The sequence below is a fragment of the Pantherophis guttatus genome, chromosome 4 (assembly GCF_059756535.1).
Source record: "Pantherophis guttatus breed Tessera chromosome 4, ASM5975653v1, whole genome shotgun sequence".
NCBI classification, from domain to species: domain Eukaryota; kingdom Metazoa; phylum Chordata; class Lepidosauria; order Squamata; family Colubridae; genus Pantherophis; species Pantherophis guttatus.
Genome location: NC_142066.1, coordinates 16136418 through 16208506, shown reverse-complemented (window position 1 = coordinate 16208506; position 72089 = coordinate 16136418). Strand labels below are relative to the sequence as shown.

Sequence of the window (72089 nt, the reverse complement as noted above, 5' to 3'; positions counted from 1 at the left end):
GGCAAGGGGGAGAACAGCTGTGCCGCATGATTTCCTGCTTTCTAGCAAATATAAACTGCGCAGCACAGCTGATCATTGGAAATACCGGTTTGAATTAACCGGTAGCTTTTTTTAACTACCAGTTCACCTGAAATGGTAGCTTTTTTTTTACTACCAGTTCATCTGAACCAGTAGTTTTTATCACTACTGGTTCACCTGAACCGGTGCGAACCGGTAGCATTTCACCCCAGGTGCCAGGCTTCCATGAATTTTCTGGTGTTTTGGGACTGTCAGATGAAACTATGGCTGAGTCTATCCATATGTCTCATCATTTCTTCTGACTGTTAAGTGGTGTACATGACTGCACTCTTCTAGTCTTCTGCCTGCTTGTCCTATAAAGTGACTGTTTCAGTCTTTACACTTAATGTAATACAATATGGTTATATTGTAGAGTTTTTTCTTCTGAGGCTGCTTGATATTTTGGTTTAACTAGGATGTTTTGGAGAACTCTAGTTGGCTGGTGTGCTATGTTGATGCCATGTGGTTGCAATAGTGTGTCGGTGACGTCTCAGATGTTTTTGAAGTATGACAGTGTTGTTCTTTTTACAGCTTGTGTTGGTTATGTAATAATAGGTTGGGCGGTCAGGTACTTTTGATAAAGTTCTGTGGGTATCCATTTGTTGTGGCCCGTCAGCAGCCTGTGCAGCTAGTAGCTGATTCATACAGCTAGGAGGCTGTATGGTGCTGCGCCAGCAGCCTGTGCAGCTGGCACTTGAATCAGACAATGATGAGGCTGGAGAAGATGTGGTGCCAGAGGCGGGGATTCAGCCATGGCCTTCAGAACCTCCAGAAGCTCCCTTATGTGAAGAGGATGAAGAGGAGGAGTGTCTTCTCATTGCATGGGCGTGCAGAGCTGCAAAAGGCAGGAGTGGCTCCTCAGGATGAAGTCTCCTCGAGAGTAAGGCTTGGGGCTAATTGGCCACTCCCTTAGCCTATTGAAGGAAGAACGCCGACTGAAGCAATTTGCAGGGAACAACTTGGTTCACATATCTTCGTGTCTTGTCTTGCTTATCTTATCAGCTTCCTGCAAATTGCTTCTGGGCATTCTGCCAACCACAGTAAGCTTTCAGTTATTATTCTTTTTTTTTAAAAAAAAAAAAACTTTATTAGATTTTAAAAAAATAAAATTGTATAAAACATTCACAACCTTAAAATACAAAAGTCTATGATTTCGTAGTGTCTTGTGTTGATTCAGGAAAATGACTAGAATTTATTTCAAGAAATTTCCAAAGTGACTTTCTATTATTTAAATGTTGCTTTTTTACGTTGCTTTTAATGTTATTCTTTTACTTTTTCTGGTGTACAAGGAAATTATTGCATCAGAATTAAACCAAGAATAATTCTCTACTCAATAATTATGAACTTTGAATTGATCTGCAGCTTCTTTAGGTCTGTGGAGAATTCTCAGCGCTGTTAATGTTTTTACAGTTCAAAGTAAGAAAAAAAAGAGAAGCTTAAATATCCCCATAACACTTCAGAATTGGGATGATACAGAGAGAAACTGTATTAAGAGGCTAGTTAGAGATATTTTGCTCCTTGACTTAGGATATGTAACTTGAGGCTATACATTAATGGGCCCTATGGAGAAATGTTCTTTTAAACAGATATCTTTATTCATGATGATAATATTCAGATTATTGGTTCTAGGGCCTTTTCCTATGTCTGTCAGCAGGCTTCCAGCGCAAAGATGCCCCGGATCCCAGCCCATTAATATCTTTCATAAATATTTTCAGTCAGGAGACAGGATCATTGGTGGCATCTCCTCACAGTCATTCATTTATATTGAGACAACGGAATTCAGAAGACACCCATTCCAGGACATAATTTTGAACCCTGTGTAAGTAGCTATATTTATTATTATTATTAGAATAGAATAGAATTCTTTATTGGCCAAGTGTGATTGGACACACGAGGAATTTGTCTTAGGTGTTTATGCTCTCACTGTACATAAGGAGAATAAAATACATTCATCGAGAATAAAAAGATACAACACTTAGTGATAGTCAAGATTACTAATAAGCTATAAAATCGTACTAGGAAACAAATGAAAACAATATAATTGAATGATACAAGCATATAAATGGGAAGAGATAGATACTAGTGAGGAAGAGAATAATAATAATAATAATACAGTCTTAGTAAATTATTTGACAGTGTTGTGGGAATTAGTTGTTAAGCAGAGTGATGGCATGGGAAAAAACTGTCCTTCTGTCTAGTTGTTTTGGTGTGCAGTGCCCTATTGCGTCTTTTTGAGGGTAGAAGTTGAAACAATTTATGGCCAGGATGTGAGAGGTCTGTAAATATTTTCACAGCCCTCTTTTTGACTTGTGCAGTATACAGGTCCTCAAGGGAAGAATGGAAGAATGTAATTTTAAAATTACATACAAGTTTTCTTCCTTTTCCTTTTAAGAAGGATGTTCCACATTTATTAAATACAAATGGTATTAGCAGTTCCTCTTGAACAAATACTTTTGACATGAGTGGAGTCCGCTACTCCTTGTAGTACAAGATAAATAAACAACATACAAAGTGAAAAAAGTTAATGATCAATAATACATTTTAAATATATGTAGTTTGAATAAGGGGAAGGGAAGGAGAGAGAAATATTTTTTTTAAATCAAAACAAAAGTCAGCCTAATATGTCATTTGGAAGAACTTGTTCAGTTCTGTGCAGAGAAGAGCAAAGATGATAAAGGATCTGGAGCATAAATTATATGATGAAGGGTTGAAGGAGCTAGCTATGTCTAACTTATTGAAGATACTGTAAGGATGAGTAGGGACATGATAATTGGCTTCCATAACTTGAGGAGGTCACCAAGAAAAGGGGATTGACTGATTCATCAAAATACCAAAATACAGAGCAAGAAACAATGGGTGGAACCTTGTTAAAGAAAAGATCCATTTTAGAAGTTAGAAGGATTTTTCTAACAGTGAGAATAATTAATCAATGGAACAGAACTGTGGGAGCTTCATTACTGGGGGTTTTCAAAAACAGACTGGATAACCATTTGACCAAGACCTCCTGCCTTGAGACAGAGGTTGGACTAGAAGACCATAAAGGTCATGCCCTGCCCTTTGATTCTATGCTCTATGTACATTCTCTAATAGCCAAAACACCTTTTACCCCAGAAATAATTTAGGGATTACTTTAATAATAAAGAACATAGTAAGAACTATCACTCATCATTAGTCTATTATACACTTCTCCTTCTCAAACAACTGCACAGAAAATACTGCAATAGTATTTCTCTTTTTCATTCCAGGTTACTGACTCAGAGCTACCAGCAAGTCTTAGCTTTGGTTTTTGCTGTAAAGGAAATTAATGAAAATCCCCAGTTCTTACCCAACATCAGCCTAGGCTTCAGTATCTACAATGACTATTTTAATTCAAGATACACCTACCTAGCTGCAATGGAACTTCTCTCCACTCCAAATAGATTCATCCCAAACTATCAGTGTCATTTTCATAATGATCTGGTAGCTGCCATAGGGGGACCAAGTTCTACTGAATTTCTTGATAGGGCTACCATCATCACACCTTACAAGTTGGTGCAGGCAAGTTCATTGTCAAAAAGAGAGAGAGAGAGAGGGAGAGGGAGGGAGAGAGAGACAGGAATGTATTTAGGAGTGTATACTGGGTCTGCAACCATTCAGTTCATGCAATAGACTTTTCATATATGTGACAACATAAAATTAGGTTGGGTGATTTCAGTTGAAGTTTGGAACAAGGAATTTAAATGTAGTGAGTGTAAGGGTAAAGGTGAAGGTGATGGTGAAGGTAAAGGTAAAAGTAAAGGTTCCCCTCTCAAATATGTGCTAGTCGTTCCCAACTCTAGGAGACAGTGCTTATCTCTGTTTCAAAGCTGAAGAGCCAGCGCTGTCCGAAGACATCTCCATAGTCACGTGTTCGGCATGACTAAATGCCAAAGGCACACGGAACGCTGTTACCTTCCCACCAAAGATGGTCTCTATTTTTCTACTTGCATTTTTTACATGTTTTCAAACTACTAGGTTGGCAGAAGCTAGGACAAGTAATGGGAGCTCACCTCGTTACGCAGCACCAGGGATTCAAACTGCTGAACTGCTGACCTTTCAATTGACAAACTCAGCATCTTAGCCACTGAGCCACCATATCCCTTGTAGTGAGTATAGTAATGCAAAAAGGATAGAGGAAGAGTCTCAATTCACGTTAGATCTAATTGTTTTCCTTTCCCATTTCCTTCTGTGGTCCAGGTTGCATATAGCTCTGCTCCAGAGATCAATGCTCTAAGTCAATCTCCTTTCTTTTATTGGATGCTGCCAAATGCAAGCCATCAGTACAAAGGACTTCTCCAGCTCTTTCTGAATTTTGGTTGGACCTGGATTGGGGTGTTTTACCTTGACATTGGCAACATAGCAGAGATCTTGTTGAGGAATGTGGTTCCCATGTTTTCCAAAAAAGGAATCTGCTTTGAATTCATGCAAAATATGCCGTCTGATTTTGGAAGTGACGATGAAGAATATTTCCAAAAGGTACATGGCATTTTGAACATAGTCTTCAACAGTACAACTAATACAGTCCTGTTTCATGGTGAATTTCAGAGTGTGGTAAATTTAAGGTTTTTACTGCACCTCATGGAATTTAGTAATGTGGATTATAATGCAAAAGTCTGGGTGATGACTGCAGATGTAGACTTTTCCTCAGTCATCTTTCAAAGGGGTTGGAAAGTGGATTTCATTCATGGAACTCTGTCCCTTTCCATTCAATCAATGGAGGTCTTAGGATTCCAACAGTTTGTTCAAAGGAGAAACCCAGCTTTGAATAAAGGAGATGGCTTTTTAACAGAATTCTGGCAACAGACATTTAATTGTATGCTCCCAACCTCCTCTACAGAGGAAGAGGATGAGACAATGTGCAGTGGGGAAGAGAAACTGGAAACTCTCCCTGCGAATGTATTTGAAACCAGCATGACTGCCCACAGCTACAGCGTCTACAATGCTGTCTATGCAATTGCACATGCTTTGCATAGTCTGTATTCTTTCCAAGGCCAACAAAGGGCAGTGAGGAGGCAAAAAGTCCTCAGTCAAGACTCATGGAAGGTGAGTAGACTACTTAGAACAGGGATGCCAGACTCGATTTCATTGAGGGCCACATCAGGGTTGTGTTTGATTTTGGGGGGGCAGGGTGGGCATGGACAGGGTGGGTGTGGACAGCTTGATGTCACTCATGTCTGGGGCGCCTGTGTTGGCCAGAGTGCTCTGCCAGCAGAAACGGGCTCCCAAGCTCTGTTTCGGCTGCGACAGCCTCCTGTAACCCTCTGCCAGCAAAAATGGAGCTTGGGAGCCCTCCCAAGCTCCGTTTTTGGCTGTGATGCCTTCCTGCAACCCTCTGCCACAGAAAACAGATCTTAGGAATGCCACCTGCAGCCCTCAGTAGCTCTGTTTTTGGCTGTGATGGCTTCCTGCAAACCTCTGCCAGTGAAAACAAAGCTCGGTAGGGCAGCTGGCAGCCCTCGCAAGCTCCATTTTCACTGGCAGAGGTACTGCGGACTGGTCCTTTGCTGTTTCCATGGCATCCCTGTTAGAAAAATTTTTAGTTTAGGTTGTACAGGTCAATAAGATCTTGGAATGTCCCAGCAGCTACAATTAAGTCAGATTTCTTTTATCAAGAAACATTTTAATTGTTTATTTAAAATCAATAAACTATTTACATTTTAAATCACAGAACACTGTCTCTTGGTCTTTATTTATTTCTTAGGTAAATGTGCCTAGAGCATATTCCCTTATTATCTAGCCATTTTAACAGAGACAGAATGTCTGTTGTTGACCAGCTGTAAGTCTGTCAGGTCAGTGTATATCCTTCTTCTTCTCTGTGTGTGTGTGAGTAAAGGGGGTCATATTTATAGGGTGGCTAAGCCACTCCCCCTTCAGTCCCTTAAAGAAAATGGAGGGAAAGTATAAACACAAAGCCATCCTTCCAGTATAGACAATGTAGTTCAGCGGCACTATTTTAGATTATTATCTGACAATCCCCACAGTCCAGATCTAAGCACCCCATAGGCCAGATTCAGCCACAGAGTCTTGAGTTTGACACCTCTGACTTAGAACATTTCAGCAGATATAGTTCATTGATTAAGATGCCGAGTTGTCTATCAGCCCTTTCATCTTAAGCTTATTGGGTATATTTTCACCTGTTAGAAACTTCCATTGTTTGGGAGGCAGGGCTGGTGTCGCGATGGGACGACGGGAAGTTTCGGGGCTCCGAAACTACTGCCGATATCTCCACCGCTGAATGGTCCAATTTGGACCTCACTGTCCTGCTGAGACAGTGATAGAGGAGGGCACATTCTGCTGATCCCAGGGACACCACAAAGCCCCTGGTTGATCCAGGAGAAGCTCTTTTTTTGGCGCTGAAGAGGCAGCTATTAAGCTGCTGAAGTTGGGACAGCCCTGAACAGAAGAGAATGAGTGAAAGTGTTACGATCTGGTGAGAGTTTTTTAAACTTGATTTTAAGAACACCCTGAAGAGCAAATGCAACTAGAATTCAATATAGAAGTAATTTAGCGGTGGAATTGAGCTTGAATTTAAATTATTTTTTTCTAAAATATAAACTATTTCTATGTGTGGATGCCAGTGGAAAGTTTCATTTTAATTTGGACTAGACTGGATTAGAAAGGAGATTCGCTTTTCTATCTGTTTAAATACTAAATTTTTTTAAAAAAATTTTTTATTGAAAATTATTAAAAAATACAGAAAAAAATATAATAATATGGATAGAATTGCAGAGAGTAATATAATACATATAGAGTTTTAAAGTATCAATTTTCGCCTGGAGAAAGTACAAACTTCCATTAAGCTAACTCATCAAAAGAAAGGAAGGTTTAACCAGAAAAAAAATCCAAACTCTATCAATTCCTCTTAATGGACTGGATTGGAGAGGAGGTCATCAAAGACTCAATGATTGCCTGGGGGAGAAATTTGGGATACTCGATTGAACTTGAAAAATGGGAAGAAATCTGGGGGACAACCTTAAAATTAACAATGTCAGTTTCCTATAAGGAAAATATATACAAAATGCTATATAGATGGCACCTGCCCCCGGCTAAATTATCGAAGATGTTCCCGGGGACCTCTCTGGTTTGCTGGAAATGCAACGCCGCTATGGGAACTTACTTTCATAGTTGGTGGACCTGTCCCCGAGCAAAAGAATATTGGGCTAGAATTCAAAAATGGATTTTAGAAATCATAGGATGTAGAATAGATTTGAACCCGGAAACGTTTTTACTAGGCATGAAACCAGAGAATTTAAACAAATCTAATTGGTATCTCGCTCTCCACATCATCATTGCAGCCAGGATCTCGTTCGCGCAAGAATGGAAATCTAAAAATATCCCATCGGAGGCTACGTTAATTGCAAAGATCATGGACTGTGCAGAAGCAGACAAGCTTACTGGACTTTTGCGAGATAGACAAGAATCGGGGTTATATAGGAACTGGGACAGATGGTATGCTTGGCTGCAAAAAAAGAAATCTTAAGAAGAACGAAAATATTAACCTTAATGTGAACGTGGGTAAATACTTCCAGGAGTACTGCATGACGATTGAGAATTTTTTTTCTAAATACTAAATTTTTGATGCATTTTGAGTTTATAAATTTTAGAATTAGCTTTGTCATTTTTGTTTTTGGTTGATTTTTACTTTTTAACTGGTTTTTTTATTGTTAATTGGAAATAGAACAAGGAGAAGTGGAAGAAATAAGAGACATTGCCATCTAGTGGATTGAAACATTGTATTTTCTTCTTGTTTCTTTTAACTGTGGCAACTGTGTTATTTTTCAAGGTCAATGGGCCAACTCATATATAAAATTTAAAAGAGCATCAAAGAGTGTCTTCAAGATTGTTTATACAGGTGCTCTGCTGGAAAAAAACATTGCTGAAAGGTGATTAAAACTGGAAAGAAGAAGATAACAGCGACTCTGGAAAAGAGAGCTGTTAAACCAACTGCTGCACAAGAAAGAGATTTTGAATGTTACACAGTTGTGGACTTTTAAATTAGATGGAAAGCCTTCCCCTTTCTATATTCACCTCTCCACTTCTCCAATATTTTTAGTTTTAGTTTTAAATTGTTGGAACATTAATTTTTTTTCTTTTTTCTCTTTTTTCCTTTTTCTTTTTTGGTCTTTCTTTGTTTCTTTGTTTATTTTTTTAACCTCCTGCCATTTATAAAAACGGATTAGGGTTGAGAAGAACCTAAAGATATTTTATTCTACTGTTTTGATTTGGATTACCTATAGAAATGAACAAAAATGCAGCAGTTGTTAGCTCTACTGGATGGACCCCTTCCTCATCACCAGCGGGAGGACAATGATCAATACAGGCAATGATCCAGCAGGAAAAAGAGAAAGAACATAAGAAAGAAAAGGATGCGACAATGCAGATGATTTTGCAAGGAATACAAGATATAAAATTAAAAATAGAGAAAACAGATGAAAAAGTGGAGAATATACAACAGATGATGAAGAAATATGAAGACAGACTTGGAAAAATTGAAGAAAAAGAGGAACAAAGGGATTAAAAAATCAGAGACATGGATAATAGATTAGAAGAAGTTGAATGTGATAGAAGTGGCTTAGGATGGGAGATGGATAAATCAGAATTTTACTTAAGATTTCAAAATGTGGAGGAAGAAAAGGAGAAAATTTGGCAGAAAAAATGATAGAAATTCTTGCAGGGGCTCTAGAAATTTCTAAAGAAAAAATGTCAGACGGCGTTGATGAAATGTACCAAGTACATACTAGATATGCAATGAGAAATAAACTACCAAGAGAAGTTCATATAAGATTTACTAAAAAAATCAATTAAAAAACAAATATTGCAGATTGCAAAAGAGAAAGCATTGCAATACAAGGGTAAGGAAATTATGGTGCTGAAGCAAATACCAAGAAGAGTAAGAGAGTTGAGAAGAGAGTATCAATTTTTGACAAAAATATTGCTCCAGAAAGGAGTGAACTACAGATGGCTGATACCAGAAGGATTGGTGTTTACATGGCAAATGCAAAGATTTAAAATAGATTCAATCAATAAAGCTAAAGCATTTTTTGTGGAATATTTAAGAGAAAAAGATGTTGAGCCAAGAAAGGAAGAGACACTGCTCCAATTACAAGAAGAGGATCTAGTGATGATGGAAAAGGAGGAGGGTGCCCTAGAGTGTGCAGTATAGAATATAAAGAACAGTGTGAACTGAGATCCACTAGATCAGCAAAACCTCTATATAAAATATAAACATGGAGGAGAAAAAATAATTACAATGAACATAAAGGGATATAGCAACTAAAAAAAGGAAAGTATTCCACAAATTGGAGAAATTAAAAATGGATATAATTTGTTTACAAGAAGTGCATATCAAAAAGCAGCATGAATTACTTTTGGTACAGCCTAAATTAGGGAAATTATTTGCTTCATTGCCACAATGTAAGAAAAGAGGAGTGGTTTTGTATATCAAAGACACAATATTAGTGGAAAAAAATTATGAAGATGGAGAAGGACGAATTCTGATGGTGGAAATGACAGACGATAATAGGAAAATATTGTTAATAGCAATATATGCTCCTAGCGACAACCAAGAAAATTTTTACAGAAAATTACATATGAAATTAATAGAGCTGGATTATGACAACATCTGTATGATGGGAGGCTTCAATGGAATAGTAGATGAGAAAATGGACTATAATACACAAAAGACAATAAAACAAAGTAGAAAAACTTTGCCGAAATCCTTTTTCAAGATGATAGAGGAAATAAATTTAAAAGATATATGGAGAGAAAGAAATGCAAAAAACAGACAATACACTTTTTACTCTAATAGACATTTATCATGGTCCAGAATAGATATGATATGGTTGACAATAGACTTGACCTCAAACATAGAAGAAATAGCCATAGAGGCTAATACCTGGGCAGACCATAATCCAATGACGGTGAGATGGAAAGGACAAAGGAGAAGGTCTAGATGGACTCTAAATACTACAATATTAAAAGAAAAGGATTTTCTACAGAAAATGGAGAAAGAATTAGCCTTTTTTTTTCAAAGAAAATAGAAAAGAGGATACATCAATGCAGAATCGGTGGGATACTATGAAAGCCTATGCCAGAGGCCTGATTATTGACTATACAAGAAAAAGAAATATTAAGAAAAGACAAGCATATAAAACGTTAGAGGATAATTACAAGAAATTTGAAAAAGATCTGCAGAAGTTCCCACAAAAAAAAAAAACATTAAAATGAAAATGGACACAATCAAACATAAAATGGGATTACTAGAGAAAGAAGATTTAGCACAAAAAATCAGGAATGCTAAACAGAAATATTTTGAAGATGCTAATAAACCAGGCAGATGGCTAGCATATAAACTGAAAAAAGAAAGGGACTCAAGGAAAATATCACAGCTAATAGATGAGCAAGGACAAATTAGATTTGGAAATGAGGAGAAGAAAAACATTGTACAAGACTACTATAAAAAACTATATGAAAAAGAAAAGATAGAAGAGGAAAGTATTAAACAATATTTACACAAGGTGAATTTACCCCAGATTCCAAAAGATGTCGAGATGATGCTAGAAGGAAATATAACGATGATGGAATTGACCAAAGCAATTAAAAAACAAAAAAGTGGGAAAGCACCAGGTCCAGATGGACTACCGGCGGAATATTATAAGACTTTACAGGAATCACTAAGTCTCCCATTATTAGAAGTTATGAATGAAGTAATGTTAAAGAAGGAAATACCCAACTCATGGTTAGAAGCATATATTACACTTATTCCAAAAGAGGATACCGACCTGCAACAAGTCAAAAACTATAGGCCTATATCTCTGCTAAATTCAGATTATAAAATCTTTGCTACAATACTAGCAGAAAGACTTAGAAGATACTTAAATAATTTTATACACTCGGATCAAAATGGATTTCTGCCGAAAAGGCAGATTAGGGACAATTTGAGGATAATTCTGGATACTTTGGAATATTATGAGGCGCACCCAGAAAAGCAAATGGCTTTGATGTTTTTAGATGCACAGAAAGCCTTTGACAATGTGAACTGGCGATTTATGGTATTACAATTGAAACAGATGGGCTTTGGAGAGAAATTTGTTCAAGCTATAGAAGCTATATATTACAAGCAAATAGCAAAAGTAATGATAAATGGAGAGCTGACAGAATTCATTGAAATACAAAAAGGAACGAGACAAGGTTGCCCATTGTCACCACTGTTGTTTGTGTTAACATTAGAAGTACTAAACAGAAATATTAGAGAAGAAAAAGGAATGAAAGGAATGAAAATTCAAAACCAAGAATATAAATTGCAAGCATTTGTGGATGACCTGGTGTTTATTTTGGAAGATCCACTTCAATCTATAAACAAACTGATAGATAAAATTGGAGATTTTGGGAAGGTGGCAGGCTTGAAAATAAATAAAGATAAAATGAAGATTTTGACAAAAAAGTATGTTAAAAAAACAGAAAGAAGAGTTGGTGGAAGTATCAAGGATGCAGGTCACGAACAAGGTCAAGTATTTGGGGATACATTTGACAGCAAGATGTGGTACTCTTAAGGAGAATAACTATGATAAGCTTAAACAACAGATAGCGACAGATCTGACAAAATGGGAGAATTTGCAATTATCATTGATAGGGAGAATATCAACTATTAAAATGAATATATTGCCCAGACTCTTATATTTATTTCAGACAATTCCAATTAAGTTGGGAGAAAAATATTTTGAAGATTTAAATAAAATTGTGTTAAAATATATATGGCAGGGTAAAAAGGCAAGGATAAAATTAAAACTGTTGCAAGATGTTAGACTAAGAGGAGGTTTTGGTTTGCCGGATTAGGAATTATATTATCAATCTTGTAATTTGATGTGGATTAAAGAATGGATAACATTAAGGAATATTAGATTGTTGACTTTAGAAGGACATGATTTGTTGTTGGGCTGGCATCAGGGTGGATTTGATTTAAATCGAGTCAATTTAAATCATGATTTAAATCATGATTTAAATCACTAGTAAAAAGACTTGATTTAAATCAACTCGATTTAAATCATAATTTTTAAAGAGCAACTGTCATCTCTGCTACTCCTTTGACCTGCTGTTGACTCACCGATAGTCCCAGTGTTGCTGAATATACAGCCTTGTGCTACATAACTAAGCTCCATTTCATGCTGAATAAACTAAATTATTTATGTATCTTAAATAGAAAACTATCTTACAATAGATTTTTACCCCAAAAGTTTTTTATTAAAATAAATTCAATAAAAATAAAAAAAAATCTGATTTGAATAAAAAAAAATCCGATTTAAATAAAAAAAATCTGATTTTTTTATTTTTTTAAAAAAATCATTGATTTTTATCCACCCTGGCTGGCATGCTTTTATATGGTATAAAAGTACAAAAATACAGGGTTATTTTAGAAGGCATATGATACAAGAATCTTTGTTATTAAATTGGGAGAAGATCAAACAATGTCATTATTTAAAAATTCCAGTCTGGTTATCTCTTATTGAAGCAGTCTCACACTCAATAACATTTAGAAAGGAACAAATTGTCAGATATGGTGAATTATTAAATGAAAAGGGTGAACTTAAGTCGAAGCAAGAATTAGAAGAACAAGAGATTGAAATGGATTGGTTTTCATATATGCAAATACAGTCTAGATATGACGAAGATTTTAAAATGGAGGGTTTTTATAGCAATTTGACGAATTTGGATAAAATTTTAACAGGTTCTGATGACTATGTAATTAAAAAACTGTACGGTTACTTATTAGAAGTAAAATTGGCAGAAGAACAAGTTAAGGAAACAATGATAACAATGGGGAAATGGTTGCAGGATTTGGTGTTATTCTGGGTTTTGGCAGGAAATTTATCCAAGCAATAGAAGATATATACCACAAACAAACAGCAAAAGTAATGATAAATGGAGAATTGACAGAATCTATTGAGATAAAAAAAGGAACGAGACAAGGCTGTCCACTGCCCCCACCCCCCTGTTGTTAGTATTAACATTAGAAGTGCTAAATAGAAATATCAGAGAAGAAAAAGATATAAAAGGAATGAAAATTGAAAAGGAAGAATATAAATTGCAAGCGTTTGCAGATGACCTGGTTTCTATTCTTGAAGATCCACTAGAGTCAATAACTACTCTGGTAGACAAAATAGGAGAATTTGGTAAAGCAGCAGGTCTGAAAATTAATAAAGATAAACGAAGATTTTGACAAAAAATATGTTAACAAAACAAAAAGAAGAACTGGCAGAAATATCAAAGATGCAGGTCACAAATAAGGTTAAATATTTGGGGATATATCTGACAGCAAGATGTAGCACACTTAAAGAGAATAACTATAATAAACTCAAACAACAGATTGGGACAGACTTGACAAAATGGGAAAATTTTCAACTATCATTGATAGGGAGAATATCAACTATTAAAATGAATATATTGCCTAGAATTCTAGATTTGTTCCAGACAGTTCCAATTAGATTGGGAAAGGATTATTTTGAAGACTTGAATAAAATGATGTTAAAATATATTTGGCAGGGTAAAAAGGTGAGGATAAAATTGAAATTGTTAGAACAAGAGGAGGTTTTGATTTGCCTAATTGGGAACTTTATTATCAAGCGACAAGTTTGATGTGGATTAAAGAATGGATAATGATAAAATATACTAGATTATTGACTTTAGAAAGACATAACTTATTGTTGGGATGGCACGCTTTTTTATGGTACAAGGGAACAAAAACACAGGGGTACTTTAGAAGACATTATATACGAGAGGCTTTGTTATTAAATTGGGAGAAGATTAAAAAACAACACTATTTAAAAATTCCAGTCTGGTTATCAACGATTGAAGCTTTTTCATATTCAATAACATTTAGAAGGGAACAAATTGTTAGATATAGTGAACTTTTGAATGAAAAGGGTGAACTTAAATCTAAGCAAGAATTGGAAGACCAAGGTTTAAAGATGAATTGGTTTTCTTATATGCAGATACATTCTAGATATGATAAAGATTGCAAGACAGAAGGTTTTTACAAAACCTTAACAGGTACTGATGAAAACATAATAAAAAATTGTATGGATATTTATTAGAGATTAAATTGGAGGATGAACAAGTTAAAGAAACAATGATTGCTTGGGGGGAAAATTTTGGACATGGAATCGATTTAGAGAAATGGCAAAAACTGTGGTTGCAAAATTATAAAATGACAATATCAACTGCATATAAGGAAAACTTGTATAAGATGTTTTACAGGTGTTTTACAGAATATTCAAGAACAAATCTGAAGTGTTGGAAATGTCATCAGATACCGGGTTCATATTACCATATGTGGTGGACATGTGCTGAAGCTAAAAGATACTGGACTAAAATCCATACATGGTTGGAAAAAATGACAGAAAAGCACGTAGACTTTAAACCAGAGTTTTTTTTATTAGGGATTGTGCCAGAAACATACAATAGAGAATTGAGAACAGCGGCTAGAATTGTGTTTGCTAAAAACTGGAAAAATGAGAAAATACCAATGCAAGATAAGGTTATTAAGAAAATCATGGAATGTGCTGAAATGAGTAAATTGATATTTGAAATTAGAGAACAAGAAGATAAACAATATTATAAGACATGGGATTTATTTTATCAATGGCTAGATAATAAAACGTGGAAATGAAATATGAAATGAAGGTTATAATATAATGCTTGAAAATAATTTTTATGAAATGAGAATGCCATAGTTAAATAAATGATAAATGAGGATAATAATATAAAGATACTTATCAGTTTGATAATATGAGAAATTAGATAATTAGTAAATTATGAATATGTGAAGAAACACAAAAGACTTGTAACCGACCAACACACTGTTTGCAATTGTAATGGATGATGAATTTATGTTTTATGTTTTGTTTTAAAAATAAAAAAAAAATACAAAAAAAACTGATTTAATGCTTCGTTTGCTAAACTGTTAATATCCATTACAGTAGCCTACTGAAAGTTTTGAGGGACGATTTGATACAATATGGATGCTGATCTAATGAAATGCATTTCCATCATTTTAACTTTTTCGTCCACTCTTTTTTAAAGCTCCACCACTTTCTGCAAAGCGTATCATTTAATAGCAGTACTGGAGAGAAGATTTCCTTTGATAACAATGGGGAAATGGTTGCAGGATTTGGTGTTATAAACTGGATCACATTTCCAAACCAGACATTTTTTAGAGTCAAAGTTGGAGAGATAGAAGCAGGAATGGATTCCGACAGACTGTTGACTGTTTCTGAAGAGAAGATCATTTGGCCCAACCAGTTTAATCAGGTGAGGTTCATCTCATTTCAAAATATGTTGGTTCCATTTTATTCTGGCTATTGTTGTATATTCTGGTTCATAACTCAGTAGAAAGCTACCTGTTCCCCACGTTCTAAAGTCTGTGCTTCTGAACCCTTTTTAAAAATTTTCTTTGTAAATGTGCTATTGTAGAGCAACCATGATTTTAATATCAGTTCCAACATTCTCTCTGTGTGTGTGCCTCTGTCTCTCTCTCTGTCTCTCTCTCTCTCTCTCTCTCTCTCACACACACACACACACACATATTATAGTAAAATATTAATTGATCTTCCCTGAAGTACTACCTGCATGATTTTAGGTTTCACTAAGACTCAGGAAAATCTATTAGAATTTGTGGTGTGAGTGATAAAACATTGTCTTTCTTTCTGTATTAATTTTCTACAATTCCGCAAACTTAGAAAATTCAATTTCTTTAACGGAAAGACATTTAAAGATAGATCTCCCAAAATTTAACAATCTTAAAGTGAATAAAGATTTCTTGCATATTTTCTTCATCTCAATTTAATAATCTGGGATTGTACCACATGGCTGAGCAAAATTGAGCAAATACCAGTTCTTCTCTCCAAGTTGTATAATGAGTACCATCTCTAAAAATGTTAGGGATTATCATAAAAAATCACTATATATATTTTTAGTGATCGCACTAATTTCGAAATCATTCTTCATTATGGAGGGATTTATAGTGGCATCTTGGATATATTCTTTTCTTATTTTTCAATCACAGATAACTCCATCTTGATGATTGCAGAGAATACATCCCACAGACTTCTGAAATGGTTTCTACTAATGTTGACTTATTCCAAATTGCATATTTGTTGCTCTTTTAGGCAGTAACACTGCTAGGACAGAATTGGACAGAGAAATTAAGCCCATACACAACAGTGTTGGATAAAATGAGCACAAAATATTGATTATTATATTCTGAATCTTAAAATTATGTACTGGGTGGCACCTAATTATTCTTAGTAGAAATTCCCCACTTTTGGCTAAATGGGATATTGAATAAATGCATACATAAAAAACTAAAATCAAAATGTAATGGAAAACTACACCAGTATTATAGTTAAAATAATACCCCCTGGACGGGTAGAAACAGGGTCCGACTCAACCCTTCCAAGACCGAGTGGCTGTGGCTTCCGGTGTCCCGATATAGCCAGCTGGTGCCATCGCTGGTTATTGGGGGTGAATTATTGGCCCCCACGGAGAGGGCTCGCAACTTGGGTGTCCTCCTGGATGCACGGCTGTCTTTAGAAGAGCATATGACGGCCATGGCCAGTGGGGCTTTTTATCAGGTTCGCCTGATACGCCAGTTGCGTCCCTTTCTAGATCGGGACTCCTTACACACGGTCACTTAGGCACTCATCACCTCCCACCTGGACTACTGCAATGCTCTCTACATGGGGCTCTCCCTGGGGTGCACCCGGAGGCTCCAGCTGGTCCAGAATGTGGCTGCGCAGGGGATTATGGGAGCAACGGGGTGTTCCCATGTGACACCTCTCCTGCGTGAGCTGCACTGGCTCCCAGTGGTCTTCCGGGTGCGCTTCAAGGTGTTGGTGACCACCTTTAAAGCGTTCCATGGCTTAGGGCCAGGGTATTTACGAGACCGCCTTCTGCCATCAATAGCCTCCCACCGGCCAGTATGCTCACACAGAGAGGGCCTCTTCAGGGTGCCGTCCACCAGACAGTGTCGGCTGGTGACCCCCAGGGGGAGAGTCTTCTCTGTGGCGGCGCCCGCCCTCTGGAACAACCTCCCCCCAGAAATACGTACAATACCAGACCTCTGGACTTTTCATCAGGCCCTGAAAACTTATTTATTTCACCTAGCCGGGCTGGCTTGATCTCACAGTTTTTGGTTAAATTTAATTAATTTTAATTGGGTTGTTTTAAATTGTGGCCAAAAATATTTAATTATTTTTAAACTGTTTTTAAATTTTGTATGTTCTGTTTTATTCTGGCTGTTCACCGCCCTGAGTCCCGTTGGAGAAGGGCGGTATACAAATTAAAACAAATAAAGAATAAGAAAGAAAGAAAGAACAAGATGAGACCTTATATTCATTATAAGTTGAGCTTGATTCTAGAGGGTTCTAAACTGACTAAAACAATAAATATGATGTCCTAAATTTGGTTTCAGCTCGAGTCATTAGAATATTCTGGAAAACCATTTCCTTCTACGTTTGATGACAGATGACTGTTCAGATTTCAGTTTTATGTTCACACGTCAGGTTTTCCTCTCAGAGAATGGAGAACTACCATCCATTCCCAGATATCTTTAAGCTTTACAAATACAGAATTTGAAAGTCATTTTCTACATAACAAACTATCTTTTTCATTCTTGCAAAGGAACGGCCTCTTTCACTCTGTAATGAGAAATGCCATCCAGGCTATAGAAAGACCAAAATTGAAGGACGATCATTTTGCTGCTATAATTGCACTCTATGTCCAAAGGGGAAGATTTCAGACCAGACAGGTAAAAAGAGGAAGGGGGGGAGGAAGAAAGAGTTGAGAGGAAAGACAGAAAGAAAGAAAGAAAGGAAGGAAGGAAGGAAGGAAGGAAGGAAGGAAGGAAGGAAGGGATAGAGAGAGAAAGGAAGGAAGGAAGGGAGGGAGGGAGGAAGGAAGGACGGAAGGAAGGAAGGAAGGAAGGAAGGAAGGAAGAAAGAAAGAAAGAAAGAAAGAAAGAAAGAAAGAAAGAAAGAAAGAAAGAAAACAGTGAAGTTGATTGTGCATAGGTAAGGATTCTCCTTTATTTCATGTGCAGAAGCAGAAGTCAGACAGTAACCTTACAAAGATGCTTTTACTTCTATTTCTAGTCTGTGTAGATCTTGAATTGGGCTAAATTGTCCCTTCTCTCTCTGTGATTGTAAAGATTTAACAGGCCATTAATTCACAGCTCCCTTCCCCATAACACCTCAGTGAAGAGGGACTAGGAGTGTTCTGTTCCAGTTCCTAAATGTGGTGATAAGATGGAGGAGTAGCAAGAAACTGATACAAATCTTGAAAGATGGAGTCTTCGGTATGGGAGTCCTTGCCCTAGGAATTGAAGACTGGCCACTTAAAATGGTGTTTCATGCTCCCAAAAAGTATAGACATGTAGTTTTGATATTCTGTTAGATTTATTGATGCTACTGGAGGAACAAATAATTGCTATGGCCAGGAGCATCTATTGCCAGCTATTTTTTGGTATGCCAATCAGCGTTATTACCATTGTTCAGACACTGGAACCCTAATGTATGACTCTTATGTGCTCCATTTGGGTCTTGTTATCCAATGGATTCAAAAGATGTAGACAACGAGGACCAATTTTTTGTGTGGACAGCTGTTCAATGTACTGTGGTGGTGCAGTGCTTAGAATGCAGTATTGCAGGCTAACTCTGCCCGCAGACAGAAGTTCGATCCTGACAAGCTCAAGTTGACTCAGACTTCCATCCTTCTGAGGTTGCTAAAATGGCAACCCAGATTGTTGGGGGAAATATGCTGACTCTGTAAACCACTTAGAGATGGCTTTAAAGCACTATGAAATGAAATTTAAATCTAAGTGCTATTGCTATTTCTATGATCGTGCAGTTAAGTATTGTACATTCACTGTTGAACTGATAAAAGGTGCCGGAGAAAGTTTTCTCCTCCTCTTACTGTTAATCTTATTCTGACCTAAACATTTTTACACATAAATGTATTCAGTGGAGGGATTCAGCTGGTTCGGGCCAGTTCAGGCGAACTAGTAGTTAAATTGCTAGCTGCCCCCGCCCCATCCCGGAGTCCCCTATTTTGGCTCCCAGGTAAGTGCAGGGAGGCCTACTAGGCCCAAAATGAGGCATGGGGTGTTCCGCCCCCGTGGCCCATTTTCACTCCCAGAAGACTTCAGGAAGGACTATTAGACCCAAAATGGGGTTTGGGGGGCAGCTCGTCCATTTTTGCTCCCAGGAGGCTGGAGGGAGGCCTCCTAGATCCCAAATAAGGCACGGGGGTGGCGGGTCCACCCTCCCATGGCACATTTTTGCTCCCAGGGGGTTGCAGGAAGCCAAGTGCTGTCTGTCACAACCCCTGGCCACATCCACTATGGACACGCCCACCAAGCCGGTCATTGGGGCAGAGAACCAGTTGTTAAATTATTTGAATGCCACCACTGAAAGTATTGGAATAAGCCCCCCAACCTTTTATTCAATAATTCAAATTTTATTTATTTATTTATTTATTTACTTATTTATTTATTTATTCATTTATTTATTTCTTCATTCGTCGATTCATGATTTATTGATTATTGATTTGACTTACATGCCAAGCATATCACCTCCAGGTGATCTAGATAGCTTATAATGAATAGAAACAATATGAAATATTAAAACAATACATAGTAAAATTGCTTTGAAATTGACAAAAATGGAAGGAAGGAGTCACATGCACAAAGGGAGAGGGTGGAGTCTTAATAGCAAGATCAATACCAAGAAGAAAGGGAGGGAGGGAAGGAAGTAGGGAGGTATACAACTGTAATTTATCTAAGAGAAATATACTGGTATGCAATACAAAATAAAAGGCTTTCCTAACAATATTTGACAACAATGTGAATTTTAGAATGAAACCTAAGCCAACAACAACTAGTTTCATTGAAGTTCAATCATAAAAGTTACTCACATGGTTTATATTAATAATGGTACCATCATCTACAAAAAGAATTCCAAGCTTTCTGGTATATTTTGATTTAAATATAAACATTTGGTTTTCCAGATATGGATGATTGCTTCCAGTGCCCAGAAGATCAGTATCCAAACAACCACCAGGATTTATGCATGCCAAAGCATGTAATTTACCTATCCTTCAAAGAACTATTGGGGGCCGGCTTAGCTACATCAGCTCTTGTGCTTTCTTTTATCACAATACTGGTGTTAGGAATCTTCTTGAAGTACCACAACACTCCCATCATCAAAGCCAACAACCGCAGCCTCTCCTACACCCTCCTCATTTCCCTCCTCCTCTCCTTCCTTTGTTCTCTGCTTTTCATTGGTCGACCCGTGAAGGTGACCTGTCTCCTTCGACAGACTGCTTTTGGAATCATCTTCTCAGTGGCTGTTTCTTGCATGTTGGCCAAAACCATCATTGTGGTTCTTGCTTTCATGGCCACCAAACCAGGATCAAGGATGAGGACATGGGTTGGGAATAGACTGGCCCTTTTCATTGTTCTTTCCTGTTCTCTTGTTCAAAGTACCTTTTGTACTGTATGGCTTGGAACTTCTCCCCCCTTCCCAAATATAGATATGTGGTCCATAAGTAGTGAAATAATTATAGAATGTAATGAAGGATCTGTTGCAATGTTTTATTCTATTTTAGGTTTTATGGGTTTCCTGGCTATAGTCAGTTTTATTGCAGCTTTCTTAGCTAGGAAGTTACCAGGCACATTTCAGGAAACCAAGTCAATTACTTTCAGCATGCTGGTGTTTTGCAGTGTCTGGTTGTCTTTTGTGCCTGCCTATATAAGCACCAAAGGAAAATACACAACAGCTGTGGAGATCTTTGCCATCTTGGCCTCTAGTGCTGGGCTCCTGGCTTTTATCTTTTTCCCAAAATGTTACATCATTATAATTAGACCAGATCTTAATAAAAGGGAGCAATTAACAAAAAGAGTGAATTAAACTATATTTTCAACTTTTTTTGTTTCCTCCACTGGTGGAAATGCAACGGTATGCAGCATTTAAATTCTACTTGACATCATAATGCTAGATAAATGTAGTCCATCTATGGACTAATGAATTAAAATTTATTTTGAACTATAGTTTGAATTTTTTTTTTTAAAATAAAAGGATGTATCTTTGGTATTTGACTCCAGATGGATTAGTGAAAATGTATAGTGTTGGAAATGTAAAAGACAATGAACTAGATGGTTTCATGAGAGACAGGAGGTCATTTTTGGACTTTCTGCAAATTATAGTAAATTATATAGTAACTGATGGTTAACAGAGAGATTTGAAGATTAGTATAATGTCTGAGCTAACCCCAAGAGAGAGAGGGGGGGGTCTTGTGAGTGTGTGTATATACACACAGAGAGAAATACAGAGAGAGGCAGAGAGAGAGGGGGGGTCTTGTGAGTGTGTGTATATACACACAGAGAGAAATACAGAGAGAGGCAGAGAGAGAGAGAGAGGCAGAGAATCAGAGAGACACACAAACAGAGAGAGTGGGGAGGAAAAGACAGAGACAGACAGGGACAGAGAGAAAAGAAAGAGGCAGAGAGAGACAGAGAGGCAGAGATAGGGAGGGAGGGAGGGAGAGTAATATTTGTTTATATAATATAGTTTTGTTCTTAAATAAGGAAGAGAATGTTTATAACTACTTGTAGACCCATTATGTAAGGTGAGGAGAATTCATCTATTGAAGTTGTGCATACACTACAAAATTTCAGTAGAAATCTATGTACATTTCTAAATCATTCTAGATTTATTTATTTATTTTGCTAATGTTTTCTTTTCCAAATATGGATGACTGTGTCCAGTGTCCAGAGGATAAATATCCAAACTATGACCAAGATGCATGCCTTCCAAAAGATATAAACTTCTTATTTTATGAAGAATCTTTAGGGATTAGCTTGGCCATATTTGCTCTTTCCTTCTCTTTTGTTACAGCTGCGGTACTTAAAATCTTCCTCGAGCACGAGGATACTCCCATCATGAAGGCCAATAACTGGAACCTTACCTATACTCTCCTCATATCTCTCTCCCTCTGCTTCATTTATACCTTGCTGTTCATTGGACGGCCTGAGAAGTTACCATGCCTCTTCCGCCAAACAGCTTTTGGCATCATCTTTACAGTGGCGGTTTCTTGTGTATTAGCCAAAACCATCATTGTGGTTCTGTCCTTCATGGCCACCAAGCCAGGATCTCAAATGAGAAAATGGGTGGAGAAAAGACTAGCAACCTACATTGTTCTTTCTAGTTCTTTTATTCAAGCCTGTATTTGTATATTGTGGTTGGCAACCTCACCTCCATTCCCAGATTTTGATACCCACTCAATACCTGAAAAAATTGTCCTGGAATGTAATGAAGGTTCTGCTATCATATTTTATTGTGTATTGGCTTTTATGGGTATCTTGGCTGTTATCTGCTTTACTCTTGCTTTCCTGGCCAGAAAGTTGCCTGACAGTTTTAATGAAGCCAAGTTTATCACTTTCAGCATGTTGCTATTTTGTGCTGTTTGGTTGTCCTTTGTTCCAATCTACTTATGCACCAAGGGGAAATACATGGTAGCTGTGGAGATCTTCTCCATCTTGGCCTCTGGTGTGGTTTATTGATTTGTATTTTTTCTCCCAAATGCTATATAATTGTTTTAAGGCCTGAGTTAAATAGCAGGGAACATTTGATGAGACGGAAAAAAAAATACTTGTCTACATGAAAGAGGCTATAATTTTATTTTATTTTAAAGAAACTAGGCTTCGTCACAATAGCATGTTCCATTTGCACAAACACTATCTGATTAGAATTAATCATAGATGGATTGGAATAACCATTCTTATAACTTCTTCACTGGGATGTAAACTTCATAGAAATCTTGTAATAAAACATGACGACTGTAAAAAATATTTGCAGATACTCCTATCCTTTCAGCTCCAAATACAAAATGAAATGTGATGAGTATTTCATGGGAAATTAGTTTTTTTCCCCTCAGTTCTAGTAATATATTGCAAATTGTTAGATGTATAGTGCTTTAAAGTGAGGATGGAAGGCAGTGGTGAAATCCAATTTTTTTTACTACCGGTTTTGTGGATGTGGCTTGATGGGCGTGGCAGGGGAAGGATACTGCAAAATCTCCATTCCCACCCCACTCCAGGGAAGGATACTGCAAAATCCCCATTCCCTCCCCACTCCTGGAGGAAGGATATTGAAAAATCTCCATTCCCACCCTACTCTGGGGTCAGTCAGAGGTGGTATTTGCCGGTTCTCCAAACTACTCAAAATTTCCGCTACCGGTTCTCTGAACTCCTCAAAGTTTCTGCTACTGGTTCTCCAGAATCTGTCAGAACCTGGTGGATTTCACCCTTGGCGGAAGGCCAATTTATTGTAGTGGTTAAAAGCACTGGAAAAGAAACTGGGAGATTGTGAATTGTAGTCCTGCCATAAGTAGAAGAGTCACTGGGTGATTTTAGGGAAGTCACTCCTTCTCAACCAAGGGAAGGAGACAAAAGAAAGCCACTTAAAAAACAACTTGGCCTACAAATTTTTATTGTCCATATAGTTGCCAGGAATCCAGATTGGCTCAAAGGCACATCTGCCCTTGCAGACATAGGAAATTCTCTCTCTCACACACACACACACACAAGATTAAAGTTGCTGAGCTAGTCAGGTTTGAGACCTGAGCATTGTGCAACTGTATGAGCTACTATTATGTGTCCCGGCTCCTGCCCACCCTAGCAGTTTGAAAGCATAAAAATGCGAGTAAATAAACGGGCACCTTGTCAGTAATATAGTTATGATGGCCACATGACTATATAACGTGGAAAATGTCTTCGGACAATGCTGGTTCCCTCAGCTAAGAAATGGAGATGAGTCCCCTACACACATGTGCCTTTTGATGGTTGATATCTCTGAGTGCCAGACTTCCATTACTGGTGTTTTGGGACTTGGCTCAGTGATGGGTTCCTCCTGGTTATACTACCAGTTCACTGATTGTGCACTTTGTGTGCACGCTTTGTGCTTTGCACACGCATGCGCCAAATGCCCGCTATGCATGCGTGCACAGTCTGCAAAAGCTTTCCATTTCCACATTTCTACTGGGGAGAGCACAGCTGATTTGCATGGCAATCTACTCTGCCACGCTAATCAGCTGAGAAGATAAAGGTAAAAAAGGAGCCCAGGCAGGCGGGTGGGCCAATCTGAACGTCGGGGGCAACCGGTTCGCTACCATGGGATCATTGGCATTACTGGTTCACCCAAACCACTGTGTATCTGTAGCAACCCACCACTGACTTGGCTTGATCTAGGATGTTCACAGTTTTCTAGCTGAAACTACATTTTATTCCTTATACTGTGTCCATCTTCCCTTAAAAAATTAACAGAATCCACAATGGACCAAGAATCAGCGTCTCTTATAGATAATTGACAGTCAAGCTGAAACTAAGTTAATTAAGTAAAAAAAGCAAACAGAGAAAAATCTTTACTCAAACTTCTTTAAACCCCCAAATAAGTTGCTGGGGCCTAAGCCACATATTAAAGGAGAAAGTCTATCAACACAGAGTTAATTAAGATATTTTCCCAGTGGACCGCATGTTCACAAGAATAAACATAATAGATAGCATGTACCAGTGGTGAATTCCAATTTTTTTTACTAGCGGTTCTGTGGGTATGGCTTGGTGGGCGTGGCTTGGTGGGTGTGGCAGGGGAAAGATATTGCAAAATGCCCAATCCCTCCCCCACTCCTGGGGGAAGGATATTGCAAAATCTCCATTCCCACCCCACTCTGGGGCTAGCCAAATGTCATATTTGCCGGTTCTCCAAACTGCTCCGAACACCATTTTGCTGAAATATTTTATATCGATATATCGATGTTTTCTAGGTAACTTTACTGTGGAGGTTGTAATAAAATAAATCACAATATGAAGGATATTTTTACTTTCTCAGAAAAGTCTATGATTTCATAGTGTCTTGTGTTGATTCAGGAAAACTACTAGATTTTGATTTCAAGAAATTTCCTAAGTGACTTTCTATTATGAAAATGTTCCTTTCTTACATTGCTTTTAATGGTATTCTTTTACTTTTTCTGGTGTACAAGGAAATTATTGCATCAGAGTTAACCCAAGAATAATTACCTACTCAATAATTATGAACTTTGGATTGGTCTGCAGCTTCTTTAGGTCTGTGGAGAATTCTCAGCTCTGTTAATGTTTTTACAGTTCAAAGTAAGAAAAAAAAAAGATAAGCTTAAATATCCCCATAACACTTCAGAATTGGGATGATACAGAGAAAAACTGTATTAAGAGGCTAGTCAGAGATATTTTGCTCCTTGACTTAGGATATGTAACTTGAGGCTATACATTAATGGGCCCTATGGAGAAATGTTCTTTTACACAGATATCTTTATTCATGATGATAATATTCAGATTATTGGTTCTAGGGCCTTTTCCTATGTCTGTCAGCAGGCTTCCAGCGCAAAAATGCCCCGGAACCCAGCCCATTAATATCTTTCATAAATATTTTCAGCCAGGAGATAGGATCATTGGTGGCATCTCCTCACAGTCGTTCATTTATATTGAGACAATGGAATTCAGAAGACACCCATTCCAGGACTTAATTTTGAACCCTGTGTAAGTAGCTATATTTATTATTTTTTTTAGAATAGAATAGAATTCTTTATTGGCCAAGTGTGATTGGACACACGAGGAATTTGTCTTAGGCATTTATGCCCTCACTGTACATAAGGGGAATAAAATACGTTCATCGAGAATAAAAAGATACACCACTTAGTGATAGTCAAGGTTACTAATAAGTTATAAAATTGTACTAGGAAACAAATAAAAACAATATAATTGAAAGATACAAGCATATAAATGGGAAGAGGTAGATACTAGTGAGGAAGAGAAGAATAATAGTAATACAGTCTTAGTAAATTATTTGACAGTGTTGTGGGAATTAGTTGTTAATCAGAGTGATGGCATTTAGGAAAAAACTGTCCTTCTGTCTAGTTGTTTTGGTGTGCAGTGCCCTATTGTGTCTTTTTGAGGGTAGAAGTTGAAACAATTTATGGCCAGGATGTGAGAGGTCTGTAGATATTTTCACAGCCCTCTTTTTGACTTGTGCAGTATACAGGTCCTCAAGGGAAGAATGGAAGAATGTAATTTTAAAATTACATACAGGTTGAACCTTGTTAAAGAGAAGATCCATTCTCGAAGTTAGAAGGATTTTTCTAACAGTGAGAATAATTAATCAATGGAACAGAATTGTGGGAGTTTCATTACTGAAGGTTTTCAAAAACAGACTGGATAACCATTTGACCAAGACCTCCTTCCTTGAGACAGAATTTGGACGTTAAGGTCATTCCCTGCCCTTTGATTCTATGTATATTCTCTAATAGCCAAAACACCTTTTACCCCAGAAATAATTTAGGGATTACTTTAATAATAATGAACATAAGCATTCATAGTAAAAACTACTACACATTGTAAGTCTATTATACACTTCTCCTTCTCAAACAATTGCACAGAGAATACTGCAATACTATTTCTCTTTTTTATTCCAGGTTACTGACTCAAAGCTATCAGCAAGTCTTAGCTTTGGTTTTTGCTGTAAAGGAAATTAATGAAAATCCCCAGTTCTTACCCAACATCAGTTTAGGCTTCAGTATCTATAATGACTATTTTAATCCAAGATACACCTACCTAGCTGCAATTGAACTTCTCTCCACTCCAAATAGATTCATCCCAAACTATAAGTGTCATCTTCATAATGATTTGGTAGCTGCCATAGGGGGACCAAGTTCTACTGAGTTTCTTGATAGGGCTACCATCATGACACCTTACAAGATGGTGCAAGTAAGTTCTTTGTCACACACAAAAAAGAGGAATGTACTTAGGAGTGTGTACTGGGTCTCCAACAATTCAGTTCATGCAATAGACTTTTCATATGTGACTCAAAATAAAGTTAGGTTGGATGATTTCAGCTGAAGTTTGGAACAAGGAGTTCAAATGTAGTGAGTCTAAAGGTAAAGGTAGAGGTTCACCTAACAAATATATGCTAGTCATTCCCGACTCTAAGGGGCAGTGCTCATCTCTGTTTCAAAGTTGAAGAGCCAGCGCTGTCCGAAGATATCACTGTGGTCATGTGACCAGCATGACTGAATGCCAAAGGTGCATGGAACACTGTTATCTTCCAACCAAAGGTGGTCCCTATTTTTGCACTTGCATTTTTGACGTGCTTTCGAAGTGCTAGGTTGGCAGAAGCTGGGACAAGTAACAGGAGTTCAACCGGTTAAGCGGCACCAGGGATTCAAACTGCTGAACTGCCGACCTTTCGATCGACAAGCTCAGCGTCTGAGCCACTGAGCCACTGCGTCCCTTGTAGTGAGTGTAGTAATGCAAAAAGGATAGAGGAAGAGTCTCAATTCACACTAGATCTAATTGTTTTCCTTTCTCATTTCCTTCTGTGGTCCAGGTTGCATATAGCTCTGCTCCAGAGATCAATGTTCAAACTCAATCTCCTTTCTTTTATTGGATGTTGCCAAATGCAAGCCATCAGTACAAAGGACTTCTCCAGCTCTTTCTGAATTTTGGTTGGACCTGGATTGGGGTGTTTTACCTTGACGTTGGCAACATAGCAGAGATCTTGTTGAGGAATGTGGTTCCCATGTTTTCCAAAAAAGGAATCTGCTTTGAATTCATGCAAAATATGCCATCTGATTTTGTGAGTGATGATGAAGAATATAACCAAAAGGTACATGGCATTTTGAACATAGTCTTCAACAGTACAACCAATACAGTCCTGTTCCATGGTGAATTTCAGAGTATGATAAATTTAAGATTTTTACTGCACTTCATGGAATTTAGTAATGTGGATTATAATGCAAAAGTCTGGGTGATGACTGCAGATGTAGACTTTTCCTCAGTCATCTTTCAAAGGGGTTGGAAAGTGGATTTCATTCATGGAACTCTGTCCCTTTCCGTTCAATCAATGGAGGTCTTAGGATTCCAACAGTTTGTTCAAAGGAGAAACCCAGCTTTGAATAAAGGAGATGGCTTTTTAACAGAATTCTGGCAACAGACATTTAATTGTATGCTCCCAACCTCCTCTACAGAGGAAGAGGATGAGACAATGTGCAGTGGGGAAGAGAAACTGGAAACTCTCCCTGTGACTGTATTTGAAACCAGCATGACTGCCCACAGCTACAGTGTCTACAATGCTGTCTATGCAATTGCACATGCTTTGCATAGTCTGTACTCTTTCCAAGGCCAACAAAGGGCAGTGAGGAGGCAGAAAGTCCTCAGTCAAGACTCATGGAAGGTGAGTAGACTACTTAGAATAGGAATGTCAGACTCAATTTCATTAAAGGCTACATCAGGGTTGTGTTTGACCTTGGGGGGCTGGGGTGGGCATGGCCAGGGTGGGTGTGGACATTTTGTGTCGGGGGCGCCTGTGTTGGCCAGAGTGCTCTGCCAGCAAAAACGGGCTCCCAAGCTCTGCTTTGACAGCCTCCTGCAACCGTCTACCAGGAAAAATGGAGCTTGGGAGTGCCACCCACGGCCCTCCCGAGCTCTGTTTTCGGCTGTTATGCCTTCCTGCAACCCTCCGCCACAGAAAACAGAGCTCAGGAGTGCCACCTGCAGTGCTCACAAGCTCCGTTTTCAGCTGTGATGGCTTCCTGCAAACCTCTGCCAGTGAAAACAAAGCTAGGGAGGGCCGCATGCAGCCCTCAAAAGCTCCATTTTCGCTGGCAGAGGTACTGCGGGCTGGTCCTTTGGCAGCCCCACAGATCAGATCTAAGCACCCCATGGGCCAGATTCCACCACTGGGTCTTGAGTTGACACCCCTGACTTAGAACATTTCAGTAGATATAGTTCATTGTTTAAGATGCAGAGTTGTCTATCAGCCCTTTCATTTTAAGCTTATTGCGTATATTTTCCCCTTTTAGAAACTTCTATTGTTTGTCTGATCTAGCTACAACTGTTAGCCACAACGCATTTGGGGATCACCTGCTGTCTGCTCTATGCTTTGTGGTTGATTTTCTACATGATGTCAACTGTCCTTTCATACTGTTCAGAAAACTTGGCTTCATTTTTTAAATATCTCATTATTATCCAAATTCTAGTGTCACTTAATAATATATTTATTTTATTTGTGGGGTTCACTTTCATATTATCCATTTGTAGTGATTTACCGGAAGCAATTAAAATTACATCCTTCTTTTGTCCTGAAAAAAAAACCAAAACCCTATGAATTGTAGACTGTTGGGGGCAATATGCTATTTGGTATATTTTCTTTGGTGTAAGCCGCCCAGAGTCCTCGGAGAGTGGGCGGCATAGAAATATGAATAATAAATAAATAAATAAATAAATTTTTAGCTTAGCAAAGACAGACCTGGCAATTGCTGCAATATAGAGACCACGAGTTATCCTTTAGATAAATGATTCTCTGATTAATTGAATTCCATGCATTAAGGAAAGTGAAATATCTTTTATTAGGAAACAATATCTGCAATCTTATTCAGGAGGGGGGAGCAGACCTGGCAGGTATCACGGAGACTGGATGGGCCAGGAGGAGGGAGTGCCCCTCATAGATATGTGCCCACCAGGCTTCCATGCATTCCATCAGCCGAAAGCTCAGGGCAGGGGCGGGGGTGTGGCGGTTATTATAAAGGAAGGTCTTGATCTGAGGGAGACCACTGTGCCACAGATAGCCGGATGTGAGTCCCTTTTTGTGAAGTGGGGCCGTGGAGTACAGATGGGCTTGTTGATCACGTACCTGGCTCCCTGCCGCGTGGCAACGGCCCTGCTCGAGCTGCTCAACGTCATAGCTGAGGTGGCGGTTGGTACCCCCAGACTTCTAGTCATGGGGGATTTCAACCTGCCATCCGTCGGCGAAACGTCTGAGGTGGCTCGAGAGTTCATGGCTTCCATGATGGCCATGGACCTTACTCAGTTAATTCATGACCCTACTCACACGGGTGGACACACTCTGGATTTAGTTTTTGTCTCTGGTCAGTGGTCGAGTGGCCTTAATACAGGGGATATAGTCATCGAACCCTTGTCATGGTCTGACCACTCGCTCCTTCGACTAGACTTTCTAACCGCTGCACCCCGCTGCAGGGAGGCGGAACCAACTAGGTGGTTCTGCCCCAGGCGCCTGATGGATCCTGATAGGTTCCAGATGGAGCTTGGGCCATTTTCTGAGACTCTGGCTCATGACTTGGCTGAAGACCTAGTGGCCGCCTGGGACAGTGCGGCCGCTGGGGCTTTGGACCGCGTCATGCCTTTGCGGCCTCTGACCCGGCACCGAACTCACCTAGCTCCTTGGTTCTCCGAGGAGCTGAGGGAGATGAAGCACCAGAAAAGATGCCTGGAGAGCAGTTGGAGGACCAGCCGCTCCGAATCCGACTGAACATTGGTGAGGTCTCATATTAAGACCTACCTAGTGGCGATAAAAGCAGCAAAATCTAGCTATTTTGCCTCTCTTATTGCATCATCAGATAATCGCCCAGCTGCACTGTTTAGGGTGACCCGCTCCCTCCTCCATCTGGAAGTGCGGGATGATCCCTTGCAGGGTTGAGCTGAGGACTTTGTGCAGTATCTGCATGACAAGATCGCTCAGATTCGGGAAGGCCTGGCCTCTGACTGGGTAAGTCCAGAAGGGATGACTGGGCAAGTCTTGAGAATGTTATCTGGGAGGAGTTTGATCCTGTGGCTCCCGAGGACGTGGACAGGATCCTGGGACGGCTGAACATGACCACATGTTTATTGGACCCATGTCCCTCCTGGTTGGTGCTGGCTTCCCGGGAGGTTATATGAGGCTGGCTCCAGAGGATTGTTAATGCCTCTCTGGGTGAGGGTGTCTTGCCGGCTGCTTTGAAAGAAGCGGTGGTGAGGCCCCTCCTCAAGAAGCCCTCTCTGGATCCGGCTGTTTTGGCTAACTATCGTCCAGTCTCCAACCTTCGCTTTGTTGCGAAGGTTGTTGAGAGTGTGGTGGCGTGGCAGTTTCCCCAGTACCTGGATGAAGCTGTCTATCTGGACCCGCTCCAGTCCGGCTTCCAGCCTGGGCACAGCACGGAAACGGCATTGGTCACGTTGGTGGATGATCTCTGGAGGGCTCGGGATAGGGGTTGCTCGTCTATCCTGGTCCTGTTAGATCTCTCAGTGGCTTTTGATACCATCGACCATAGTATCATGTTGCACCGGTTGAAGGGGCTGGGGGTGGGGGGCACCGTTCTGCAGTGGTTCTCCTCCTACCTCTCTGACCGGTCACAATCTGTGTTGACAGGGGGGCAGTGGTCGACCCCGAGGCACCTTGCTTGTGGGGTGCCACAAGGGTCGGTCCTCTCACCCCTTCTGTTCAACATTTATGTAAAGCCGCTGGGTGAGATCATCTGTGGCTTTTGGGTGGAGTTCCATCAGTATGCTGATGACACTCAGCTGTACATCTCCACCCCAGGCCATCCCAACGATGCCCTTGAAGTGATGTCCCAGTGCCTGGATGGGGAGAAACAGGCTCCAACTCAAACCTTCCAAGACCGAGTGGCTGTGGCTTCCAGCGTCCCGATATAGCCAGCTAATGCCATCGCTGGCTATTGGGGGAGAATCATTGGCCCCCACAGAGAGGGCTCGCAACTTAGGCATCCTCCTGGATGCACGGCTGTCTTTAGAAGAGCATATGATGGCCGTGGCCAGGGGGGCTTTCTATCAGGTTCACCTGATACGCCAGTTGCATCCCTTTCTGGATCAGGACTCCCTACGCACAGTCACTCAAGCACTCGTCACTTCCCGCCTGGACTACTGCAATGCTCTCTACATGGGGGTCCCCTTGGGGTCCACCCGGAGGCTGCAGTTGGTCCAGAATGCGGCTGCGCAGGGGATTATGGGAGCGACGGGGCGCTCCCATGTGACACCTCTCCTGCTCGAGCTGCACTGGCTTCCTGTGGTCTTCCGGGTGTGCTTCAAGGTGTTGGTGATCACCTTTAAAGCGCTCCATGGCTTAGGGCCGGGGTATTTGCGAGACCGCCTTCTGCAGCCAATAGCCTCCCACCGGCCGGTTCGCTCGCACAGAGAGGACCTCCTCAGGGTGCCGTCGGCCAGACAGTGCCGGCTGGCGACCCCCAGGGGGAGAGCCTTCTCTGTGGCGGCACCAGCCCTCTGGAACAACCTACCCCCTGAGATACGCATGATATCAGACCTCCAGACTTTTCATCGGGCCCTAAAAACACACTTATTCCATCTAGCTGAGCTGGCTTGATCCCGTCCTCTCAGTTTTAATTGATTCGGTTTTAATTTGGGTTGTTTTAAATTATTTGGGCCAAAATTATTTAATTGTTTTTAAATTGTTTTTTAAATTTTGTATACAATGTTTTATTTTGGCTGTGCACCGCCCTGAGTCTTGCGGGAGAATGGCGGTATAGAAATACAATACAATTAAATAAATAAATAAATAAATAAATAAATAAATAAATAAATAAATAAATATGACTGCTTTAAAATGTTCCTTTGCAATTTATGTAAACTGCATGTTACCTCTCTAGAAAATGATGCTTTATTTGGCTAATTTGTATATTATGTCATTCACTAGTAATAAAATGTATGGTTCTGCAACATACAGCACTTGCTAATAATATACACAAGCTATAATTGAAATCATACCTGAATTATTACTTTTAATTATGTTACTGACTGTGTATAAACTGATTTAATGCTTCGTTTGCTAAACTGTTAATATCCATTACAGTAGCCTACTGAAAGTTTTGAGGGATGCTTCAATACAATATGGATGCTGATCTAATTAAATGCATTTCCATCATTTTAACTTTTTCATCCCCCTTTTTTAAAGCTCCACCACTTTCTGCAAAGCGTATCATTTAATAGCAGTACTGGAGAGAAGATTTCCTTTGATAACAATGGGGAAATGGTTGCAGGATTTGGTGTCATAAACTGGATCACATTTCCAAACCAGACGTTTTTTAGAGTCAAAGTTGGACAGATAGAAGCAGGAATGGATTCCGACAGACTGTTGACTGTTTCTGAAGAGAAGATCATTTGGCCCAACCAGTTTAATCAGGTGAGGTTCATCTCATTTCAAAATATGTTGGTTCCATTTTATTCTGGCTATTGTTGAATATTCTGGTTCATAACTCAGTAGAAAGCTACCTGTTCCCCACGTTCTAAAGTCTGTGCTTCTGAACCCTTTTTAAATTTTTGCTTTGTAAATGTCCTATTGTAGAGCAACCATGATTTTAATTTCAGTTCCAACATTCTCTCTCTCCCTCCCTCCCTCTCTCTCTCTCTCTCTCTCTCTCTCTCTCTCTCTCTCTCTCTCTCTCTCTCACACACACACACACACACACACACGCACACACACACTATATTATTATATTAATTGATCTTCCCTGAAGTACTACCTGACTCAGGAAAATCTATTAGAATTTGTGGTGTGAGTTATAAACCATTGTATCTCTCTCTGTATGAATTTTCTACATTTCCGCAAACTTAGAAAATTCCATTTCTTTAACAGAAGGACATTTAAAGATGGATCTCCCAAAATTTAATAATCTTTCTGTGCACATTTTCTTTATCTCAATTTAATAATCTGGGATTGTACAACCATATGGCTGAGCAAAATTGAGCCAATACCAGTCCTTCCCTCCAAGTTGGCTAATTACCATCTCTAAAAATGTTAGGGATAATAAATCACTATATATATATTTAGTGATTGCACTAATTTTGAAATCGTTCTCCATTATGGAGGCATTTCTAGTGGCATCTTGGATATATTATTTTCTTATTTTCCAATCAAAGTTAACTCCCTCCTATGCCTGCAGAAAATACATCCCACAGACACTCTGAAATGGTTTCTATTAATTTTGACTTATTCCAAATTGCATATTTGTTGCTCTTTTAGACAGTGACACTGCTAGGACAGAATTGGACAGAGAAATTAAGCCCATACACAACAGTGTTGGATAAAATGAGCACAAAATATTGATTATTATATTCTGAATTTTAAAATTATGTACTTTGCTTTGCTTTTAATTTATATGCCGCCCTTCTCCGGAGACTCAGGGAGGCTTACAATGCGTTAAGCAATAGCCTTCATACTTTTGTATATTTATACAAAGTCAGCTTATTGCCCCCACAATCTGGGTCCTCATTTCAGCTACCTTTGAAAGGATGGAAGGCTGAGTCAACCTTGAGCCTGCTGAGATTTGAACTTGCAGTAATTGCAAGCAGCAGATGTTAATAACAGTGCTTTTAGTCCACTGTACTACAGGCTCATAAACTGGGTGACACCTAATTATTCTTAGTGTAAATTCCCCACTTTAGGCTAAATGAGATATTGAATAAAGGCATACATAAAGAACTAAAATCAAAATGTAATGGAAATACACCAGTATTATAGTTAAAAAAGAACAAGACCTTATATTCATTATAAATTGAGCTTGATTCTAGAGGGTTCTAAACTGACTAAAACAATAAATATGATGTCCTAAATTTGGTTTCAGCTAGAGTCATTAGAATATTCTGGAAAACCATTTCTTTCTATGTTTGATGACAGATGACAGTTCGGATTTCAGTTTTATGTTCACACGTCAGGTTTTCCTCTCAGAGAATGGAGAACTGCCATGCATTCCCAGATATCTATAAGCTTTACAAATACAGAATTTGAAAGTTATTTTCTACATAACAAACTATCTTTTTCATTCTTGCAAAGGAACGGCCTCTTTCACTCTGTAATGAAAAATGCCATCCAGGTTACAGAAAGACCAAAATTGAAGGACTATCATTTTGCTGCTACGATTGTACTCTATGTCCAAAGGGGAAGATTTCAGACCAGACAGGTAAAAAGAGGAATTGGGGGGGGGGGAAGCAAGAAAGAGTAGAGAGGAAGGAAAGGAAGGAAGGAAGGAAGGAAGGAAGGAAGGAAGGAAGGAAGGAAGGAAGGAAGGGAGAGAGAGAGAGAGAGAGAGAGAGAGAGAGAGAGAGAGAGAGAGAAAGAAAGAAAGAAAGAAAGAAAGAAAGAAAGAAAGAAAGAAAGAAAGAAAGAAAGAAAGAAAGAAAGAAAGAAAGAAAGAAAGAGGGTGGGTGAGGGAGTGGGAGTGAGTGAGTGAGGGAAACATTTGATACAGGGACACTGGATGCTGGCAGAGATTTTCTTATATTTTCTCAATTCAACAAGAAACTGGATTATAAAAATAGGAGTAGGGAAAAATCAACTTACAAAAGCAATTCTAGTACTTAGAAAAAGTGTTCAAAGGTGAAGTTGATTATGCATAGGTAGGGATTCTCCTTTACTACATGTGCAGAAGCAGAAGTCAGACAGTAACCTTACAAAGATGCTTTTACTTCTATTCCTAGAATGTGTAGATCTTGAATTGGGCTAAATTGTCGCTTCTCTCTCTGTGATTGTAAAGATTTAACAGGCCAGTAATTCACAGCTCCCTTCCCCATAACACCTCAGTCAAGAGGGGCTAGGAGTGTTCTGTTCCAGTCCCTAAATGTGGTGATAAGATGGAGGAGTAGCAAGAAACTGATACAAATCTTGAAAGATGGAGTCTTTGGTATGGGGATGTCCTTGCCCTAGGAATTGAGGACTGGCCACTTTAAATGGTGTTTCATGCTCCCAAAAAGAATAGACATGTAGTTTTGATATTCTGTTAGATTTATTGATGCTACTGGAGGAACAAACAATTGCTATGGCCAGGAACATCTATTGACAGCTATTTTTTGGTATGCCAATCAACGTTATTACCATTGTTCAGACACTGGAACCCTAATGTATGACTCTAATGTGCTCCATTTGGGTCTTGTTATCCAATGGATTCAAAAGATGTAGACAACGAGGACCAGATTTTTGTGTGGATAGCTGTTCAATGAACTGTGGTGGTGCAGTGCTTAGAATGCAGTATTGCAGGCTAACTCTGCCCGCAGACAGAAGTTCGATCCTGACGAGCTCAAGTTGACTCAGACTTCCATCCTTCTGAGGTTGCTAAAATGGCAATCCAGATTGTTGGGGGAAATATGCTGACTCTGTAAACCACTTAGAGATGGCTTTAAAGCACTATGAAATGAAATTTAAATCTAAGTGCTATTGCTATTTCTATGATCATGCAGTTAAGTATTGTACATTCACTCTTGAACTGATAAAAGGTACCTGGAGAAAGTTTTCTCCTCCTCTTATTGTTAATCTTATTCTGACCTAAACATTTTTACACATAAATGTATTCAGTGGAGGGATTCAGCTGGTTCAGGCCAGTTCAGGCGAACTAGTAGTTAAATTGCTAGCTGCCCCCGCCCCATCCAGGAGTCCCCACGCACCCTATTTTGGCTCCCAGGTAAGTGCAGGGAGGCCTACTAGGCCCAAAATGAGGCATGGGGTGTTCCACCCCCGTGGCCCGTTTTCAGTCCCAGAAGACTTCAGGACGGACTACTAGACCCAAAATGGGGTTGGGGGGGCAGCTTATCCCCCCTTGTGGTCCATTTTTGCTCCCAGAAGGCTGGAGGGAGGCCTCCTAGATCCCAAATAGGGCATGGGGGTGGCACATCCACCCTCCCATGGCACATTTTTGCTCCCAGGGGGGTGCAGGAAGCCAAGTGCTGCCTGTCACACTCCCTGGCCATATCCACCATGGACACGCCCACCTAGCTGGTCATTAGGGCAGAGAACCAGTTATTAAATTATCTGAATCCCACCACTGAAAGTATTGGAATAAGCCCCCCAACCTTCTATTCAATAATTCAAATTTTATTTATTTTTTTATTTATTTATTTATTTATTTATTTACTTACTTACTTACTGATTTATTCATTTATTCATTTATTTATTTCTTCATTCATTCATTCATTATTTGTGGATTTATGGATTTATGGATTTATGGATTTATGGATTTATGGATTTATGGATTTATTTTTTTTTTTTTTTTTTTATTGAAAAGGTTTTCAAATACAAATTTTTCCCCCTTTTTCCCCCCCCTCCCCCCCTCCCTAACCCCCCCTCCCCACCCTTCCCCCCCTGTGACTTCTTCGTAACAAAAAAAAAAACCCTAATTCATAACAGATTACTTACTCCCTCCTCAAAATACTGACCTTTACTTACTAAAAGTATTATAAATCCCCCTTTATCCATACATTTCAGAAAAGAAGAAGAGAAAAAAAAACAAAACAAAAAAAAACAAACACATTATACTATAACTATTATAAAATAACTCTAATTTAGCATAATAGTGTTTTATATCTATGCATTATTGCAACAATTCAAAACCACCTTCCACTTTAAAACTATACAATAAGTCCTACTTTAATAACATTTCAAAGCGGGCTCCCCATAAAATCTAATTTAACATTTATTCCACTCTATCCATTTCCTCCACTCCCCTAAATGTATCACTTAAAAATCCCTTTTCTTAAACTAATCAGTCTGTAGCTAGCTTATTCACCCACTGTCTTACAAATTTACCATACACAACAATTCTTGATATCTTTAGTTCACTGCCCACACTACTTAAAAATATATATATATATATATTCCATTATATCTAAATAAAAAAAAGAAAAGACAATAACTTTAAATTTATAGTCCATATAATATCTTCTTGAAGTCTTTCCACTGGATTGTTAAAACCAACATCCATAATAGGGTGACATAGCTTGCGGATGCAACAGTTTATTCAAGATCTCCAATCATATCTGCCCCCATCAGTAGTAAACATCTTCTTATATATATAAAAGTAAAAACAACCACCCGAGTGACATTATAATTGTATTCCATATAATAATAATTGTGGGTTTCATCAGGATTATTAATTTCCATCATCGTATTGGGTAACAACCCGATCTTCTGCATGTCCCAATGTGATTCTCTTGCCTTATAATTCAAGATAATTATAATATATTTATCAACACAAAAAGAAGTTTCAAAATAGATAATTCAAAACCATCAATTTGAGGCTCTTTCCATGTCCCAAAATTACGGCAATGCAGAGATCTGCCACTATCCTCAGGATGATATTGACCAATATGTCGCCTCCTCTATGTTTTCACATAATCATTCATATTTTAAAATCACTGGCTTCACTGTTGCTTGGGTTAGAAATTTCTATTTTTGTACAACCTATTTCTTTTTTTGTTTTCTTTTTGTGGGTTTGACCTCCATCCTAATTTTTTGTGTCTCGCATTTCTTTTTTATCCCTTGTATATCCTCTAATTGGTTTCCATGCTTGTCCTTGCCTTGATAAGTCATCACATTAAAATCAGATGGCACTTCTCTCAAATTTGTAGATAATCCAGCTGGGGTATCCGATAAATCCAAAGGCAATTTATCTGGTACAGTCTCTGTCTTTAGTTCCAGCTCCTTCTGCTTATCCTGTATTATATCTGAAGACGTTAAATTCATTTTCAACCTATTTTGATAAAATTCTTCCGCCCTTTCAACAGTATTTAACTGGTATCTTTCTCCTTGATATCTCAATATAATACCAACTGGGACATCCCACCGGAATTGAATATTTCTCCTTTTTAACTCAGACACCAGAAAGCCAAATTTCTTCCTTTCCATTAATATCTTAGGTGGGAGTTCCTTGTAAATCCAAATCTTTCTTCCATACAATTGCAAATTAGAATTGAAGGAATTTTGCACAATTTTATTCCTAATTTCTTTATCTGAAAAATAGATTACCACATCTCTAGGCAATTGCCTTTGCTTGGCAGTCCAAGAGTTTATTCGATAAGCTCTGTCAATCCTACAAAACACTTCCTCAGGTTGAATCTTTAAAATCCCAGCTAGAAATTCAGAAGATATTTTCCTTAAGTCATCTCTATTATTTTCCTGCAAACCTCTAAGTCTTATTGCATATTCTGTGAAATTATATTGTATCTTTAGAACCTCTTTTTGAATCCTCTGTTCCAGATATTCTACATTACCAGACTTTTGGTCAGCATCCATTTTAAATTTTTCTTCTGAACTATAATCCTGAATATTTAACAAATCATTTTCAATTTTTTGAATTCTATTGTCCAATTTATCTTGAATTTCATCCATTTTTGACTCTAGTAAATTAGTATTTGTATCCAACCGAATCATGAATTCTGGCAATTTTAAAATTTTTTGCTGCAAAAAGTCAAACTTGGATTTCACCAATTCCTTAGTTTCCTGCTTAAATTTTTCAAGTTGCTGATTCACAATCTCATCCCTTCTTTCAATCTCCTCTAAGAGAAATTCTATTATATTAAAATCAGGTTTCTGGGACTGAAGAGTTAAAACATATTGCTTTAAATTCTTGGTGGGGGAATCCCCCCCACCTATTTGTTTGTCTGACTTCACAAGCCTCAGTGCCATGTTTCCGCCTAAGCAGGCTTTGTTAGAAGAAGAAAAAAAAAAAAACAAGACAAAAGACTTCCAGCCAGCAACACTCAAGCCTCCAGGGAAAAAAGAGAAAAACAAAAACAGGAGCGGAGTTTTGTCTACAAATGTAGCCAGTGGTATTTATTCCGCTACATTGTAATAATAAAAAACGGAAGAACTTTCCCTCTCAAACTCTTCTCCAGCCGCGGCAGACGCCATTTTAAAAAGAAACTTTTTTCCTCTTTCTCTTCCTCTATTCTCTTAAGTAATTTTTAAAAGATAAGTAAAATACTTGCGCTTCAGTATTACAGGTCCAGCTCACATTTTCTTTGAGTAATCTGTCAAATTCGCAAGCTTGCTTTTGACGCCTGGCTCTGCATTAGCAGAGGTCTCCCAAAGCCCGGAGCAACGGCTGGGGATATGGGGCATCTCATCCGCTCCATCCCAAAAGTAAAAGAAAAACTTTTGGGACTCTGCAGAGAGTTCTACCCACCCCTGCCGGCTCTATCTCCGTTTCCTCATGGGAACGGAGTTTTTTCGAGCCGCCGTTCCGTTGTGAAGGCGGCTCTGACAGGCAGTGGAAGCTGACGATCCCTAAGGAACGTCTGGCGGCGGCCAGCAGCAAACAGGAAGTCCGGATTTATGGATTTATTGATTTAACTTACATGCCAGGCATATCACCTCCAGGTGATCTAGATAGCTTATAATCAATAGAAACAATATGAAATATTAAAACAATACATAGTAAAATTGCTTTGAAATTGACAAAAATGGAAGGAAGGGAGTATTATGCACAAAGGGAGAGGGTGGAGTCTTAACTTAGTTTATTAATCATCTCCAGAATGAGATGCCTCCATACAGTGTGCAGGTTCTACATTTTCTACAATTCAGACAGATTCACCTGGAATATCTCAATGATTCTTGGAAATTTCATTTCCATTGAAGAACTCTCTTTTACTGCGCATGCTCAAAGTGGCGACCTGGCTTTAGGTCTGCCGAGGTAGAGATGGGGTTTTTGGCTTGTGGGGAGCTCCGGGGGTCGCCTTGACCATCTAGACCCCCTTGCCCAGCAAGTGCTACTTGAAGCCAGTGGATTGAGAGCTTTCATGCTCTCTGAGATACTTTCTAAGCTGCCAAAAACAGCATGGCACCGAGGCTCCAAGGTACAGCTGATCCACGGTCGCCACGAGAAGGGCGGCGTCCGCGGTTTATGGATGGTGGCGGAGACAGTGAAGCGGCAATGAAGCAGAGGAACTTCCATGCTGGGGATCCCGCCAGCACGATGGCTGGGGCAGCGGCTGCGGTGGAGGCTGCAGTGAGGGCGCTGGCGACATCGCAGATTGCACTCCCCCCTGCGGTGGAGTAGTGGAGTTGGACGCTGGGGGAAGGAGGTGGGCGTCAAAGGAGACGAGGAAGAACTGAAGACGTGGCTGCTGGTAGTGCCCGTGAGGAGACCTGCGCCTCCGCCTCCGCCGACGCCGCTGCAGCAGCTAGTTGCTGAGAGGACTGGAGTGGTGTAGCCAAAAAAGATCATGAGGTGGGAGCCTCCATCGTTAAAATCTGTAATACTTGGGAACTTCGGGCCGCCATAGGACTTTGGGGTAACTCCCAATTTTTAATCCCTATGGTGAGGCCCCCTTTATAACTATTGTGGGGGGCTAAGACTGGGCATAAATAGGGTGGCTGGAGATCTGGGGGGGCTAAGGAGGGTTGAGAGGCCTGCGTCGCCTCGGACAACCCTCCCTCCTCCTTCCCCCACTGAGCCATTATTAGGCCATTATCAGGCCCGATAACTAACATGCTTTCCCTGCCGGTTTCTGCTTCGTGGAGGTGGTTTCCCACCTGTTTCCCATCCACCCGCTTGCCTATACTACCCAGCTATATGCTGCCTGTACGAACATTGTAGACAGCTTATTTTTCCTGGAGACTTTGGACCTGGCTCTGTTTGTCATCCAGTACGCTGGGTGTATGGAAAATGGCGGTTTACGGGAGGTTGAATGGAGCCGGTATCTATCATCGTTTCACCACCGAATGGGATGCATCATTTTCCCCATGGCCAGTTGGCCGACCAGCGTGAGAGGCTGGTTGGAGGATCACCCTGAGATGGTTGGAACATTGGACTCCGCCACTGCCATGAGAGGACAGTGGAGACTCTCCTGTTTATGGTCAACCTGCCTTGTTTTCCTGGACAATTTTGGACTATCATAATGGAGCCCTTGGCCATGCCTCACTACTATCTCAGGGCTTTTGATGTATTTAAGGTCTCAGCTTCTTGCACTGCGAGACTCGCCCCTCTCGCAAGCCTGGCCCTCCACGTTATCGAGGGCCTACCTCAATGACGGGTTTTGGAACCCAGAGAGGTGGCATGCGGCAAAGAGAGGGTTGAGGGGTTTTCTATGTAAATTTTTGGATAAATTTTTAAGGGGTCCCGGGGGGGGGAGGGGTAGGATTGGAATTAGAGCTGTGGGTTTGGGGGATAACCGACTAAGGGGAGGGTCGGGCCTGGCCATGACGCGCATTAGGGGGCGTGGGGGATCCGGGGGTGATGGGGGGGTCAAGCTTGTCCAGGTTGTGTTTTTACCATCAGTACTGTGAGTGGGAGGGGTAGATATGGCGGGAGCAGGGGGCCATATCATGTTAAGGGAGCGCGCGCCCATTATCCTCAAGCGGTGGCGCGCTCCGGCCCCCAAGGCTCCACTCATTCTCCAGGTTGCACAGACCCTCAGGGCCCGGGCCTGCGACTGATGTTGTGCAACGCCAGGTCTGTAGTAAATAAAGCCCCCCTCATTTGTGATCTTATTCAGGAGGGGGGAGCGGACCTGGCGGGTATTACGGAGACCTGGTTGGGCACAGAGGGAGGGGTCCCTCTGGTAGAAATGTGCCCATCAGGCTTCCACGCATTCCATCAGCCTAGGTCACAGGGGAGGGGTGGGGGAGTAGCAGTTGTTATTAGAGAAGGCCTTAGGCCGAGGGAGGCCACTGTCCCTCAGACGGCCGGCTGTGAGTCTCTCCTTGTGAAGTGGGGTCATGGGGTTCAGATGGGTTTGCTGATCACGTACCTGGCTCCCTGCCACGTGGCAGCAGCTCTGCTTGAGCTTCTCAACGTTATCGCCGCAGTGGCGGTTGATACCCCCAGATTTATGGTCATGGGGGATTTCAACCTGCCGTCCATGGGTGAGGCGTCTGAGGCGGCTTGGGAGTTCATGGCTTCCATGATGGCTATGGACCTAACCCAGTTAAATCATGGCCCTACACTCACGGGGGGAAACACACTGGACTTGGTTTTTGTCTCTGGACAGTGGCTGAGTGATCTCGAGATAGGGGATATAGTCATTGAGCCCTTGTCATGGTCGGATCACTCTCTCCTTCGCCTTGACCTTCGAACCGCTGCACCCTGCTGCAGGGAGGCGGAACCGACAAGATGGTACTGCCCTAGGCACCTGATGGAACCTGACAGGTTCCAGATGGAGCTTGGGCCAATCCCTGAGGTTCTGGCTCACACCTCGACTGGAGACCTAGTGGCTGCCTGGGATAGGGCGGCCGCTGGAGCACTGGATCGAGTTGTGCCTTTGTGGCCTCTGACCCGGCGCTGATCTCACCTGGCTCCTAGGTTCACCGAGGAGCTAAGGGAGATGAAGCACCGGAAAAGATGCCTAGAGAATAGTTGGAGGGCCAGTCGTGCTGAATCTGACCGGACACTGATAAGATCTCATATTAAGAATTACCTAGTGGCGATAAAAGCAGCAAAATGTAGCCATTTTGCTGCTCTTGTTGCATCATCAGATAATCGCCCGGCCGCCCTGTTTAGGGTGACCCGCTCCCTGCTCCACCAGGAAGCGCGGGAGGACCCCTTGGAGGGAAGAGCTGAGGATTTTGTTCAGTATCTGTATGACAAAATCACTCAGATTTGGGAAGATCTGGACTCCGACTGGGTAGATCCAGCGGGGATGACGGAGGCAGGTCCTGAGAATGTTATCTGGGATGAGTTTGATCCTGTAAACCCTGAGGACATGGACAGGATTCTGGGTAGACTGAACGCGACCACATGTTTGTTGGAGCCGTGCCCCTCCTGGTTAGTGCTGGCTTCCCAGGAGGTGACACGAGGCTGGATCCAGGGGATTATAAATGCTTCATTGGGCGAGGGTGTCTTTCCTGCCGCCTTGAAAGAGGCAGTGGTGAGACCTCTCCTCAAGAAGCCTTCCCTGGACCTGGCAGTATTGGCTAATTATCGTCCAGTCTCCAACTTTCACTTTGTGGCGAAGGTTGTTGAGAGTGTGGTTGCACGACAGCTTCCCCAGTACCTGGATGAAATGACGTATCTAGATCCGTTCCAGTTGGACTTCAGGCCTGGGTACAGCACGGAAATGGCATTGGTCGCATTGGTGGATGATCTCTGGAGGGCTCGGGACAGGGGGTGCTCCTCTGTCCTGGTCCTGTTAGATCTCTCAGCCGCTTTTGATACCATCGACCATGGTTGGAAGAGTTGGGGGTGAGAGGCACCGTATTACGGTGGTTCTCCTCCTTTCTCTCCGACCGGTCGCAGTCTGTGTTGACAGGGGGGCAGAGGTCGACCCCAAGGTCCCTTATATGTGGGATCGGTCCTCTCGCCCCTTTTGTTCAACATTTATGTAAAGCCGCTGGGCGAGATCATCCATGGTTTCCGGGTGAAGTACCACCAGTACGCTGATGACACCCAGCTGTACATCTCCACCCCAGATCACCTCAACGATGCCCTTGAAGTGATGTCTCGGTGCCTGGAGGCCATACAGATCTGGATGGGGAGAAACAGACTCAGGCTCAACCCATCCAAGACCGAGTGGCTGTGGTTTCTGACATCCCAATATAGTCAGCTGGTGCCATCACTGACTATTGGGGGCAAATCATTGGCCCCCATGGAAAGGGCTCGCAACTTAGGTGTCCTCCTGGATTCACGGCTGTCTTTAGAAGAGCACTTGACAGCCGTGACCGGGAGGATTTTTCATCAAGTTCTCCTGATCCACCAGTTGCGTCCCTTTCTAGATCGGGACTCCTTATGCATGGTCACTCATGCCCTTGTCACCCATGTAACACCTCTCCTGCGCGAGCTGCACTGGCTCCCGGTGGTCTTCCGAGTGCGCTTCAAGGTTTTGGTTATCACCTTTAGAGCGCTCCATGGCTTAGGACCTGGTTATCTACGGGACCGCCTGCTACCACCAATAGCCTCCCACTGACCAGTACGCTCCCGTAGAGAGGGGCTCCTCTGGGTGCCGTCAACCAAACAATGTTGACTGGCGGCCCCCAGGGGGAGAGCCTTCTCTGTGGGGGCACCTACTATCTGGAACGAGCTCCCCCCAGAGATACAGAGGATCCCGGATCTGTGTACCTTCTGTCGCGCGCTCAAGACTTTCTTATTTCATCAAGCTGGCCTGACCTAAGTCTTTCCCCTTTTTAAATGGAAATTTTAAATTTGTTTTAAATTATTGGGGTTTTAAATTTGTTCACCCAAATTATTTAATTCCTTTTATTTTATTTTAAATTTTGTATTTATATGTTTTATTCTATGGCTGTTCACCACCCTGGGTCCTTCGGGAGTAGGGCGGTATATAAATTCAATAAAAACAAACAAAACAAAACAAAACTAACTGAACAAGAAGTGTCAATTCCAAAAGATATATGCACACACAAACATATAGATCACATATTTCAGTATAATTAGGAAAATACTAATATTGACCAGAGAAATTATTAAGATCAATACCAAGAAGGAAGGGAGGGAAGGAGGGAGGAAGGTATACAACTATAATTTATCTAAGATAAATATACTGGTCTGTAATACAAAATAAAAGGCTTTCCTAGCAATATTTGACAACAATGTGAACTTTAGTATGAAACCTAGGCCAAGAACAATTAGTTTCATTGAAGTTCAATCATAACAGTTACTAACATGGTTTATATTCATAATGGTACCATCATCTACAAAAAGAACTCCAAGCTTTCTGGTATATTTTGACTTAAATATAAACATTTGGTTTTCCAGATATGGATGATTGCTTCCAGTGCCCAGAAGATCAATATCCAAACAACAACCAGGATTTATGTGTGCCAAAGCATGTAACTTACCTATCCTTCAAAGAACTATTGGGGGCCGGCTTAGCTACATCAGCTCTTGTGCTTTCTTTTATCACAATACTGGTGTTAGGAATTTTCTTGAAGTACCACAACACTCCCATCGTCAAAGCCAACAACCGCAGCCTCTCCTACACCCTCCTCATTTCCCTCCTCCTCTCCTTTCTTTGTTCTCTGCTTTTTATCGGTCAACCAATGAAGGTGACTTGTCTCCTTCGACAGACTGCTTTTGGAATCATCTTCTCAGTGGCTGTTTCTTGCATGTTGGCCAAAACCATCATTGTGGTTCTTGCTTTCATGGCCACCAAACCAGGATCAAGGATGAGGACATGGGTTGGGAAAAGACTGGCCCTTTTCATTGTTCTTTCCTGTTCTCTTGTTCAAAGTACCTTTTGTACTGTATGGCTTGGAACTTCTCCCCCTTTCCCAGATGTTGATATGTGGTCCATAAGTAGTGAAATAATTATAGAATGTAATGAAGGATCTGTTGCAATGTTTTATTCTGTTTTAGGGTTTATGGGTTTTCTGGCTATAGTCAGTTTTATTGCAGCTTTCTTAGCTAGGAAGTTACCAGACACATTTCAGGAAACCAAGTCAATTACTTTCAGCATGCTGGTGTTTTGCAGTGTCTGGTTGTCCTTTGTGCCTGCCTACATAAGCACCAAAGGAAAATACACAACAGCTGTGGAGATCTTTGCCATCTTGGCCTCTAGTGCTGGGCTCTTGGCTTTTATCTTTTTCCCAAAATGTTACATCATTATAATTAGGCCAGATCTTAATAAAAGGGAGCAATTAACAAAAAGAGTGAATTAAACTATTTTGTCAAAATAAAATCTCCACTGGTGGAAATACAATGGCACCAATCTTTTAAATTCTACCTGACGTCATAACGCTAGATAAATGGGAGAATGTATGGACTAATTGGTAAAAAAATTACTTTGAATTATAGTTTGAAAGAACATTTTTATAAAATGATGTATCCTTGGTATTTGACTCAAGATAGATTAGCAAAAATGTATAGATGGACTTCTAACAAGTGTTGGAAATGTAAGAGACAATGGGTTATATAGTTTTATGAGAGACTAGAAGTCATTTGTGGACTTCTACAAGTTACATAGAGTTAAATACACGTTAAATAACAAATGGTTAACAAAGATTTGAAAATTAGTGTAATGTTTTAGCTAACCTGTTCACCATATATACATACATATATGAGAAAGAGAGAGAGGAAGGGAGGGAGGGAGGGAGAAAGAGAGTAATGTTGGGTCAATCTGATTATCAGATAGATATCTCTTCATCTGGAATATTTGTTTATATAATATAGTTTTCTTCTTAAATAAAATATAGGTATAGAAGTATAGAAGTATAGCAATAAAATAAAATAAAATAAATAAAAATAAAAATAAGGAAGAGGATGTTTATAATTATTTGTAGACCCATTATGTAAGGGGAGGAGAATTCATCAGGTGCTTTTATTTTATTTTCAGCATCCAGCTGGGTGGGATTTTTAATGTTCAATGTTAGATACTTGGGTCATTTTTATTTTTATTTTTATTATTTTTATTCTCTTTTTTTGTAATTTTTTATTTTTATTTTTTAGAGAAACAAACATTTAATACATCAGTCATTCCTTCCATGTGACATCTTGGTGCTATCTCCGAAGATTCTTCTTTTTGTTTTTCTTCTGTCTTCATTTTCGCCCAGTCCATTACAGCAATTCATCACTAACACAATATTCTAATCATAATATTTTTATACATAACTATAAATTTAATTATTTGTATCTCCTTTCTAACAAATGATTCCATTTCTTAAAATATTCTGACTCTTCTCTTTCTTTAATCATCAAAGTCAATCTGTTCATTTCTGCACAATCTAGAATTTTTTTAATTACTTCTCCTTCCAAAGGTATTTTCTCTGCTTTCCAATTTTGTGCATAAACAATCCTTGCAGCTGTTATTACATGTATAATCAAATAAATATTTTCTTTACTATTTTTTTCGGAGAGGATACCCAATAGGAACAGCTCTGGTTTAAATTCAATATGTTGCTGTCTCATTTCTTCCAGCCATATCTTAATTTTATTCCAATAGTTTTTAGCTTCTGAACATGTCCACCACATATGGTAATATGACTCTGGTAACTTTTGACATTTCCAACATTTGGCTGATTTATCTTTAAACATTTTTGCCAGTTTCTCAGGTGGCATGTGCCATCTATAAAACATTTTATATTGATTTTCCTTATATGTAGTGGACATAGTTAATTTATAATTCCTTTCCCATAATTGTTGCTGTCAGCTTCTGACTTTCTGCTTTGGCTGCCATAAGAAACGGGGGAGGGAAAAGAGGAGGGGGAGGGAAGCAAGCTGGTGGATTGAAGAAACGAAATCTAAGCACCGAAGTGGCTATCAGGTCAACCGTCATCGCGTTCCTGATTGATGACGATGCCAGACGTGCATCCACCTGACCTCTGGGAGACCTTTGGATTGGGTGATTGATGATGAACAGTGGGAGGGGATGCTTTCTATATGCAACTTTCGTGCCTTTTGCTTCAGTTTCAGCTTTCTTAGATTGCGTTTATTTCATTTTCCAGTAAAAGTACATTACTCTATAAAATATGGAGTTTGGCTCATGCTTTCCTGGACTTTGAAGGAAGCAAGCCTGACATTAAGCTGAAACTCACTTCAGTCATCCTGGAAAACCACCAAGGGGACTGTAACTTAGATCATGTCAGATCAGGGAACTGAGGAAACGCAAATGGGAGCGTCGGGGTCAGCGATGCCTCCATTTCAAACACAGGAAGAAACTGCCGAATGGTTGAGAAGACTCCGACTCCCAGAGGAGACTGAGGAAACCAGATGGTCAAAAAGAGTAGGAAGGCTGCCGGACTGGGGAGAGACCCCCCCAGGGTGTAATCAGCTCCAGACCACGTAAGGGGGAGGCAGTGTGGCTGCAGGAAGAAAAGGAGAAACTCATGCTGGCACAGGCAGCGCAACTACTCCGTGATGTTGAAGAAAGCCAAAAAACCGTGAGTTTTATGGGTTCCCTGTGGAGAAGGGAGGAGTTGGCCCCAGAGGGAAGTCGGAAGACAGCTTATGGGGGAGAAGATGAGGAAGCTGAGGAAAGAATATCTCAGGCTTCGGAGGCTCGAATGAGGGATGCAACAGGTCAGGGACGCCCAGCCTTGCAGGCTCCTCCCTGCAGACGTAAAAAACCAAAAATTCCCCCCCTATCCGGGAAATATGATGGAAATCCGAAGACCTTGGGTTATTTTTTGACTCAAGTATAGAACTACATGCAAGATTGGGGGGAAGACTATTTGTCAGATGCTGCTCGAGTGAGATGTGTCACGAGCGTATTAGAGGGAGTCGCAGCTGAATGGATGGTGGTCCTCCACAATAATGACTCCCCTTTGCTAAGAAACTACAACCAATTCATGGGAGTTCTTATGAGGCGTTTTGAAGACCACCTAGCCAAACGGAAAGCGAGACTTAGAATGAAAAGCATCCAGCAAGGTTGGAGATCAGTGGCAGAATATACCCCAGAATTCTGCGAGCTGGCACCCTACATGACAGGGTGATCAGAAGCAGCTCTACTGGAGAGTTTCAAAGATGGGCTGAATGAAGAGTTATACAAGGATTGTAGAGGCTGGGGGGTTCCCGAAGATTTGCAGAGTTGGTATATAGCAGTTGAGGATGTGGAGATCGAGCTGGCCAGAAGCCGACTCTGAGGGGGGTGTGCTGGAGACCCATCATCCTCCTTTTACCGTAAGGGAGCACCTAAAATGGCCGAAAGGAAGGCGGAATTCAAACCAAAGTCAAAGCCTTTCACCTGTTTCAAATGTGGGGAGGAAGGACATGGGGCTGCCGAATGTTTCTCCAAACCAGTACCTAAGACCACTGGGTTGGGACCCAGGAAGGCTGACAAAACACCTGGAAAAACCCACAGCACTGCCTTGAAAGGAGAAGTCGTTGAGTTCACTCCTCGAAACAAGGGTGAGTTGGGAACTCCGACCACCGCTGATGACAGCGGGACGGACTCTGACTCCGACTCCAATGATCTGGTGAGTCACACCGAGGACCCCATGCTCATCCCCGTAGAAATAAGGGTGCCATCCACAGGGACACAAGCGCAGATATTAGCCCTACTAGACTCTGGGTGCACCAGGTGCACAATCAGCCCGAAAGTGGTGGAGAAGATGGGCCTGAGATTAAAAACGCTAAAAAGGTCTATTGCGTTCTGTCAGTTGGACGGATCTATTGCAGGAGGGGGCCCAGCCAGTTTTGTGACTGAACTCATTGAAATGCAGCTGGGGGATCATGTAGAAAATCTCAGATTCATTGTGGCCCCTGGCATGGAACGACCCCTCATACTTGGACTGCCTTGGCTCCGCAGATGGAACCCCCGAATTAATTGGAAAACCGGGATCCTGCGTATTCGCACCGGAAAACCGAGATTAGAGAGGGAAACCCCCCCTAGAAGATAGATCAGGACCCGAAACTGTGGAAATGGCAGTAGGCCACATTGAAGGAGAGGAAAAGATTCCTAAAGAATATTGGGATCTCCGTGAAGTTTTTAGTGAAAAGGCCTCGGATGTACTGCCCCCCCAAAGGGCTACGGACTGTACCATTGAAATACTCCCTGGTGTGAAATTTCCTAAGCCAAAAATCTACCCCATGACCCCTCGAGAATTAGGGGAATTGTGAAACTTTATTGATAAAAATCTAGAACGGGGGTTTATTAAACCTGCCAAACCCAAAGTGGAGGCACCGGTGTTTTTCCGAGAAAAGAAGGATGGTTCCTTTCGCTTGGTAGTTGATTATAGGAACCTAAATGCAATTTGTGTAGAGAACGTTTACCCCCTACCACTCATGAAGGACATGCTATCTCACTTAGGAAAGGGAAAAATCTTCACCAAACTTGACTTACGAGAAACTTACTACCGAGTGAGAATTAAAAAGGGAGATGAGTGGAAAACAGCATTTAGCTGTCGACTTGGATGTTTCCAGTTTAAAGTACTCCCATTTGGACTACAGGGAGATCCTGCAGTATTCATGCAATTGATTAATGAAGTACTGCATGAGCACCTGTTTAAGGGGGTTCTGGTCTACTTGGACGACATTCTTATCTACTCAGAGAACATGGACGATCATGTAAAATTGGTGCGAATGGTTCTGAAAAAACTCAGGGCTGCTGAACTATATGCCAAACTTTCTAAGTGCGAGTTTCATCAAAGTAAAATTGACTGTCTTGGATATCACATATCACATGAGGGGATAGAGATGAACCCTGGGAAGGTTCAGGCCATATTGGAATGGGCCGCCCCACGCACCCGCAAACAGTTACAAAGTTTCCTGGGATTTGCAAATTTCTATAGACAGTTTATCCCCTCATTTGCCAAAATAGCTCTGCCTATAACAAATCTTCTGAAAACTAAGGGTGAGGCAAAACCAAGGCCCTCACAACCTCTTGAATGGACTATGGACTGTCAAGCAGCTTTTGAAAAATTGAAATGACTGTTTGCTGCTGAGCCGGTCCTCAAATATCCAGACATGGAAGAGCCTTTTGTAGTACAAGCAGACGCGAGTGACATGGCTATGGGAGCAGTGCTTTTGCAAAAGAACACAGAAGGGGAATTACAACCCTGTGCTTATACGTCCCGTAAATTATCAGAAAACGAGAGGAGATGGGCCATATGGAAAAAGGAAGCTTTTGCGGTGCGATGGGTATTGTTAACGTGGAGACAATTTCTGGAAGGAGCAAAGCACCCATTTGAAGTTTGGACTGATCACAAAAATCTGGAGGCATTGAAAACACCACGTAAACTGTCACCTAAGCAAGCTCGTTGGGCCCAGCATTTTAACCATTTTAATTTTACCCTACGCTACATTCCTGGTGGAAAGAATTTCATGGCGGATGCCCTCTCCAGAATGCCTCAATACAACAGTACCAAGAAAGAAGTGGTTCAACCCATCATCCCCTCCACACAACTGGCAGCGCCTGTGACTACCAGAGCTCAGGCGAGGGCTGATCCAGCTTTCTCAGATGACCTGCTACAGAAATTACAAGAAGCCTTAAAAACTGATGAATGGTTTAAAACCCATTCAAATGAATGCACTCTTCGTGATGGTCTAGCTTGGATTGGGGTTAAATTGTATGTTCCCGAGAGTTTAAGACTAACAGTATTACAATACGCTCATGATGCCAAGGCAGCCAGATGCTTTGGATTTGTTAAAACTCTACACCTTGTTAAAAGACAGTTTTGGTGGCCTGCCCTCAAAACGACATAGAAGCATACGTGGCTAGTTGTCCGGTGTGTGCCTCGGCTAAAAGACCTCTGGGAAAGCCACCTGGGTTGCTGCAGAGTGTGGCAAGACCGGATGCTCCTTGGAAGGAAATATCCATGGATTTTATTGTGGACTTACCAGAAAGTGAAGGGTGCCCAGTCATTTGGGCAGTAACAGATTTGTTTTCCAAACAAGTACATTTCATCCCCTGCTCTAAAATCCCTTCTGCAAAAACTCTTGCAAAACTATTTATTCGTCATATTTACAGATTACATGGAGCTCCAAAACATATAATTTTGGATAGGGGTGTACAATTTACTTCCAAATTTTGGAAGGAGTTTTTAAAATTAATAGGCTCCGCCCAAGGACTAAGCTCCGCCCACCACCCTCAAACCAATGGGGCCTGTGAGAGAACCAATGCTGTGTTAGAACAGTACCTGAGATGTTATGTAAATTACCAGCAAGACAACTGGGTGGATTTATTGCCTTTTGCGGAGGTGGCATACAACAACTCTATCCATAGCAGCACTGGATTCACTCTGTTTAAGGTGGCGTCTGGTCAGGATTTTGTGCCAATTCTTGAGTTACCACAAGACACCCCACAAAACCCATCTTTGGCTGAGTGGATCGAACGGAGCACGTGGTCTGTAACTCGAAAAGCATTAGATGATGCACACCAAGTGCATAAGACACAAGCAGATAAAAAACGGTCCCCGGCACATGTGTATAAAGTGGGTGACAGGGTTTATCTCTCCACCTAATACTTACAGACTTCACAAAAATCAAAAAAGCTTGGACCCAAGTATGTGGGTCCTTTCCGAGTCACTAGACTTATTAATCCAGTCACAGTTGAATTGGAATTGCCAAAAACTTTGAGACAGATACACCCTGTGTTTCATGTTAGTTTGTTGAAACCAGAACACTTGTCACTTTTATGACCAGAACAAGACTCCCCTCCTGTTCCCATACTGATAGAGGGGGAGCAACATTTCGAAGTCAACGAAATTTTAGACTCTAGGAAGCACCACGGTAGGGTGCAATATTTGGTGGCCTGGAAACATTTCCCGCTGTCTCAAGCTGAGTGGGTGAACAAACGTGATGTCCGGGCGCCAAAGAAAGTGCAGTTGTTTCATAACAAATACCCTGATAAGCCTTAATGTCTATTTTGCAATCTTTTTCTCCCTTCCCTTCTTATTCCTTATTTAGGACTAACATCTTTTTCCTGGAGGGGCTGAATGTCAGCCTCCGACTTTCTGCTTTGGCTGCCATAAGAAACGGGGGAGGGAAAAGAGGAGGGGGAGGGAAGCAAACTGGTGGATTGAAGAAACGAAACCTAAGCACCGAAGTGGCTATCGGGTCAACCGTCATCGCGTTCCTGATTGATGACAATGCCAGACGTGCATCCACCTGACCTCTGGGAGACCTTTGGATTGGGTGATTGATGATGAACAGTGGGAGGGGATGCTTTCTATATGCAACTTTCATGCCTTTTGCTTCAGTTTCAGCTTTCTTAGATTGTGTTCATTTCATTTTCCAGTAAAAGTACATTACTCTATAAAATATGGAGTTTGGCTCATTCTTTCCTGGACTTTGAAGGAAGCAAGCCTGACATTTGCCGTTTTTCTGGATCAATTGAATATCCAAAATTTTTATCGGTACTGTCTGGAATAGAAATAATAATCTTGGTAATATATTCATCTTTATTATTGCAATCCATCCCATAAATCAGTGGTTCTCAACCTTCCTAATGCCACGACCCTTTAATACAGTTTCTCATGTTGTGGTGACCCCCAACCAGGGGTGGGTTCTAAATTTTTTTACTACTGGTTCTGTGGGTGTGGCTTATTTTGTGGGCGTGGCTTGGAGGTCATGTGACTGAGTGGACGTGGCTAGTGGTCATGTGACTATATGTATAGGGACTACTCAGAGGGCTGAAAAAAGTCATTTCTGACAGGTCCTCGCACTTTTGACTGGTCCTCACACTTATGACCATCCTCACATTTATGCCTGTGCAGCATTCTTAACAACCATGTCACTCATTTCACTACTGCTTCTCTTCAACATGGTATAAGATAGGGCAAAAACATAAAATGTGAGGACAGTCGTAAGTTCGAGGACTGGTCAAAAGTGCGAGGACCAGTCAAAAATAACTTTTTCAGCCCTCTGAGTAGTCCATATGCATAAAAGGATACAGCAATAGAGAGGGATGAAGGAAGGGAAGGGAAATTAGAGTAGGAGTGAAAGTAAGAGAGGGAGGAAGAGAGGAGGAGAAGGAGAAAGAAAGAGGAAGTAGGGAGAAGAAGAAGGGGGGAAGAGAAAGTAAGTAAGAAAGAAAAGACAGAGGTGGTAGGTTTGAGGAGAAAGATTGCTGTACAATAAAAAAGATGAAAGGGAAGAAAGCCAAACCCAAACAAATATTAAGATATTAAGATAAAGAATGAATTGTTAAACTTTAAAGAATAAAAAGAGAACAAATAGCAATAAATAGAAACACACATACAAACATAAAACGTATTTTCTTTGAACAGAGTATTTGGCCAGTTCACAAATTTAAACAGTTGTAGGAGGTTAGCACCCACCCCTTTCCTAGAAGAATGAAATATTTTGGGAAATATTAAAAAGGCAGAATATTATATTTTCCTGTATGAGAAATGGAGAAGCATATTTTACAGACAAAGCAACTCCCACCTTCCTGCCCCCCACCCTTTGTTAATGGGCCAGAGGCAGAAACTCAATCCTTTGTCAAAGGACATTTGCAAAACAATAGCAACAGAAACTAACACAATGGGCCCCATCAAGCCATGTGATCCTGTCCACCATTAAACCATCTTTCCAAGCAGTCTCCATGTTTCCAGTGTCTTTTTCCCCACTTGGAGCAGAACCCAGAAGGATATTTCTTCCAACACAGTATTTAGTCATTTCAATTAAATTTACAATTTTTATATTTCCTTTTTACCATATTTACTCATCTATTTTTTTAAAAAACCAATATTACCCTTCATCCTCATCTCTAATCTTAATCAAATTCAATTTTTCCCTTCTATTCTATATTATACCCCTTCCCATTGTCATCTATTTTTATATCCATCCTCACATTGGTTAATTATGTAATACAGTTGTTTAATACAAATTCAACATTTTAATATAAATCAATTAATTATATAACTACCTTTTTTGTATATTAATCAATATGAACATGAATATTCCAATTATTTCCATGCAATCCAATTTCTTACAAATCAATTAATTATATTTACCAATAATAATAAACCAAATAATTTCTCCCATATATTCCTCCAAACCACAACTTAACCATTTCTGCTTTCAACACAATATGCAATTAATAGTATCTCAATTATTACAATTCCCTAGTTAAATAGAGCTTTTTTTCTTCTGTGATTTAAAATCTTGAACCTCCTCTTGCCCTAAATTTCCCATTGTTTGCAGTTTGCACCTACCTTTTTTGGTGAGGAAAAAGAAAAAGAAATCTCTCTGCCTCATTTTGTCACGTTGCAGCCAAGACCCTGCTTACTTTCAATTTTGCTTTTTCAGCATAGCTAGGGGGAAAAAAATCTGCTCCAGGAATTTACCTCTTTGCAGCTAGCTAGCAACAGAGCCCTCCGCAAAACAGCTGAGAGTAGGGCGGCTCTTTGAAGCCCGGCGGCAAGAATTTAAAGTTTTTTTCCCCTCTAGCCATTAGCTGGGACTCCGGAGGCAGCAATAGATTGGGAGTGGGTGGGGTAAGCCAACGGCGACCGGGCGATCCAGCAGAGGCAGAGGGTGAGGGTGAGTGAAGGCATGGGGGGGTGAGAGAGGGCTTTGGCGACCCCCGTGAAATGGCCATTCGACCCCCAAAGGGGTCATGACCCCCAGGTTGAGAACCGCTGCCATAAGTGATAATTGAAGATTCTTCCGCTTCTCCAAATCTTTCTCAATTTGGTGTTTTAGTCTATAATAATTGTATTTTTTTACCATTACTCATCTTGAGGTTAAATATACTCCAAGGTATTTAACTCTTTTCACCATTTGTATATCTAAATTCTCTTTTATCTCTCTTTTTTGTTTTTCTGTAATATTTTTCACCAAATTTTTTGTTTTATTTTTATTTATTTTCAAGCCAGACACCTTTCCATATCCCTCTACTTGTTCTAGTAATTTAGGGCCTGTTATTTGTGGTTCCTCTATGATGAATATTAAACCATCTGCAAAAGCTTGCAATTTATACTCCTGTTTTTTTAATTTTCATCCCTTTTATCTCTTCATTTCATCTAATGTTTCTATTTAAAACTTCTAAAGTCAAAATAAACATCAATGGTGATAGAGGACATCCTTGTCTAGTACCTTTCGTGATATTGACATTTTCTGTCATTTTTCCATTCATCATTATCTTACGGATTGTCTGTCATAAACCGTTTTTATAGTATTTATAAATCTCTCCCCAAAATCCATTATCTGCAATTGTTTTATCATAAATTGCCAGTTCACATTATCAAAAGCTTTTTGTGCATTCAAAAAGGCCATTTGCTTTTCTGAGTGTGTCTCATAATATTCCAAAGTATTCAAAATTATCCTCATATTGTCTCTAATTTGCCTTTTTGGTAAAAATCCATTTTGATCCATATGAATATATTCATTTAATGTTTTTTTCAACCTATTTGCCATTATTATTGAAGCAAAACTCTTGTAATCCACATTTAACAATGAAATTGGTCTATAATTTTTTATCAGTTGTAAATCTGTGTCCTCTTTAGGTATAAGTGTTACATATGCCCCACCCCATGAGTCTGGCATTCTTGCTTCATTAAAAGTTTATTAAATAATTCCAACATTACATTACTCATCACTTCTTGTAATATTTTGTATAATTCAGCTGGTAAACCATCCGGTCCTGGTGCTTTCCCACTTTGTTGTCTTTTTATTGCTTCTGTTAATTCCAACATTGTTATTCTTTCTTCTAACATTCCCTTATATTGTTCTGTTATTTTACTTAAGTCTGATTTTTCCAAATAACTTATTATCTCTTCCTCCAGAATCTTCTCTTGAAAATAAAGTTTTTCATAATATTTTTGAATTACTTTCTTTTTTTCTTCATTTCTATAGTGTAGTTTCCCTTCTTCATCTTGTAAGTGTTTTATAATTTTCTTCTCCTTCTCTTTTTTTAATTTATATGCTAACCACCTTCCTGGTTTATTTGCATTTTCAAAACAATTCTGCTTAGTTGCTCTCAATTTATTTGCTAATGATTCCTGTTCATTTAAATTTATTTCATGTTTTTTCAATTCCATCAACTATGAGTTTATTCCTCATTACATATCTTGTATGTACTCTAAAAGCTTCATCAATCTCATTTAAAATCTTTTCCTTGGATTGTCTCAAAGCTTCTGACAGAATCTCAGTAATCATCTCAGGTAAATTTTCTCTGTTTTCTTCCTCTATATTTGAGATCTTAAGTAAAATTCAGAATGCTCCATTTCCAACAGGATATTTGTTTTTTTTCTTGTGTTTTGTCAGTTGACATCAATTTTTCTTCTAGTTCCTCAACCTTCTTCTCTCTCGTTTCCGCTTTTTCTTCTACTTTCTGGATTCTCTCCTCATTGTTCCCAATCATAGCTTCTATTTCTTTTAACTCCTGTTTTAAATCATCATGAAGCGATTGCATAAAGTTTTTTACTTCCATCATCTCTGAGGTTTTCTGTGTTTCTGTTGTTGAGGAACTTGATGTTGAATGTAAGTGAGCTGTAAATTTCTTCATTTCCACCTTTCCAAATAATTTATAATCCTCTTGTGGTTTATTTATAATCCAAGTGTCTAACCCACCCAATAGTTGGATTAGCAAAAATAAGAGAAAAAGAAGAGAAAAACAAAAACAAAAAAATCTCAATCAATCACCTCCCTCTAAACATTCAAAGCTCCAAACCTCCCATCAAAAGAGAGAGAGAGAGAGAGAGAGAGGAAAAAGAAAAAAACCCAATCCAACTACAAAAGATAAAGGTTCAAAATAAAAATCCAGACAGCAATAACAAAAAGAAAGAAAACATTTTTCTTCTTCTGACTCTTCAAATCATAATCCAAATTCTTAGCACTCTAATTCTGTTAAATTCAGTAAAAAGCCTCTAAACAGAAGGCAATTCAAAAAAAGAAAAAAAGAACAAAAACTTTTCACTTTCCCACCAACAAATCTCAAAACAGAGCGCTTCAAAGTGTTCACAAAAGATTATGTCACCCCAGAAGAAGAAAAAAATGATATAAGATTAAAAGCCAAAAAGAAAAAGGAAAAGAAAAGTTCAAAGGAAAGTTCAAAGTCTAGTCTTCTCTCTTCCACATCTGTTCTGTTATCATTTAGCCAAAATGTCAAGGTGAATTGTTATTAGAATTTCTTCTAAGTCTTCAAAGTCAAAATCTTTTCCCTTCTGCCACTAGATGGCACTGCAGGTTAACTTTCAATAAAAATACAATGCTTTCACTCCTTTTAAAAAAATGTTGTTTCAAAGTTTCATTTATCAATCACCACCGTTCTATAACGAAATGGGATTCAATCTTCAATTTATTGTCCAAATTCTTGTTATTAATTTTAAAGAGGTTGAAAGTTCCCCAAGTCCTTCTTAATCAGTAAAAATAAAATATTTTTTTAAAATTTGATTTATATAAATATTTATTTAAATAAAATTAAAACTTCCAGTTTCGCTTTCCTTGCCGCCTAATTACCGGATGTGAGAGCGAATACACACCCGCTCTCACTCCTCACTCTCAGCAAGTCTTTTTCCACCCTATAGATCTTTCAAGTGAATTTAAAGGGAAACTCTATCTCTCTTTTAAAAAAAGGAAAAATAGTCAAATCACTCTCACCTCGATGTCACACGCTGTCTCTTTACTTCCTCTTCTGTCGCTTTCTGCACTGCCCGGTTTGAGGAGCTTCTTCTGGTCCAGACAGGGAGTTTGCAATCTCCCTATGCTGACTGGTCCGTGCTCCTCTTGTTGTCATCCCTACAGGATGACTTAGGTCACTGGGGACTCCCGGACAGCAGAGATATCGACAAATCCTTGAGAGCCCTCAAAGAGTCCATTGTATTGCCACAATGCTGGCCAGCCCCCCCCCACCCCGTTGGTTTTATTCTTGTTGGTTTTGGATATATGCTTTCCTGGGTTGTATATGGTTGAGGTTTTTTTTCTTTGTATTTATTCTTATTGATAAAACACAATAAATATACAGTATAGAAAAACAATAAAGAAAATTCTACTTGACATATCAATCTCATCAAAGCATGCATTTCTCTATATCATCTTTGTTATTGTGGCAACATGAAGGGAATTGTATATGTTCTTTTTCTTTTTTTGTACTCTCTGAGATGGACTTTTGTTAAGGATATTGTTGTGTTACCAACCAGCAGAGTGTAGAGCACAGAGAAACATTGCTGAGAGCAATGAATAAGAGCTGTGCAAACTGGTTTATCAAAAGTTTACTTTATAGTGAAAAAACAATGTCATAGTCTTGAAATTAATCCAAGTCTTTGCCAGTTAAATCAGTCCAGTGATACAAAAATCTTCTTACCACACAAACAGTAGTTGGTTAGAATAACAAACTCACTCTGGTTCACAAACCATGATGGTAACAGATACATCCAACGATGATAGCACAATGCAACTCCACACACTATGGTAGCATATCATCAACTGAATACGTTACAGTACCTTTCTTAAATACGTTTACAACTAGTGATTATCTAATTACAGCATGACTCAGCATTACAATGAATCAGCAGTAAAACGTTAAAGTCACATAATACATATTCATATTAAAATCACAGAACACATATATTGCCTGGACAACTTGTTAGGCTCAAACCATATCCTAACAACTTTGAAGTCAAATACTCTCACATGGTCTATATTCAATTTTGTTCTCATAGTATAATAGAAATGATGTTGTCTATATGTCCTTCACTGGCCAAAATTCAGTATGACTAGGAAGTCTCTTGGGGACATTGGAGTTTTGTTATAAAACAAATTAATTTTGCAAAATAAAAGAAGAAAAAGAACAAAACAGAACTGGTTCTGTAACTCTTGAGTCATTCATTACCTTCTCTATAATTATGAACTTCTTCAGCAAACTGAGGAATTCCCAGGGCCATTAATACTACTGACAGAGACTTTAAACATCTCCTCTGGCCTTCAGAAATAGAGGGACTATAGAGATAGAATAATATCCTAGGCTTGGCACTGAGGTTTTAACCTGCATTTACCTGGCTTTCAATCCATCCCTTTGCTTTGCAGATCAAGGGTGTGCTAACAATAATGTGGGATCCGAGGAAGTCTTTCTTTTCACAAATGATATTCTATGTAGCTGTAATTCTTGGTTTCCTCATATTATTCTTTCTCCCTAAGAGTGTTGGCCAAATTCCAGTAGCAAAATGCATGAGGACTGAGCCTGCATCAATTCTTCATAAATATTATCAAGCTGGGGACCTCATTGTTGGTGGCATAATTTCTCAGACCTTTGTTGTGTCTGAAAGGATGTTATTCAGATGTCATCCCAATAAGGGTGATTTGGTAGAATACATGTGAGGAACTATTTTAAAACTTCCTATTCTTTTTTTATATTTTCTCCGCATGACATTTGACAGTGTATGATTTTGGTCATCTGTGAAGAACCAAGTGTCTTTTAAATTATGTACTGTAGCATCTGTTTATTTTTCTTCAGAAAAATACCTCTTTCTGTTCAGTGTAGTCTGATGGTGTGAGTACGTCTTACAGTATAAATCATTTTAATTTAGTTCAATAGCAAACAAGAAATATTTATAATAAAATACATCATTCTTCTAGTGCTTGAAAACAGGAAAGAAGAAAACTTTATTTTGTAACTAATTATACAGAGAATGCTTAACTATTTTTTAAATTTCATTGTAGAATATTGTCACAGAGCTACCAACACATCTTGGCTGTGGTTTTTGCTGTAAAGGAGATTAATAAAAATCCCCAGATCTTAACCAATATCACACTAGGCTTCAACATTTACAATAACTATTTTCTTCCGAGATATACTTATATTGCTGCTCTGGAACTCCTCTCTACACCAAATAGATTCATCCCTAATTATAAATGTCACAATCAGAAGAATCTGATGGCTGTCATAGGAGGACCTAGTTCTATTGAATTTCTTGATATGGCTACCATTATGACAGCTTACAAATTTGTGCAGGTAAGTCCTTTGCTTAACATATATTGGAGATTGAGGTGGGTTAATGACATTTTAGTATTCTAAAATTTCATTGTGGACAATAAATTTCATTGTGTTTTCTTTTGGAGAAAGTTTAAAAACAAATGTAGCTTCGATAATCTCAGCTGAATTATGGAAAGAACATCCAAATATAACAAGTACAGCTGTATATATGGTAATCCTTCAGGTTCAAAGAAAACATGGTATTGTGTTGCTTACCTCTGGATACAGAGGTGACACTACAGTTTCAGTCTGGGGGTGCAGAGTCTACAGAATGGAGGGCAGCACAAGAAGTCATTGTTATAATAACTGTGCGTCTTATTCTGTGTCCCACTCATGGTTTTCGATCAATTGGGAATCATCTGCCTCAATTGCTCACCTGCTAAGATATCCTTCTAAAGTTTCCAGATGCTCACAAGCTTCAGTGGAGCTGTAAAAGTTTCATTTCTCTAGTTAACTCATTCATAACCAGCACCTCCCCATCTTCATCTAATGGCAAGTAGAAAAGACAAAGCACGTAGCTGCCAAAGTTTCATTCTTGACAATCAGGAGTTCAATGCTGCTGGACTCAACATGATCAACTTATTAAAAATTAAATTAAATGATTAAATTGAAACATTAATTAAATTCATTTCAGTTAATATTATGTAGCATATTAATCAGTGGTATTTAATACAATTATATTAAAATATACCAAAGACCCACCATTTACTGTTTGACTGGTATTTTTCATCACCTCGTTTGTTTTAGGTTGCATATAGTTCTGTCCCAGAGACCAATAGCATTACGCAAAATCATTTCTTTTATTGGATGCTTCCAAAGGCTGATCATCAATATCATGGACTTCTCCAGCTCTTTTTGCATTTTGGCTGGACCTGGATTGGGATGTTGTACTTTACTATTGGCAACATAGCTGGGACTTTGCTGAGAAATATTATTCCCATGTTTTCCAGAAGTGGGATCTGTTTTGAATTTGTAGAAAAAATACCAGGTGGATTTCTCAGTGAGGATGAGAAGACAATGCGTACATCATACAACATTTTAAGCATTGTTTTTAAGAGTACAGCTAAAATAGTGATGTTTCTGGGGGGATTTCAGAGTATGCTAAATTTAAGGGCTTTGCTCAGAATTTCAGAATATAATGATATGCCATGTAACCCCAAGGTTTGGTTTATGACAGCGGAGGCAGACTACTCATCCCTTCCTTTCCAAAGATATTGGGATCTTAATTTCATTCATGGCTCTATAACGCTTGCCGTACATTCAAAACAAGTGTCGGCTTTCCAGAAATTTGTTCAGATGAGGAGCCCCGTTTTAGATAAGGAAGATGGATTTCTAATACAGTTTTGGCAACAGATCTTTAACTGTTTGCTTCAAGCTTCCATCACAGATGAACAGAATGACAATATCTGCACTGGGGAGGAGAAACTAGAGATTCTCCCTGTATCTATGTTTGAAACCAGCATGACTGCCCACAGCTACAGTATCTACAATGCTGTCCACGCAATTGCACATGCTTTGCATGCCATGCATTCTTTCCAAGGCCAACAAAGAAGAATGACGAGAAAGAATTTCCTGAATCAACAGTCATGGAGGGTAAGGAGAATAATTAGGACCTTCCACTAAGTATATTAAAGCAGTAACATAGGATATGTATCAGCTTTTTCATTTTTGAACTGCTTGGGTATATAGTGACCTTTAGTAATTTTCACTATTTATGTCTTGTGAGATATAAAATTATGTTTTAAAACAATAGCCCAATATAGTTTCCTATTAGATCTGAATTCTACAATCTGAATTATTTTTTTTAGAAATGAGGTAATTCTAGATATTAAAGGTTACTCTTATGAAAACTTAGTCATTCTTCTAAGGAAGAAATCCAATATGCCTTCCCATAAGACATTTATAATAACTCTGCAGCAATTAACATATACAAAGCAAATTAAGTATACTTTGAGGGAATATATGGTTTGATAAAAATTTACAAAAATATAACAATTTATGATGGGAATTTAATTTTCAACATTTGTTTCTTCCTGAATGAATTACTTCTCAAAACTTTGTGTATGTTGCTCACCACACTTTCAATTTTTTTTGCCCAAAATAATTTGTGTATTTTAACCATCAATACTACCAGTCATAGAACACCTTATACCAATTTTCTCTATGTATAACATTCAACTCCAGGGACTTGTCCAAGTACCCACTAGGAGTCAATACTGACTCAAAGGTGCATGTAGACACACACACACACACACACACACACACACACACACACACATTCACATATGAGGAGAAAGAGAGACAGACAGACAGACAGAGAGAAAACATTCACAATAAAAGTTATTCCCTTGAAATTCCAATTATTGCTACCATAATCAAAGTCAATATACATTTTATCCTATCACATTTGACCTTCTCAGATTCTGATTAATATTAATATAACAACTTTTAAATTAGAAGGAGCAAATAAACAAAATTGTGTGTCACAAGGTTTTAAAATTCAGAAATCAAAGTCTTTCAAAATTTCCTTGTTTCTCCTGTTCTTTTTGTGCTATTTTTCCTATTTTAAAACATTGAAACCAAGTATGTACAGTGGATTATTATGAAGTAGGAAGCCCAAGACCTCTCATGTTTGTCTTATTAAAAATAAAATCTTCCAATTTATTATCTTTCCACAAGATGCCTTTTTTTTCATTTTTATAGAATAGAATAGAACCGAACAGAACAGAACTGAACTGAACTGAACACAATCAAACAGGACAGGACAGGACAGCATAGGACAGAATTCTTTATTGGACAAGTGTGATTGGACACACAAGGAATTTGTCTTGATGCATAGCTCTCAGTGTACATAAAAAGACAAGGTACATTCACCAAGAATCATAAGGTACAACACTTAATGATAGTCATAGGGTACAAATAAGCAATTGAATCATACTAGGAAACAATCAATATAAATCGTAAGGATGCAATCAACAAAGTTACAGTCATACAGTCATAAGTGGGAGGAGATGTGTGATAGGAACGGTGAGAAGATTAATAGTTATGCAGACTTAGTGAATAGTTTGAGGGAATTATTTATTTAGCAGAGTGATGGAATTTGGGAAAAAACTGTTCTTGTGTCTAGTTGTTCTGGTGTGCAGTGCTCTATAGCGTCATTTTGAGGGTAGGAGTTGAAACAATTTATGTCCAGGATGCGAGGAGTCTGTAAATATTTTTACAGCCCTCTTTTTAACTTGTGCAGTATACAAGTCCTGAATAGAAGGTTGGTAGTAATTGTGTTTTTTCTGCAGTTCTAATTATCCTCTGAAGTCTGTATCTGTCTTGTTGGGTTGCAGAACCATACCAGACAGTTATAGAGGTGCAGATGATAGACTCAACAGTTCCTCTATAGAACTGTATCAGCAGCTCCTTGGGCAGTTTGAGCTTCCTGAATTGGTGCGGAAATAATATTCTTTGTTGTGCTTTTTTGATGACATTTTTGATGTTAGGAATCCATTTTAGGTCTTGAGATATGATAGAACCTAGAAATTTGAAGGTCTCTACTGTTAATACCGTGTTGTCTAGTGTTGTAAGAAGTGGTAGTATAGGAGGGTTTCTCCTAAAATCTACCATAATTTCTACGGTTTTGAATGTGTTTAGTTCAAGATTGTTCTGATCACATCACAAGGCTAGTTGTTCAACCTCCCGTCTTTATGCATATTTGTTGTTATCTCGAATGAGTTATTAGTTTATATTATAAAACCCAAAAGTACAAAAGCAAATAGTAGGACACAGAGAGGGAGGTAAGGGGAAGAGACATCCATGGGATGTCTTGTTATCATGATAAAAGTCTTTTTAAAAATAGACATTCAATAACAAGGCAAGAAGTAGAAAGGGTAAACATAAGCTTATTTTTTGTGTGTTTGACCCAGATATTCAGTAGATTATTTATTATTGTATTGTCTCTTATAAGTTTTCTACTTTTTGATAAATGGTTAGATTTCTTTAATGATGCATTATGTCATCTTTACAAAATTGAGTTTTGCAATATATGGCATTATTCTTTGCATAAGAAAAAAAAATATTATTTCACAGATATATTGTTCGTTTCTGGTAGTGTAAATATTTCTCAAGTCTTATTATTGAACTAATGAATATTTTATTTATTGAGTTATTAATAGCATGTTTTGAAAGAGAACTTTAGCTACTGACTGTCCTACAAATATATCTGTTTTCACTTCTTTCATGACTGTTTAGCTCCACCACTTTCTACAAAGGATATCTTTTAATAACAGTGCTGGAGAAAAAATTTCTTTTGACCAGAATGGTGAACTGCTGGCAGGATTTGACATCATAAACTGGATCACTTTCTCAAACCAGACCTTTCTCAGAAAGACAGTTGGAAAGTTAGACCCATCAGTAACCACTGACAAATGTTTGATTATTGATGAACATGATGTGGTTTGGCCCAGCTGGCTTAATCAGGTAGAGTCTATGTTTTTTTAACTCCTGTTGCACTTCTTTCACCACTTTTTCCCCACTGTTCCAAAAGTGTTACACAGCTCAAACTTCAATGTGAATGGCACAGATATTCAGACATGTGAATTGTTTTGTTTTGTTTTGTTTTTTTGCTTGTGAAGCTTGTGCTCAGTGTAATTATGTGGAAAACGATGAGTCCTTCAGAAAGACAGGAATGGTTGATCATCTGCTTCTTTCTTAGTTTCCAGTAATGGAAAGACTTGAGAATTATGGTGCAAATTCATATTCTATCACCATTATAATCCATTCATCCAATTTTTATGTTTATTTTTTTATTTTAATTTGATTTATATGCCGCCCTTCTCCGGAGACTCAGGGTGGCTTACAATGTGTTAAGCAATAGCCTTCATACTTTTGTATATTTTATACAAAGTCAGCTTATTGCCCCCACAAACTGGGTCCTCATTTCACCTACCTTAGAAAGGATGGAAGGCTGAGTCAACCATGAGCCTTGGAGAAATTCGAACCAGCAGAAATTGCAGGCAGCTGTATTAATAACAGGGTGCGTAGACCACTGTACTATCAAGGCTCTCAATGAAGGTTAATATATTTCCTGGATAAGGAATAAAACTGTTAAGAGCAATTTCTGGCCCCATTGCAAATAAGAGAGAATTTGTTTGCCGACAAAATTTAATTCACTGTAGGGTACCAATTTATTTTATTTTATTTATTTAATTTGTTGAACATATACTAGATAACAGGTATAAGTTTAAACATGGATATGAACTAGCAATGAGTACAGTAGGATAGGGACAGTAGGCACGCTGGTTGGCTTATGCACACCCCCTTTACAGACCTCTTAGGAATGGGATGAGGTCCACGGTAGACACTGTAAGGTTGACGCTATGGTGGTTTGAGGCTGTAACAATGGAGTCAGGTAGAGCATTCCAGGCATTGACAACTCTGTTGCTGAAGTCGTATTTTCTGCAATCGAGTTTGGAGCAGTTTACCGTGAGTTTGTATCTGTTGTTTGCCCATGTTACTATTGCGGTTAAAACTGAAATAGTCATTAACAGGTAGGATGTTGTAGCGGACAATTTTGTGTATTAGGCTTAGGTCAGAATCTCCGTACAATCTTTGTACAATCCCATTAGCAAACTCTGTTGATTCAAAACAAATTTGCATACAGATCAATAAATGCAACAATACAGTCAATTAATTTCCTAAGACTCAATATGTTCCTACATGACCACACTGAAGATATAAAGGAAATGAACTAGTCTGATGTAGTGGTTAAGACATCAGGTTGGAAACATGGCAACCATGAGTTCCAGTTCCATTTTAGACAAAAAGCCAGTTGGGTGAGCTTTGACCAGTTACCTTTTCTCAACCTTAGAAAGGAACCAAAGGCAAATCTTGCCAAGAAAACTGCAGGGACTTGTCCAAATAGTCTTTGTGAACCAGACACAAATGAATAGAAGAAAAAAAGAATCATATACTTTGTAATGAGAAGCGCAAGCCAGGTTACCGCAAGACAAATATTATAGGGCAATTGTTTTGTTGCTATAACTGCACTCGATGCCCAGAGGGAAAGATCCACATTCTGTTATTGTCTGTTCCCCACATTCTGAAGTCTGTGTTTCTGAACCCTTTAAAAAAATTTGCTTTGTAATTGTCCTATTATAAACAACCATTACTTTAATATCAGTTCCAACATTTTGTCCAATCCGCCTCTCTATCTCTCTCTCTCCCTCCCTCTCTCTCCCTCCCTCCCTCTCTCTCCTCTCTCTGTCTCTCTCTTTCACACACACACACACACACACACACACACACACACACACACTATTAATATATTAATTGATCTTCTCTGAAGATCAATGCATGATATTAGGTTTCACTAAGACTCAGAAAAATATATTACAATTTGTGGTGTGAGTGATAAAACATTGTCTCTCTTTCTGTCTGAATTTTCTACAGTTTTGCAAACTTAGAAAATTCTATTTCTTTAACAGAAAGACATTGAAAGATGGATCTCCAAAAATTTAACAATCTTAAAGTGAATAAAGATTTTTGTGCATATTTTCTTCATCTCAATTTAATAACCCGGGATTGTATAATCATATCACTGGGGGAAATTGTGCAAATACCAGTCCTTCTCTCCAAACTGAATAATGAGTACCATCTCTAAATATGTTAGGAATTATCATAAAAAAATACTATATATTTTTAGTGATTGTACTAATTTTGAAATCGTTCTCCATTATGGAGGCATTTCTAGTGGCATCTTGGATATATGCTTTTCTTATTATCAATCAAAGTTAACTCCCTCTTGATGACTGCAGAGAATACATCCCACAGATCCTCTGAAATGGTTTGTGCTAATTTTGACTTTTTACCAATTGCATATTTGTTGCTCTTTAGGCAATGACGCTGCTGGACAGAGAACTGGACAGAGAAATTAAGCCCGTACACAACAGTGATGGATAAAATCACCACAAAATATTATTAGATTTTAAATCAATCTAAATCATGTACTGGACGGCACCTAAATATTCTTGGTGGAAATTTCCTGCTTTAGATTAAATGGGAAGTTGAATAAATGCATACATAAAGAAATAAAATCAAATTGTAATGAAAAACTACACCGGAATTATGGTTAACAAAATGAGACCATATATTCATCACAAATTGGGCTTGATTCTAGAGGGTTCTAAACTAACTAACAAAATAAATATGATGTCCTGAATTTGGTTTCAGCTAGACTCATTAGAGTATTCTGGGAAACCTTCTACGTTTGATGACAGATGACGGTTCAATTTTCAGTTTTATGTTCACACGTCAGGTTTTCCTCTCAGAGAATGGAGAACTGCCATGCATTCCCAGATATCTATAAGCTTTACAAATACAGAATTCGAAAGTTATTTTCTATATAACAAACTATCTTTTTCATTCTTGCAAAGGAACGGCCTCTTTCACTCTGTAATGAAAAATGCCATCCAGGCTACAGAAAGACCAAAATTGAAGGACGATCATTTTGCTGCTATGATTGCACTCTATGTCCAAAGGGGAAGATTTCAGACCAGACAGGTAAAAAGAGGAAGGGGGCAAAGGAAGAAAGAGTAGAGAGGAGAGAAAGGAAGGAAGGAAGGAAGGAAGGAAGGAAGGAAGGAAGGAAAGAAAGAAAGAAAGAAAGAAAGAAAGAAAGAAAGAAAGAAAGAAAGAAAGAAAGAAAGAAAGAAAGAAGAGGGAGGGAGGGAAACATTGGATACAGGGACACTGGACGCTGGCTGAGATTTTCTTATATTTTCTCAATTCAACAAGAAATTGGATTATGAAAATAGAAGGAGGGAAAATCAATTTACAACTAGCCCTAAAAGCAATTCTAGTACTTAGAAAAAGAGTTCAACAGTGAAGTTGATTATGCATAACTGGGATTTTCCTTTTATTACATGTGCAGAAGCAGACGTCAGACAGTAACCTTACAAAGATGCTTTTACTTCTATTTCTAGTCTGAGTAGATCTTGAATTGGTCTAAATTGCCCCTTCTCTCTCTGTGATTGTAAAGATTTAACAGATGAGGAGAAGCAAGAAACTGATACAAACCTTGAAAGATGGAATTCTTGGTACAGGGATTACTGTCTATCTAAATGATATTTAAATCTAAGTGCTATTGCTATTTCTGTGCTTATGGAGTTAAGTATTGTACACTCACTGTTGAACTGATAAAAGGTACCTGGAGAAAGTTTCCTCCTCCTCTTACTGTTAATCTTATTCTGACCTAAACATTTTTACACACAAATGTATTCAATGGTGGGATTCAGCCAGTTTGGGCCAGTTGAGGCGAACCGGTAGTTAAATTGCTGCTGGCCCTGACCCTTCCAGGAGTTCCTACATGCCCCATTTTGACTCCCAGGTAAGTGCAGGGAGGTCTACTAGGCCCAAAATGGTGCGTGGGAATGTGTGGCACGCCCCCCCCCCGGTGTCCCATTTTCACTCCCAGGAGGCTTCAGGGAGGCCTACTAGGCCCAAAATGGGGTGGGGGCAGTGTGTCCCCCCCCCCGTGGTGCATTTTCACTCCTAGGAGGCTGTGCCCAAAACAGGGTGCCAAGGACCCTGCAGACCATTTTTGTTCCCAGGGGGTGCAGGAGGCCAAGTGCTGCCTGTCACACCCCATGGCCATGGCCACCATGGCCACGCCTACCCAACTGATCATTAGGGAAGAGAACCAGTTGTTAAATTATTTGAATCCCATCACTGAATGTATTGGACTAAAAAAAACAACAACCCACCAAACCTTCCATTAAGAAATGCAAGTTTTATTTATTTATTTATTCATTTATTTAACTTACTTGCCAAGCATATCACCTCAAGGTGATCTAGATAGCTTATAATCAATAGAAACAATATTAAACGTTAAAACAATACACAATAACATTGCTTTGAAATTGAGAAAAATGGAAGGAAGGGAGTCATATGCACAAAGGAACAAGGTGGGGTCTTAACTTAGTCTATTAATCGTCTCCAGAATGAGATGCCTCTATACAATTTGCAGGTTCTACATTTTCTACAATTCAGACAGATTCAACTGGAATATCCCAATGATTCTTGGAAGTTTCATTTCCATGGAAGAACTAACTGAACAAGAAGTGTCAATTCCAAAAGATATATGCACGCACAAACATATAGATCACATATTTCAGTATAATTAGGAAAATACTAATATTAACCAGAGAAATTATTAAGATCAATACCAAGAAGGAAGGGAGGGAAGGAAGGAAGGAAGTATACAGCTGTAATTTATCTAAGAGAAATATACTGGTATGCACTACAAAATAAAAGGCTTTCCTAGCAATATTTGACAACAATGTGAACTTTAGTATGAAACCTAGGCCAAGAACAACTAGTTTCATTGAAGTTCAATCATAACAGTTACTCATATAGTTTATATTAATAATGGTACCATCATCTACAAAAAGAATTCCAAGCTTTCTGGTATATTTTGACTTAAATACGTTTGGTTTTCCAGATATGGATGATTGCTTCCAATGCCCAGAAGATCAGTATCCAAACAACCACCAGGATTTATGCATGCCAAAGCATGTAACTTATCTATCCTTCAAAGAAATATTGGGGGCCAGTTTAGCTACATCAGCTCTTGTGCTTTCTTTTATCACAACACTGGTGCTAGGAATTTTCTTGAAGTATCACAACACTCCCATCGTCAAAGCCAACAACCGCAGCCTCTCCTACACCCTCCTCATTTCCCTCCTCCTCTCCTTCCTTTGTTCTCTGCTTTTCATCGGTCGACCCGTGAAGGTGACCTGTCTCCTTCGACAGACTGCTTTTGGAATCATCTTCTCAGTGGCTGTTTCTTGCATGTTGGCCAAAACCATCATTGTGGTTCTTGCTTTCATGGCCACCAAACCAGGATCAAGGATGAGGACATGGGTTGGGAATAGACTGGCCCTTTTCATTGTTCTTTCCTGTTCTCTTGTTCAAAGTACCTTTTGTACTATATGGCTTGGAACTTCTCCTCCTTTCCCAGATGTTGATATGTGGTCCATAAGTAGTGAAATAATTATAGAATGTAATGAAGGATCTGTTGCAATGTTTTATTCTGTTTTAGGTTTTATGGGTTTTCTGGCTATAGTCAGTTTTATTGCAGCTTTCTTAGCTAGGAAGTTACCAGACACATTCCAGGAAACCAAGTCAATTACTTTCAGCATGCTGGTGTTTTGCAGTGTCTGGTTGTCCTTTGTGCCTGCCTACATTAGCACCAAAGGAAAATACACAACAGCTGTGGAGATCTTTGCCATTTTGGCTTCTAGTGCTGGGCTCCTGGCTTTTATCTTTTTCCCCAAATGTTACATCATTGTAATTAGACCAGATCTTAATAAAAGAGAGCAATTAACAAAAAGAGTGAATTAAACTATGTTGTCAAGAAAAAAAAATCTCCACTGGTGGAAATACAATGACACCCAGCATTTAAATTCTACCTGATATCATAATGCTAGATAAATGGGAGAATGTATGGACTAATTGGTAAAAAAAATAATTTGAATTATAGTTTGAAAGAACATTTTTATAAAATGATGTATCCTTGGTCTTTGACTCAAGATAGATTAGCAAAAATGTATATAGAGGGACTTCTAACTAGTGTTGGAAATGTAAGAGACACTGGACTATATAGTTTTATGATAGACTGGAAGTCATTTATGGACTTCTACAAATTAAATAGGGTTAAATACAAGTTAAATAACAGATGGTTAACAGAAAGATTTGAAGATTAGTGTAGTTTTAGCTAACCTGCTCACCACATATGCATATACATATATGAGAAAGAGAGGGAAGGAGCGAGGGAGGGAGAGAGTAATGTTGGGTCAATTTGATTATCAGATAGAGATCTCTTCATCTGGAATATTTGTTGATATAATATAGTTTTCTTTTAAAATAAGGAAGAGAATGACTATAACTATTTGTAGACCCATTATGTAAGGGGAGGAGATTTCATAAGGTGCTTTTATTTAATTTCAGCATCCAGCTGGGTTGGATTTTTTATGCTCAATGTTAGACATTTGTGTTATTATTATTTTTTCTTTGTTGT

The 72089-nt window shown here is 39.3% G+C and overlaps 3 protein-coding genes across 3 annotated transcripts; all 3 read left to right on the top strand.

Annotated features, from left to right (window-relative positions):
• The first annotated feature begins 20135 nt into the window (after positions 1–20135).
• On the top strand, positions 20136–21069 carry LOC132710018 (vomeronasal type-2 receptor 26-like). The gene has a single exon (XM_060685329.2). It carries the CDS (start codon positions 20136–20138, stop codon positions 21033–21035), a length of 900 nt encoding a protein of 299 aa, XP_060541312.2. The 3' UTR covers positions 21036–21069.
• A 24362-nt stretch (positions 21070–45431) lies between these two features.
• On the top strand, positions 45432–46331 carry LOC132710017 (vomeronasal type-2 receptor 26-like). Its single transcript, XM_060685328.2, has one exon. It carries the CDS (start codon positions 45432–45434, stop codon positions 46329–46331), a length of 900 nt encoding a protein of 299 aa, XP_060541311.2.
• A 3697-nt stretch (positions 46332–50028) lies between these two features.
• Positions 50029–71413, top strand: LOC132710016 (vomeronasal type-2 receptor 26-like). The gene is made up of 5 exons (XM_060685327.2): positions 50029–50115; positions 58798–58872; positions 65264–65491; positions 68446–68572; positions 70512–71413. The coding sequence occupies exons 1-5, from the start codon at positions 50029–50031 to the stop codon at positions 71411–71413; spliced, it is 1419 nt and encodes a 472-aa protein (XP_060541310.2).
• The last annotated feature ends 676 nt before the right edge of the window (positions 71414–72089 follow it).

Bases quoted from the DNA above. Each gene is read 5' to 3' on its own strand.
- LOC132710017 (XM_060685328.2), top strand. From the start codon at position 45,432: ATGGATGATTGCTTCCAGTGCCCAGAAGATCAATATCCAAACAACAAC.
- LOC132710018 (XM_060685329.2), top strand. From the start codon at position 20,136: ATGGATGATTGCTTCCAGTGCCCAGAAGATCAGTATCCAAACAACCAC.
- LOC132710016 (XM_060685327.2), top strand. From the start codon at position 50,029: ATGGCAGTAGGCCACATTGAAGGAGAGGAAAAGATTCCTAAAGAATAT. The intron at 50,116-58,797 runs GTACTGCCCCCC...TCATCCCTACAG, and splicing joins TTAGTGAAAAGGCCTCGGAT to GATGACTTAGGTCACTGGGG. The intron at 68,573-70,511 runs GTAAAAAGAGGA...TTGGTTTTCCAG, and splicing joins GAAGATTTCAGACCAGACAG to ATATGGATGATTGCTTCCAA.